Source organism: Mirounga angustirostris, unplaced genomic scaffold, assembly GCF_029215605.1.
Source record: "Mirounga angustirostris isolate CCGP_5_RB_7025 unplaced genomic scaffold, mMirAng1.0.hap1 SCAF_22, whole genome shotgun sequence".
NCBI lineage: Eukaryota > Metazoa > Chordata > Mammalia > Carnivora > Phocidae > Mirounga > Mirounga angustirostris.
The window spans coordinates 508,958-576,890 of record NW_026991730.1 but is presented as its reverse complement, the minus strand read 5'-3'; the positions used below and the strand labels follow the sequence as shown (position 1 = coordinate 576,890).

At 38.5% G+C, this 67,933-nt stretch overlaps 2 protein-coding genes across 7 annotated transcripts; both read left to right on the top strand.

The window, feature by feature from the left end:
- The first annotated feature begins 7,332 nt into the window (after positions 1–7,332).
- On the top strand, positions 7,333–39,228 carry LOC135363124 (mitotic spindle assembly checkpoint protein MAD2A). 6 transcript variants are annotated; one of them, XR_010408819.1, is made up of 7 exons: positions 7,333–7,384; positions 13,957–14,327; positions 15,241–15,387; positions 18,353–18,473; positions 19,695–19,798; positions 23,072–23,225; positions 28,259–35,924. XR_010408819.1 is itself a non-coding variant. In XM_064583812.1 (6 exons), exons 2-6 carry the CDS (start codon positions 14,255–14,257, stop codon positions 20,224–20,226), a joined length of 558 nt encoding a protein of 185 aa, XP_064439882.1. In that variant the 5' UTR covers positions 7,333–7,384; positions 13,957–14,254; the 3' UTR covers positions 20,227–20,285. The 6 variants fall into 6 exon arrangements, 3 of the variants coding, with proteins under 3 accessions (XP_064439882.1, XP_064439883.1, XP_064439881.1); XR_010408818.1 differs by having other exon boundaries at positions 27,385–35,924; XR_010408817.1 differs by lacking the exon at positions 28,259–35,924 and adding an exon at positions 39,057–39,228 and having other exon boundaries at positions 7,334–7,384.
- LOC135363128 (rho GTPase-activating protein 20-like) lies at positions 37,992–62,131 on the top strand. Its single transcript, XM_064583817.1, has 9 exons — positions 37,992–38,035; positions 39,057–39,224; positions 45,661–45,810; positions 48,279–48,320; positions 48,958–49,042; positions 53,396–53,473; positions 55,706–55,772; positions 58,298–58,486; positions 61,764–62,131. The coding sequence occupies exons 1-9, from the start codon at positions 37,992–37,994 to the stop codon at positions 61,991–61,993; spliced, it is 1,053 nt and encodes a 350-aa protein (XP_064439887.1). The 3' UTR covers positions 61,994–62,131.
- The last annotated feature ends 5,802 nt before the right edge of the window (positions 62,132–67,933 follow it).

Sequence of the window (67,933 nt, the reverse complement as noted above, 5' to 3'; positions counted from 1 at the left end):
TTGATTCACCTAAAGAATTAAGAAATCAGGTTCAGGGATGCCTGTGTGGCTCAGTTGGTCAAGTGTCTGCCTTTAGCTCTGGTCATGATCCCAAGGTCCTGGGATGGAGCCCTGAATCAGGTTCCTTGCTCAGCGGGGAGCCTGCTTCTCCCTGTGTCTGCTGCTCCCCCTGCTTGTGTGCTCACTCTCTCTGTCTCTCTCACTCTCTGACAAATAAATAGAATCTAAAAAAAAAAAAGAAAAGAAATCAGGTTCAGAAATGTGAGCAGTGTTTGTTAGGAAACAACTTTGGTGCATATTAAAATGTTACCCTCTTAACCTTGGGGTTGTGTTATTATTGTTGCAACATTACAATTTATTTTTTTAAAGCAAAAATTAGACTCCTTTTAGAAATCTTCTTGGGGCTAGTTTCAAAGGTATTAAAAGTTTGGTGATATAGTTTCAGATTGCACATTGCATGGGATCTTCAGCAAACTAGTACTTGTGGAGATTTGGAGTAATATTAAAGAAGAATACCCACAATTATCTGAAAAAATTAGTAAAATGTCCCTCCGTTTTCCTCCTGTACATTTGTATGAAGCCGAGTTTTCTTCATATACTTCAATCAAAATACCACACTCTAAGAAATTGAATGCAGAAGCGGGTTAGAGAATCTAACGGTCTTCTGCTAAGACATACATACATAAAAGACATTTACAAAAATGGAAAATAGTGCCGTTCTTCTCGATATATTTTACTTTGTTTTCAAAAAACTATATTATGTGTGTTAACATGTAACGCGTATTCACTGTTATTTTTAAATGAATTAAATGAATATTTTAAATGAATTAATACATATTTCAAAAATAGCTCAGATTTAATATCTAATGTGATAAATACCCATAGATACAATATCAACAAAATGTCTTTGGGGGTCTTCAATAATAGAACTGCAAAGTGCTCCTGAGATCCTGAATAGGTACAATTCCTGTTTACCATGGTTACTAGTTGTTATTTTGGATCATTCCAGGGATGCTTTAAACACAACCTACTTCTTCCATTTTGGAATTAAACTGTAACTTTCACGGAGTGGTTTGCTTCAATATCACGGCCAAAGTGGTAGTGCCAAGGAAAGAACAGAGTATTTGCCCTTGCAGGTATTTGCCCTTGCAGAGATTTCAGAGGACCGGAGAAAATCATGGTCAAACTATACACTACCTATGCTGGGATCCTAGTATGTCTGTTATTTGAAACTGAAAATAGTTACATTTCTTCCTAAGTATAAAAAAAGTCATTAAAAATGGAAGCCAATTCTATAAATAACCCCAAATTTATCCATCACCCAAAGATGGTGTTAACATTTTGGTATGTTTTCTTTCTGACTTTTTTTTTTATATTCTAGTGTTTGCGTGTGCGCGTGAATGTGTGTGCATGTCTAAGGAAGAAATAATCCATGTATAAACTTAGCTACGAAAGCTCTATGATCAGAAAAAGTTTCAGCTTGGAAATCTCTGGATTCTGAAAATCATTGGGGTCTAAGAAAGCTATCATATAAAGCTAAGTGTTAATTCCACTAAATCAAACGTAAACTGCTTTACATGCTACAGCAATAAAATGAAGTTTTAAATCTAAAATATAGCTGAGTTGAAATGACTGGGTGGCTCAGTTGGTTAAGCATCTGCTTTCGGCTAAAGTCATAATCCCAGGGTCCTGGCATCAAGCCCCACGTCAGGCTCCCTGCTCAGCGGGAGCCTGTTTCTCCCTCTAAGAACTCATTTTCTCTCTCTCTCTGACAAATAAATAAAATCTTCTAAAAAATAAAAAAATAAAATATAGCTGAGTAACAGATTGGTCATTAAACTGTTTTCCAGTTAAAAACTTTAGGGATCTTAATACGCAGAAGCCATTCTACTAATCATATTAAAATGCTATTATGAGTTAGAATAAGCACAAGTAAATTGTCACAGTTCTGTTCTGGTATTTGGTATTATTAAGAAGGCCTGTATTTAAAAAAAAAAAAAGAATGCCTGTATTTTAAAAATCTCATCTCACTGGATCTCTACCTTATCTACCAAATTTAGCCTTACAACCTTTCTTAAAAAAGTAATGTAATCCTATACACTCACCGACACTTAAGTCATGTGAAAGGTAGGAAGTAATTAGTATCAAATGTTTCTTAAATTAAAGGCCATCTGCTTTTAATTTTTCCTCAGATGTCCTATCCACCTTCACTATGGAAAATATTAACTTTCCACAGATTAGGCATGATTGAAACAATTTTTAAGAGGGGAGAAAAACTGGTAGAACTGACCATTATACAATAAAGTTGAAATGAGAACATCCCAAATATGCAGGTGAATGCTTTTTTTTCTTAACTACCTTGCAAATGTTTCAACTCAATGCTTTTAATTATGTGACTACTCTCTTAAAAAAGGAAATACATACTCTTGTGGCCTTCTGAATTATTTTATGTATCACATTGAGGCCTTACTGATGAGTTCCAGCAATCAGATTTTGAACAATATTATCTGAAATAATTTACTGAAGTCTTAGAGATTTTTTTGTTATACCACAGTGAAAGGTATGTCACTATATTTCAGTCTATCATATATTAAATGAGTTGTTTTGAGCAAAATAAAGTCAATCTATAGTTTTGACTTAATATACAGTTTATAAACTTTACTGTTAAATGATTTCTTCTTGATTTCAAAGTTGGCTTGCACACTGCTCATTTACACATGGATGTGACTATGAACTGAAAAGGCATCAGACACGAAGAAAGGCATTTACAGACTAATGTAAATGTAGGCCAAACAATAAATGTAAGAATCGTGTTAACTTGCCATTGTATTTTCAGTTTAAAAAATGCTAACCTAATAATTAAGTTATACTAGTTAAGGAGTATATTTAATTAACATGAAGAGCACTTACTAAAAACATATTCACTAGTTTTAGATGTTATTGAAATCACAGTTTAATTCAAATGGCCATAAAAATGTTGGACTTCAAATAATTCCATTTATATGCATGTAGATGTTCTCACAGACTGTATAAAGTCCCCACCATGTTCATTTTAAGATGGAGATATACAACATTTACTTCAGTTCACAAAGTGTGGGCATAAAACAATCTACAGAAGCTTTTTATAGGGTTTAAAAGAGTTCTAATCACCCGTGCCAACTGCACTCCTCTCTCAACACAAAACTGCTTTTGAAACCAAGCATTCCTTTGCTAAAACAAGGCATCTGCTGTTAAAGAGATTGATTATCCTGGGGCCTGACTAATTGGGAGATTAGATATGCTTCTCTAGTATGGATGGCATGGTTTATAAAGAAAAAAAAAAAATTGGACCGAAAAAGAGCAAACTTCTTTTAGACTCCAAGTGCACTTTTATTTATTTCTAATTTTCTTTAATAGAAACAAACAGTATTGCGAATGTCAGGTTGGTGAAATTAGTGTGTTATGAGTGAAAAATGCATTGAGTTCATGTCATTTCTTTGGTAACAGGTACACATTCACTTTCATCACATAAGCCAAATAGTACCAAAAAATGACATTTTTGTCATATCCTACTGAGTTAAGATCATTATATAATAGATACACACACACACACACACACAATCTGGCCTTCTACTGATGTTATCATTTCAGTGTTTTCTATTGCCAGTTAGGTGTCAGTTTTTTCCCCCAAACACAGACATCACCTCATTGCTGTGGCTAATTGCATTTTTCTTTCTAGCCTTTGACAACCAGACCTTTCTTAATGCTATTCACCAATATATCAGACTCAGGTCATCCATCCAAAACATGACAAAAGACCCAGATGCTCATGTAAATTGCACTCCCCCAAAGTACTGCCCTCTTCCTCCATGCAGATACAGATCTGTGACCCCCTCCCATTTTTGTTCACTCCCTTTGTTTTCACTTAATCTTTCATGGTTAGAAAAAGTGGTTATTTGTAGGCTTTAAGAAACATTATACTTTGTTTACATAATAAATCAAATAATCAAGTTAATTATGAAGTTAGATAAATTTTCTATACAAAATTCAAAAATTGCTTCTTCCCATTGAACTTCAAAATGGATTCATTTTCTACAAAAAAGACTTCTTGCTACCCATTTTTTACCCTTTCTTGAGCTCTCAAGATAAAACCCAAGTTTGATTGTCCTCTTCCACTGAAAAAAAAAAAAGAAGAAAAAAGGTTTCATGTGGAATTGTGCAAGCAGAAGTGTAGGACTGAATCATTTATAAAATATCTCATAATTAAAAAGTTGATCTTATAAATGCTTTCTTATTGCCTTTGGTAAATTTGTATTAAGCATTAATTACTCAAAATTACTACTTTCCTAAAGCCTTAACTTAAAAATAATTTTGAGATACTTAGAAACTACTGCAATGATGCTTTTATTTTTTTTATTTTTATTTTTTTAAAGATTTTATTTATTTATTTGAGAGTGAATGAGATAGAGAGCACATGAGAGGGGGGAGGATCAGAGGGAGAAGCAGACTCCCCGCCCAGCAGGGAGCCCGATGCGGGACTCGATGCGGGACTCGATGCGGGACTCGATGCGGGACTCCAGGATCATGACCTGAGCCGAAGGCAGTCGCTTAACCAACTGAGCCACCCAGGCGCCCCTGCAATGATGCTTTTAAAGGAAGGTTATTATGGATTCAAATGGCATAGGGACATATTGTGTATGTGTGTAGATATATCCATATTCTAGATTCAAGACTTCTTTCTATTCATTTTCATTCATTTTTTTTTAATATATTTTCACCTCATATACTTAAATGTTCACTATGTTTTGGATACTAAGTCACTGTAAGAGAAGGCGGAAACTGATAATTTCTTAAATAGAAAAACAATGTAACCAATAGAAACCAATGGCAATATTTTAGTATTTTAAGGGGAACATCAAGTTAATGTATATGATTTTCTGTCTTTAATTTTAAAGACTTTCAAATTTGAATAAATTTATGTGAAAACTTAATAAAATGATAAGAAACAGACAGGGTTACTAGAGCTACTATCCTTATCTTCTATTCACAAACACAAAGTTTAACATGCTCCTCTGTTAGTCATAATCCCATGAAAAAAGGCAGAAATATTTTACTGAATTTAAATAATAAAATGACATCAAACATTAGTAACCATTACAGCTAAGCAAATATTATGGGATATGGCAGTAACATAAGGAATGGAGTGAGTTAGGGCCTCAGTTGATTGAAATCTCTGTGGTGGGGCTGAAATGTGCAGGCCTACTCTCTGAATCGAGTCAGATCAGAGCAGAACAGCTCATACACATAGAGCAGTGGAAGACAAGTTAACAAGGCCAAGAGGAAAGGGTAGGAGCTAAGAAGAAGAGTAAAAATTTGGAGGAATTAAAGAACCAGAAATCAAAGACACCAAAGATAGGGAGAAAAGGGGGGAAACTGATGAATCTATGATAATGAGGCCAAAGGAAGGATTCTCCTGATGATTACAGCACGTGCTGCAATTTAAACAGTGAAGAAACAGTCTTGAGTGCTTCTTGCCTGGACTGTTACATAGCTTTCCAACCTGTAATTCATGTCAGCTACCATCATGTTACTAAAACATCACTATAATTAAATTCTTCCAAAGTTCCCAAACTTCCAATGGCTTCCTCATGTCTCCTGGGAGAAGTCCCAACTTTTCAGCCTGCCACACAAAGGCTCTCTAGAAAAAGGACCCAGATGTGATCTAATTACATCAAGACTGTGTCGTGGGTAAAAGTGAGCTGGTTTGGTGCTTCCATACTTTTGGTCTATTGATGTTAAGTTCTGTGCCTGTAATGTCCTACCTTTATGTCTACATCCAAAAAGGTTATTGTCCTACCTTTTCTTTATGACCCACACCAGACTTAATTGTTCTCAATTTAACCTTCCCTAACAGCCACCCATCTTTGCCTGCTAAAGTTCTAAACACTCTTCAAGTACTGCAATGTCCTCCAAGACACATTCCCATAGTTATTTTTGAATTCATTTTGCATTTACTGCATACATTCACTTGGTTGTTATCTTATCCCTCCTTCTCTGCAGCTATTTTGGTATATTGGGTCCCCAGCTACATTTGCCTGGAAAAGAAAGGCTCTTTTTTTGCATCCATATACCTCCACATCATGAGATAAATAGTACTCAGTAAACATCTATCGAGGAACAATGCTCTGTACTATTATTTCTTCTTGGTTGAATTCTCTTCCCATTCCGCACAATGGCTGCCCCCAGAATCTTTCCAACCCTTTTTTCTTGTCTGCCTATCTTTGCCCTCCCCCGCTCCCCTATCTTGCCTCCTCCTCCACTGAGAAACTGAAGGTAATTCCTCACTTCACTTAATATTTCACATCAAGAATGGAGGGAGGGACAGGACATAAGGACCCACTATGCATCACCTCATGATAGATTATCTAAAATATAGCCAGACCTTTCATACTTTCAGGATTCATATCCTGCTACCATCTGGATTGCTTGGACTTGACTTCAGTTCTCTGAGTTGGGTGATCTTGGATAAATTATTCAACTTCCTTCTATAAGTTAGTTTTCTTAGCTATAACACACAGGTAATTAAAGTACGTAACTTGTGTGCTTGTGAAAGGATTAAGTCAGTAGATTCACATAAAGCACTTGGAAGAGTGTCTGGCAGAAAGGAAGTGCTCAATAAATGCTAGCTATTATAATTGTATTTTGTTTACCATAGTGGTAAGACAGGGTCTGTCCTCATCTTTTTCCTGAAGTTGCGTTACCTGAGGACTCCTCTAGTTATCCTAGACTACACATGTATCAGACTCAGGAAAGGTACTTGGGAAAGTGGAAGAAAAGCTATCTAAATAATAATAACAATAATTTATAATAACAAGAATATAGCAATAACAAGAATAATATATTAACAATAAACCAAAGCTTCAGTTGTATTATCTCCTGTAATCCTCACAAAAATTTTGTCACAAGTATTATCGTTACCTCCATTTTACAGGTGAGGGAAAAAATATCCTTACAGAATTCTTCTTAAATTGTCCAGATATTCCACCTCTAAAATATTTCTCTAGAACATGCGAGGATGACACCTTTTACTTGCACATGTGCCTGTGAACTCTGCTTCTGGTAGATTGGTTGGACATTGTTGCTTCCTTAGACAATGCCATGACCTTCCACCTCTATGCTACAAGTAGTAAAGTTTTTTCATGTGTTCCAAGTGGACTTTTACCATATAAGAATCTGTTGAAACTCCGAAGAGGGTTTTTATTCTGTGCCTTCAGCAGGTTTAAGTGGAAAATGAATGGTGTTCAAAAGTCTGGGGCACCTTTTCCCAATAAAAATCATGTCTTTTCCTCACAGGATTGATCTGGCAGAAGCTGGCATGGAGAATGAGAGCTCACATTCCACACAGGCAAGTCAGTCATCCAAGCTACATTTGTCTATTCCATGTGTACCTGAGAGGGGGGGGCAAGCAGGGAACACTACTGTCCCCAACTCAGGGTACCTTATCCTTCCTGTAAACATACTTTTAACTAATGGTTTCCAAAGTGGAATATGTGCACAAAATAGTCCCTTGGGGGTATAAGAAGAACTGTTAGAATGTCTACTTATATTGATTTTTTAATCTAAGAAAATACACTAAACTGTACTAAAATGTAACAAATAGATTGACACCAGCACCCTATCAGAAAGTTACAGGTCACTGTTGGTAGATTGAGGAAATGAAGGTCAACTGTTTCAAATTTACTCACCCTTTCTCTATGTAGGCAACACTCGGTACTGTGCTATCTAAGAAGAATTTCAGAAAAATTAACACTCAATATGTTCTTAAAAAGGAAAAGTGACTTTTTTAAATGAATGAGCAAATGTTTTTCAAAAGACAGTCATGCTGCTGAGACAGCATGTTTGTATCGATTATTTTTTTAAAAAAAACTTCATCTGTACAATTGAAAACCTTGGAAACAAATTTTTCTAATCCATTTGTAATTTTTCTAAATTACAAATTAGTTCCAAAGGCAATTAAAAGATGGGAACAATTAATTCCAAACTAATAGAAAGATGTGTTTTCATATTTTTAAGAAATGGGCGAAAACTGCTTAAATCTTTGGTTTTAGATCCATTTGTTAAAACTATAAAAATACAGATAAATATAAATAAATAAGTCATTAATGGACTTCTTCCATTTGTATCCTCCTAAAAACAAAAACTTCAAAAACAAACCAAAAGACTCCCAAGTATTAAAATAAACTGAACTCAGTATCAGACTTTTAAATCATTTACAAATAATTAAACCAAATTTTTTTTAAAAATGAGGCATATTAACCACATAAATTTTAATAGAGTTATTAATACATTTAGTGAACATAAAAATAAATTATTTTCTAGTGATATAACAAGAATCATTTTTAAAGATTTTATTTATTTATTCTAGAGAGAAAGAGAGCGAGCCTGAGTGGGGGGGAGGAACAGAGTGGGAGAGCCTGGAGAGGGAGAGAGAATCTGGAGCAGACTCAGAGCTGAGCTGAGCTCAGAGCCAGAGGTGGGGGCTCAATCTCACAACCCTGAGATCATGACCTGAACTGAAACCAAGAGTCAGACGCTTAGCCTACTGGGCCACCCAGGTGCTCCAACAAGTATCATTTTTAAAAGAAACATTCATCTCGGGCGCCTGGGTGGCTCAGTTGGTTGGGCGACTGCCTTCGGCTCAGGCCATGATCCTGGAGTCCCTGGATCGAGCCCCGCATCGGGCTCCCTGCTCGGCAGGGAGTCTGCTTCTCCCTCTGACCCTCCCCCCTCTCATGTGCTCTCTCTCATTCTCTCTCTCTCAAATAAATAAATTAAAAAAAAAAAAAACGAAAGAAACATTCATCTCATCTTTCTTTAATTTCTAACTTGTGTATGTTTTAAATATATACATATTTATTATGTTTAAATATAACATATATAAAATATAACATTTGAAATACCTATATATTTTAAATATATATAAATATATAGTATATACTACATGTACCTAATAGTCTGGAAAAGTTTATAATTTAGAGATAAATAAACCTATATTGGTGTATATTCATCATTTTTTCTATTCCTAATGGGATACACTATTTTAAACAAGATCTTTGAGAAAGAAAAGAGGAAGGTGTATACACATTTCCAGGGTCCTTCAAATAACCTTCCGTCAAGGTCCAGGGGGACCTGAGGCATTAAGTAATGGCCTGCCCTTCCCACACTCCTGATCTTTTTCCTCAGGCAGGCAGCCATCTGAGAGCAGCACAGAACTTTTTAAGTCCCTAAGACGCTTAACAGTGTTACAGTAGTATATTCGGCTGCCTTTAGGAGTTAAATATTATAATTTCTTATTAATTCAATGGAAACTAAAGATAACTCAAATTTAATAAGAATCTTAATGTAAAATTCCAAACCCAAAAAGGAACCCATCTCATCAATAACTCTTAATTATACAAACTCATAACCACACCTCACTTTTAAGAATATCCAAATTCTGTGAATACATTTTGAATATCTGAATGCTACGGCCTGCTGTTTCTCAGACAAGGGTCTGCAAGAATATTCTTGGAGATAAACGAATTAATGAAACTTCATTTCAAGTCTCCTTTTGATATGAATGTAACACGGGCTTAAAAAGGTATATTCTGGATCATCCAAAAGACAGCCTTACAACAGATAATTGCCATCTATTTCAGTGTGAAAAGTTAGCATCTTTATTTACAACTATACCGAAACTAAGCAATAATAAAAAGATACCATTTATTTTTTAATCCACTTGATCTCCAACACTAAACCAAAAACTCTAGGGTTCAGTAAGACGTTTTGTTGTCAGTTGATGTTAAACAGACTATGTACATTACTCAAGAATAAAAAACACTGTCATAATCAATTTTGAAGTGGGAAATCCCAGCAGAAATAATAGAATTAACGTGCATGACTGATCTGTAACCTGATAAATATGGCTTGACTACTATATTGTTTGAATGAGCTATAAACACAAGGCAGCTTATAAGAGAACAGTTCCAGTTGACAGAACCAAGTTTATCTAAATAGAAAAATATAAATTTAAAGTAAAGTGATTTTCCATGTTTTCACATGAGTGTTTTATAAGTTGGTATTCACAAATATTTGAGAAAGACCCAAATTTATGGTTTATTTTATTTTGTCTGTAGAACTCCTCAAAAAATATCTTTCTATTCACTCAGATACAATTTTGGTCTAATTATTAGTTGACAGATTTAGCAGAACTAATTCACCTTTACTTACATATGGGCAATAATAAAAATAATCCTATATACAGAATATTCAGAAACAACAAACAAAAAATGTATGATAGGCATAGAATGTTTGATGAGATTTAATATATAATTATAAAATCATTTAAGAAATTCAATCTATTTTTATTAATTTAATAGCAACCATGGCTTTTTCATTCTTCATAGAGGCTTTGTGTTGATAGTTTCTGTACCTGAAACTGTTCTAAGTTGTTTTGAGCTTCAATTACATTTCAAAATACACCGTGCTGTCAAATCCAACTGATTGCAGAACCCATTCTTCATATATATGTTACACACACACACACACACATTCCATCAGTCTGGGGATTAACTATGCATAAGACTATCACCTGCCTTTAAAATTATACCTTTGACACCTAATCCTGGTTGAGCCATGAAAAGACTTCTAAGTGATTATATGCCATTATCATAAGAGAATTATAATATCAAAACAAAATCATAACAAAACACAGTAATACTTTCTGATAAGAAACAGCCCATATTTTTCATTATAAGAACTTATGGAATTATTACTATGTTCTCAATAATATTTGGTTCTCAATAATATTTTCTCAATTTTTACTAAAGAAAAGATTATAATATCCTATATATCAACTGGATCATTAAAAATTATAAATTACACCAGTATGGGGTTATATTTGTTCACTCTATTAAGCCATTGCTTATTAATACAATGTCATGATTCAAATGTGTTGTGCTATCTTTTTGAACATGTGGACCAACAATCAAAGAAAGTCCTTAGCGGGAAAGTATGTGAGGAAAATAGGTCTTTATGACAACATCCTTTTTTTAAAAAGAAAAAAGCAAATTCTGCAAACTGACATAATTAATAATTAATTTATTACCTATGTGCACAGTAATTTTTTCAAAATTTAGTAAATGCACCTTATTAAAATTATCATAAACTATCCCTCTGCTTTAACAGATTTAGAACAAACTGCTTTATGTCAAGATGTTGGCCTCAAGAATAAAATAACACCTAGTGATCTGAAGGAAAACTTTCTTAAGTCTGTAAGAATAATGATTCAACTACCTAAAATGTTTCCTTTTTCCATGTAAAAAACAATATGTAAATTAAGTGTAAATATAGTGAGCATCCATATACTAAATGTTTATAATATATGAATTCTGTAGTATATTATGATCAATCTTTCATTCTGATGTATTTCACATATACAGATACCTTAGAAGCCACTAAATACATTTTCCCTTAATTTTACTTTGAACTGAAGCACAAATTGAAACATATGCACTGAATTTTTAAAAGGTATTATTTCACGTGTAAATAGCGCCATCTTCTGGCGCAGTTGAAACAATTTGTGTATTAACATAAAATGCATTATGGATTGTAACTGCCGTTTTCTTGACAAGTTATATGTACAGTTTATTGAATAAAAACCCTTAATCTTGGGGCACCTGGGTAGCTTAGTCAGTTAGGGGTCCAACACTTGGTTTTGGCTCAGATCATGATCTTAGGATCCTGGGACTGAGCCCCGTGTGGGGCTCCTCGCTCAGCATAGAGTCTGCTTGAGATTCTCTGTCCCTCTCCCTCTTCCCTTCCCACTCATGCTCCTCTCTCTCTCTCTAAAATAAATAAATAAATCTTAAAAAAAAAAAAAAAAAAAAAACCTTAATCTAAAATCAGTTGATTTTTTTAAAAATAGCCTTTAAAAACAATAGCATTAATTAGCATGTCTTCAAATTGATAAAATTTAACAAGAGACTAAGTCAGAAACTCTAGATTCTACTATTAAATCTTCTAACTAGATATTGAATCTTAGACTAACCATGTATCCACTCAGGACCTCAGTTTCCTCAACTATAAGATTGTTCTACTAAGTCATTAATTAAGTTACTTTCAGTCTAAAATTCCATTTGATTCTAGCTTTAGAAATTTTCATTTCTGGTTTTAGCATCCTAATATTGAATTTAAGCCTGTTTATGACACACTTTTTCATAGTTATCTCTTTTGGTGATATGGGTTTGTTTGGTTATGCTCTCTGCTTGAATTTTCTTCAGAAATAAATCTTAATTTATATTTATACTTCTCACTGTCCAAATAGCTTTCCCCCAAATATTAGAAGGACTTCACTGAATTATAAATAAATCTAAACTCAAGTAACTGAAAACAAGTTTTTAAAAAACATTCTATAAAGATAAGATGGTTTAGATAAGATAGGTCAATGTCGAATGGAGCAATTAAAATTAATAGGAAAGACATCTCTCCAAAGCTTCTGGAAACTTAAGTGTTTATGTGGTAAATAAGAAATAAAATAGGCTGAGTTTGGGCAGTTCTTCCTAACATACCCATAGACTTCACCAACACTAGCCTGTAGTGCAGGCTTGCCACCTTGGATTTATCTGTACTACCAGTACATTCTTCTCCCTTTTAAGTCATCGATTCAATTCTTGCCTCCAAATAGCTTGCTCTCATATATATACATATGTATATGTATACCTTCTTTTTTTTTTTTTTTAGTTTTTGATGTAGTGTTCCATGATTCATTATTCCAACTCTTTGGCATCCATCTAGTCCAGGTTCTCAACCTCCTAGGCCCTCCTGGGCCTGCAATACTAAAATATCCATTATGGTCTAATGCTTTTCTAAAAGTAATGTAAGGATCATTTGGGATGCTGGTTAAAACATGTCATCTCCTAGACCCCATAAAGTAGACCAGCACTGTCCAACAGAAATCTCACATGAGTCACACATGTAATTTTAAATGTTCTTGTAGTCAGATTAAAAAACTAAAATGAAACAAGTGAAATAAATCCAATACATGTGAAAATATCATTTCAATATGTAATCGATTGAAAGACATATCACTGTGATACTTTACATTCTTTTTTTTTATACTAAGTCTTTGAAATCTGGTATTCTTATACTTGTAGCATATCTCAGTTCAGACAAGCACATTTCAAGTGCCTAAGAGCCACCTGTGGCTAGTGGCTATGGTACTGGACTGAATTAGATTTGGAGAAGGGAGAATAAAAGTCAGGAATCTACATATAGCAAAATACCCAAGTGATTCTTTCACACTCTCAAGTTTGAGGACCACCACTCGAGACCGTCCTATATACGATCCATTCTACAACCACTACTGAATTTACACTTGAAAAAAATACCCCTTTAATTATGTCAATTCTAAGAGCCTAGAAATCCCTGGTACGTCCAACTTATTTCAGATGGATATTCAAAGCTCCCAAAATGTGGCCTCACCCCATCCATCCAACCTGCTCTCCAATTTGAAAATGTCTTGGGTTCTTCCATGAAATTTTCCTAGGCAAGTATTCAAATGATCATTCATTCAACAAATATTGTTGGACTAGCCACTGTCATCATGGATCCTCCTCTGACCCTCCCCCCCTCATGTGCTCTCTCTCATTCTCTCTCTCTCAAATAAATAAATAAATTCTTTTTTTTTTAAAGATTTTTATCCATTTATTTGACAGAGAGAGACAATGAGAGAGGAAACACAAGCAGGGGGAGTGGGACAGGGAGAAGCAGGCCCCCCGCGGAGCAGGGAGCCCGATGCGGGGCTCGATCCCAAGACCCTGGGACCACGACCTGAGCCGAAGGCAGACGCCCAACGACTGAGCCACCCAGGCGCCCCAATAAATAAAATCTTTAAAAAAACAAAAAAACACACCAGGTTTTGGCGTCTTCTTCCCTCAGGCCGGTCTAGTAGACCACAACTACACAGGCCCAGCCGGGACCCTGCGGAGCTTGACCACCCAGAACTGGGCGACCACGCCTACCCCCTGCGCCTGCGGACAGGCCAGCTCCGAAAAGCGCCCAGAGGACCTGCAGGCCCCGCCCCACGGGGCGGGGCCTAGAGGCTCATCGCGCCTGCGCGGAGGCCCGAGCGCGGGCTGCCCGTTACTTTTGAAACGAGTGGCGGGGAACTGCTGTGGGCGTCTCTGCTGTCGCTCTCTGCCGGGGGAAGCGCACTCCTTCGTCTGTAGGACTGGCCATGGCGCTGCAGCTCTCCCGGGAGCAAGGCATCACCCTGCGCGGGAGCGCCGAAATCGTGGCCGAGTTCTTCTGTAAGTCGTCCTCGCGCAGGCCGGAGGGCGGGGTGAACTGAGGCCAGGCCGCCCGGTAGGCCCGGGGCTCAGCCGCGGAGGCGGGGGAAGCGGGAGGGGGTGGAGGGGAGGCCGCGAGGCCGCGAGGCCGCGAATTAAGCTCTCTCTGCCCCAGCCTCCTGCCCGGCGGGAGAATCTAGGAAGAAGCGGATGCAGACGCCGCCTCCGGGCTCCTTGCTAATGGTGGGGCTTGAGGCCTAGGTGCTGCTGAGGCCTGCGGCGCGATGTAGCCCCTCCACCTGCAGCGTTGCTTTCAACTACAGAGCCAGGCACTTTCCGCCCGCCCCCAGCCTCCGCGACTTCAGACGGAGTAGGACCGGGGTGGGGGCCACGTATATTTTTAACAACCCCTCGGCCCCTCTTTGATTCTGGTATTGGCGGTGATGGACTAGATTTAGGAAACGCCATTCCGGACCAGGACAGTTGGGCCTTCTGATAGGATCTGGCAGGACTTGTGAGGAGAAAAGGAGGAAAAAGAGGGAAAGGTTTGCTGAGAGCATTGCAGAGAACAGTTAATCAGTTGCTAACTGAGATGCAAAAGCCTATTTTGACAGCCTCTAACCACATAATCTGAATTGGGACTTGGATTACAGTGAGTTGTAGTACTACTTTGACAGTAGATTAATGCAGTTTGGCGTTTTTCTCTTTTTTTGCCACAGAAATGCAGGTATCGTGTTCTCTCTTAATTAGAAGCAAGGTTTTAAGAATGTTTAATGCCACTTTTTACCTACTCTGCTTTCAGCAAAACACCCACAAACACGTTAAGGCATTTATGGTTTTATGCCATTAATGAAACGTAGCCACATCTAAATGTTTTATTTTCCAGAGTTACAAAGTGATAATGACTTTTCTTTAACATTCCTTTTGTTTCCAGCATTTGGCATCAACAGCATTTTATATCAGCGTGGCATATATCCATCTGAAACCTTTACTAGAGTGCAGAAATATGGACTCACCTTGCTTGTAACAACTGATCCTGAGCTCATAAAATACCTAAATAATGTGGTGGAACAGCTGAAAGGTATTTAATTGTTGCAAACCATTTTGAGTTTTGCAGGCCTTGTAGAACCCATATTTTCTGGCATCTTGGTGGTCATTTTTCAGCTCTGTACAAAAAGGTATAAAACACTACAACCTCAAATATAGTGATTCTTAATTGGAAGGAAGCAAATAATATATAAATTGAAAGAAAGTCCACCCTTCCCATACTGCAGTTTGAGTGGGTTGAATATTTTGATATTAGGAATCTGATATGGCTTCACAAAACTGTCTCCATCAACTTCCTTAGAAATGATTTTTGCAGTTCATGTAGCCAGATGGAACAAGTTGGAATTTTCTGTCCTTATGATGGTGTTCACTATTGGAGAAAAATCCACTGTATATTTTTAACATATATTTTCTGTAACTGCCTAGAGTTTAAAGCCATCATTACTTAAAGGAAAATAAAATTGGATCCAACCTGGAAACTAAACTTAAAGAAAAGAACTACTAAGTAATAGAGCACCCAGTAGAGTTTTATTTTTTATATATTTCCATTTGTCTTTTTTAAAATCCTGCCTTTAATCAGTAAGCCTTTTCTATCTGAGCACTCACTGTTTTTCTTTAGCTCAAGAAATTACTATATTGAATCAATACTTGTTCTCCATCTATTCCTTTTTCCCCTCATATTTTTCTCTACTTAGGATTCCCACTTCTAATTTTTCTGTTGTAGGATGTTTCTCCCTAGCTCCCCATTTGATCTTCCAAAACTAGTTCCAAAAAACACTAGTCATCTTTTTTTCTTAATTCATGAGTCATATATATTTCTTTGTATCAAGTAGCTTTATTTTTAAAATTAGATTAATTGTTTTTTTTTTTTTTATTCAGGGCTAAAAAGTAAGATTATTAGTAAGCAACTAATAATCTATGTCATCTTAATTTGATGGAGAAGCAAGCCCCACCTAAGCTACTGGTTTTTGGGTTGTCTCCTTTAAGACTACACTGAGGATATTTCTTCACCTCGGATGTATGCAGACCTTCCTATTTAATTTCTCCCTTTTATTTTAGTTAAAATGGAGGAATTGCTCTTCTTAGAGGCAAATTGTTCAATCTGAATCCCCATTCCTCTAGCCTTAAGGATTTTATCCTAGTTCTTCTCTGGTATTTTTGATTTCTTTGTTTTGATCTCTCTTCAGTTTTAAAAGAAAAAAATTTCCACCCACCCCAAATCCTTAAGTTACTACCCAATTTCTTCCTTTTCAGAGCTAAATTGAGAAAAATCGATATATGTCAAGAAAAAGTTGATACATACGACAGCCCGTGTCTAGCAAGTGGCTATTTTTGTACTGCCTGCAAACTAAGAATGTTTTCAGATTTTTTTTTTTTTTAAGATTTTATTTATTTGAGAGAGAGAATGAGATAGAGCATGAGAGGGGGGAGGGTCAGAGGGAGAAGCAGACTCCCTGCTGAGCAGGGAGCCCGATGCGGGACTCGATCCCGGGACTCCAGGATCATGACCTGAGCCGAAGGCAGTCGCTTAACCAACTGAGCCACCCAGGTGCCCTGTTTTCAGATTTTTAAAGGGCTGTTTTTTAAAGACTATGCAACAGAGACCTAGGTGGCCCACAAGCCCTAAATATTACAAAATTGTTTTGTCTCTTAAAAAAAGAAAAAAAACCACTACAGATTCCTGAGTATACTATCCCAATTTCCAAGATTAATTCAGGGCTTGTCCTGAGGCCCTCTTCTCACTATAATCTCTCTCTAGGATGATCTCTGACATGTACATAGCTTCACTAACAACCTTGGTGTAGTTGACTCACAACTGTACATCCAACCCAATTCTCCTAATTGTGCTCATATATTTCGTGGCTCCGTTGATATCTTCATCTGGCTATCGCAGTGATACCTGAAAACTAAACTTAAGGCGCTCCTGGCTGGCTCAGTCAATGGAGCATGCAACTCTTGATCTCGAGATATGAAGTTGCAGCCCCATGTTGGGTGTGGAGATTACTTAAAAATAAAATCTTAAAACTTAAGCATCATCTCCCATTTGCATTCTTTTTCTCAGTGAATGGATCAGCCATCCAACTAGTGATATAAACTAGGAAGTTGGGAGCTATCTCAGTCTTTCTTCTTGCTTACTCATAAGTAGTCAATAAATCCTAACAGTTTGAACCATGAAATCTCTTGAATCTATCTACTGATCCATCTCTACCAGCTTATCCTTCTCTAAGCCTTCATTACCTCTTGCTTGAATTGCTAATTAATTGGTGTCTCTAGATCCCCTCTTTACCTCTACTCTACTTTCCACATCACAGCCAGAAGGATAGTTCTGAAATACAAATTTAATTACATCACACCATACTTCAAATACAGTAATGACTTCCCTGGTTCTTGAAGTGTAACTTCTTTAATTTGGCCCATATGGCCTTGCATGGTCTGACCCCTGTGTATCGTACACAAACTGACCTTGTTCATTCTCCCCTTTCTTTACTGCAGTTGTATTACCCTTCTTTCAATCCTCTGGTCAGATGCTCTTCCCTTTTCAATATTTAAGACCTGTACCCTTTTCTGTATCATTTTGCATATTTAATGATAATTTATTTGTAGAACTGAAGTCAAGTGAGAACTCCCTGAGTGAGTCCAATTTTCCTCTCTTATGCTCTCATTGCGTCACATACTGCACCTTCATAGCATTTATCACAATTATAATCTTATATTTATCGGTGCAGTGATTAGATTAATGGCCATCTCCTGCATCTTACTTGGATTAGGGTGTACTTCATGTTTTCTACTCTGTCTTCAGCACTCAGTACTATATCTGGTACAAATACTGAGAATTTGAAAACAGGAGCTAGGTTATTGTGGGGCAGATTTTCTGTACAGGTTGGCAGAGTTCCGAAATACTAGCGGTAGGAATTTGCTGAGGATAGAAAGTGAGACCTGGGAAGAGAGTTGTTTTGTAATGCAGTGAAACAAAAAAGATTCCTTGTTATGTATTGCAGATTGGTTATACAAGTGTTCAGTTCAGAAACTGGTGGTTGTCATCTCAAATATTGAAAGTGGTGAGGTCCTTGAAAGGTGGCAATTTGATATTGAGTGTGACAAGACTGCAAAAGATGACAGGTAAGTATGAAGTAAATTGCTTCCATTTTTACAGATCTTTTTCCAAAACTGTTTTCTTTTACTAGATGAGTTCTACTTATATTGAACTAGTTTCATATAAGGTAGTTTGTTTCTAAGTATGTTAGATGTGATCTTTAATCTCCTGTGGAGAAGGATTGGGCTCACAAATTGTGCTCACGAAAGAATTTTGCCTATCACGGACTTTTAACATAATTGCGCTTAGGCTAAATCCATAAATTTCAAACTTTAGTGTTTATGATGCTGTATGTAAAGCTACCATGGTGTCCGTCCTAGGTGGGCCATTTCATGAATTGTAGAAAGGTACTTTTAACCATGAAGTATTATCCTAGACTTTCTCCCAGCTTACTGTGCAGCTCTACTGTATTTCATTTAATGCTACAAACTTCTTAGACACTGCCTTTTTTTTTTTTTTTTAGGATTTTATTTATTTATTTAATAGAGCATGCGAGAGAGGGAACATAAACGGGGAGTGAGAGAGGGAGAAGCAGGCTTCCCGCCAAGCAGGGAGCCCGATGTGGGGCTCAATCCCAGGACCCGGGAATCATGACCTGAGCCAAAGGCAGTCGCTTAACTAACTGAGCCACCCAGGCGCCCCTCCTTAGACACTTACTAAACTGAAGTTTTTAGATTATCTGGATGGGAGATGCCCATCATTATATGCTAATTTCTAGCATTGTCCTAGGCATTCTTACCTGTAAACTCTGAACTATCTCTCATAATGAAATGATGGAGTTTGCTCCTGAAGCCTTTGGTCTGTTTTAGAAAATGTTTAATTATTAACGCCATACACGAGTAACATCTTATTTGAGGCAATAGGAAATTAGACATTTAGGCATTACTAAAAATGCCAAAATGATTATACCGATTCAATATTTTAGATACTGCTTGTTATCTTTATTTTAAGACATGCTGAAGCTTTCCTGACTTGAAGTACTTGGCAGGTTTTCTAGTCATCTGTTATTTAATGACCTGATACTAAGAACAACCCTAAAAAATGATTGGAAGGATAAATGAAATAATAGAGATACATATTGTGCCTACTAAGTTTCTTAAGGACGTATATTTATTTTCATTGAAAAAAAACTCCTTTTGAATGCATTACTTATTTGATTTTGGAAACATTTAATCAGATAAATAATCTTACCTGTGTTTCAAATAACTTGTTAAAACTTAAAATGAATTAATTGGTTTCTTTGATAGTGCACCCAGAGAAAAGTCTCAGAAAGCTATCCAAGATGAAATCCGTTCAGTGATCAGACAGATCACAGCTACGGTGACATTTCTGCCACTATTGGAAGTTTCTTGTAAGTATTATACAACTTCACACTGGCTTAAATTTGTTGTGGAAAAGACTAAGCTACTACTTTAAGAATTAACGCGCTCATTAAGTTTTTTCTTAATTATAAATGTCATGTTATATGAATGAGAAAACTGTGGTAAAGCTAAAGTAATGCTATTTGCATTTTATTTACAAGTGCTGAAAAGGAAAGGAATGAAAGTATTCTACAGTACTCACTCTTGAATATTTTGATGTAATTTCTGTCATTATTTTTATTTTCTACACATTTCTATGTATATAATTAAGATTTATAGCTATAATTGTGTCTTTGTTTTCTTAGTTACTCCTTCATTCATCAGATATATCCTAAATACCTACTACATGCCAGATGCTGTTCTGGGCACTGGGATACAGCTGTCACAGAACCAAGGTGTTATCTTTTCTATGGCTTAGATTCATGCTGTCTCATGATTAATTTTATACTTTCTGCAAATATTTTTAGTGGTTTTCTCTTTAAAAAAAAAAAACTTGAGTTTTTCATAAAGTAAAAGGAGTGCAGTATTTTCTGTACTAAAATTATTCATTGAGGAAAAGCAATTAGTTAATATAATTGATTAGAGATCAAGGTAAACTAGCTTTTCTGACACTATAGATGGTTCAAATGTGAAAGACACAGGAAGGGTGGTTGTACTTTAGAAAAAAATAATTGTACTTTAATGATCTTATCCCCAATTTAGGTTCATTTGATCTACTGATATATACAGACAAAGATTTGGTTGTACCTGAAAAATGGGAAGAGTCGGGACCACAGTTTATTACCAATTCTGAGGAAGTCCGTCTTCGTTCATTTACTACTACAATCCACAAAGTAAATAGCATGGTGGCCTACAAAATTCCTGTCAATGACTGAGGATAAGACAAGGACAGTGATGTACTTATAACTCTCAGATGTGGTTTTCCTGAAACCAAGTCAACTATAGTTGATACATTTTGTTTCACTGGTTAATTTTTAGATGGGGAAAACTTAACATTATACTTCTATTGAACTGTGCATAATTGTTACATTTTTTGGTACCTGTATGACTTTATACAGGGTTGGTATAAATTATTGCATTGTTCAGAAGGGAACTAGCAGATCACATCAGCATTGTTAATGTCAATTCCTTTAAAGGTGGTAACTGTAGATGGAAAACTTTTGCCATAAAGCTAAATGCCTTCTTAAACCTTTTGGTCAAGTACCTTGATTCGGAATATAGGCAGGGAGATATTTAAATATAAAATACAGCAAAAGAAGTCCGAATATTCAGAGTCTTTGTTTAGATCCTGAAATTATCTAATGATAATCTGTAAGTAATGAAATGCTGCTCCTGTTAGGTCCTTTTGCCATTTATTTTATTCGTATATTTTCCGTATTAAAAGCATTTCCAATTATTTGATTTTAATTTATATAACTTGAACTTACAAAGCTATGTATATTGCCACTGTTTAAATTCCTGTGATACAGAACACTTAAAATTTTTTTTTTGTTTTATAAAATCAAGCTTTAAATGATGTAATAAAGTTAAGTATGTATATTTTAATTTGTCTTAACATTTTTATATTGGTGTGGTATTAACACAGTTAAATAGTAGGATGGATTCAGTATAGCAAATAATATCTTGTACCTACCAGGGCCTAAGAATACAAACTTGAGTCAGTCTGGAGGTGCTTTCAATTTAATGGACAAGCTTTGATTATACCCCTTTAATCTTATAACTGTGGACTTAAAATAAGCATCATTCTTTGTATAAAATAATACATGTCATTTGGAATTAATTCATTTTAGCATATGTTGGGCTGTAGAACTTTTCTATACTCCTAGCCTTATTGCTAGCCTAGTCTTCCTTATTTTGCCAAGGTCAGTTGAAGGCAGACTTCTAAAAAGTCTCTTCTAATCTCTGTTCTAAATCTTATCTCATTTTGTAATAATTAAGTGCTTAGTATCACACTGTTCTAAGCTCTTTATATGTATTAACTCGTTAATCTTCACTATAAAGTAAAAACACATAGCCTGTATCCATTCCTTCAAAAATTACAAAGTGAACACCTGTTAACGTGCCAAGTATTGGGATGAATGAAACAGGGTCCTGGCCTTTCTGAAGTTTGAGATATGAAGGAGAGGAAAGTACATGGCAAGCTTCCAAGAAGTAACTACACAGATTTATCACATATGTATTTGTCTTTGTTATTTCACCTGAATGATCTGTTTGATCCTGTTGCCTGCTTGTTAAGAATAAAGGGCAATTTTTCACTACAAGACAAGTATGGGTCCCCGTATTTGATGATGGGTATAGTGAATGCTTCTGCGAAAGCCCATTCCCTTGAGAGTTGAAGCTATCTAATTTTAGAGGTCCACCCACAACTCTTGCCTGAATAAGAAAAGTAGTTATGCAGAAATGGAAATGATTTTGAATTAGGTATGGTCAAGAGTCTGGTTTTCCAACATGAGATATAGTACAAAGTGGTCACTAGTAAGATTAAAACATTTGCATTCTTGGCTGTACATAACCTTCATAACATGACACATTAGGTTGAGAAAGAAAGCAGAAATGGAAGTTCAGTAAAAATATGGAGAGAGTTGAAAATTCTGGAACTACTTTTGGGACAAAAGTTTGAAATTCTTTTCAGAAAGCAGTAACTGCTTTAGGAAACACAATGCCTCTGCTAAATGGCCGGAAATAATGTGGTTCTTCCCCCACAAAAGCTCACTGGTAGCAACTTTCTTAATATATCATTGGTAATACTTAAATTTCTGTCATTTGTGTTTTTATTTACCAAATTAAATGACCCTAATATTATCACTTTTAATTTGTGATTTCTAACATTGCTAATTTCCCCCCCTTATAGATTATGTATCATTTAAGAAATACAAATACAAAGCTATGAGCTTTGTTGGTAAAGCTCAATTGGAAAAGCTTTGGCCTATGGCTCCAACTAAACTTGTCCTGCCTTCTTTCCTATACCTGAAGCTCACCTTAGGAGGGAGCTATTTAAACCAACAGGTTCAAGAATTGTGAATGACCGATGAGTACTGGGTGTTACGTGTAAGTGATGAATCACTAAATTCTCCTGAAACTAATATTACAGTATATGTTAATGAAGTAGAATTTAAATAAAGATTTGGAAGGAAAAAAAAAAACAAAAACAAAACGTGCGTGACTTCCATACCATGTTAAACAGAGAAGCCAAGATTCCAAGAGAGTCTGATAGGCCTCTGATAGGCCTGGCCTGGACTCTGACTCGGTTTTGCTTACCGTAGGTACAGGAATGAAAACAACATATTCCGATTGGGCCTGTCGAGGTCTGAAACAGAGCCCCAGATGGGACTGAACCACACCCGGTCTTCAGGACTCTTCTCCCAGTGTCATCAATTGGACAGAGAAGTCAAGCCTTGATGGGAATTTTACACAGAGGTATAACGATCTCATGTTTTAGTTGGCTTTTGCTTCATAGCAAACAACCATAGAATAACCGTAAGCATTTTTTTTCCCTGTAAGTCTGTGGATTATCTGGGGTGCTTGTTTTATTTCATGCAAATCTGCAGGTCACATGTTTCATTCTACCATTGAAGGGGCAATAGCTAGCCAGGACTTTTAAAGCTTAGTTTCCAAACTTTGACACTGACATTTTTGCCCACATTCCACTGATTTTGGCCAAGTCTTGTGGCTGAGCCAAACTTCAGTGGGGCAGGGAAGTATACTCCTCCCATGGAGTTGGGGAAAGGGGTATGTGAAAATGTGATGAAAGTGATAATATTATTATTAGACAGGAAAGATCAGAATAGCTATAATGCCACATTGTAACTCATTTTCCACCAGATGTCACTAATGCTGCAATATTCAAATTAAGGTGAACTTTTGACTTTAAAGGCTGTAATATTCAGCTTTTCTTATTGGAAATCAATAGTGGGATTTCTGGCTACAAAAATATAGACATCCAAGGAAGGAAATACAGCATCTGTAATTGGCTAAGCACTTCACATGAATTATTTAATTTAATTCTCATGCTTTAGTGCACAAGTAGAATTGCGGAATCAGCGGGCATGCAAACTGCACTACATTTTTTAGAGTTTAGATGGTCTCTTCTGTCCATGACCAAGGAAGCTCATCTGGCTCCTCAGCAAGCACATCAAAAGGAGTGTTTCTTCACCCGTTTCCTAATGGCTCTTACCTTTGACATCCTCTTAGCAATTGAGTGTCCAGAGCAAACTGGTTTTCATTTACTCCGCTTTACAAAACTCTACGTTTCTTTGGGTGCATTTGTATTTACACTTTCCTCAGATGACTTCCTGTAACTTATCCATATTGTGCAAAGAATAAATCAAGTGTGCATTTGTGAGCAGTTGTGAGACACTTGACCCACTAGTCAAAAGAATTGTTCGTTAAGTAACCTCAGTTACTCTTTAGGGAATTAATTTTTGGCTAAAGTTGTAAATAATAATTTCTTATTCTTTTTTTAATTACATATGTGAAATTAGATTTTAAGTTATTTTGTTCAGTGTAACCGTGATAAAAATTTGTGTTGGAATAACTATGGAATAGAAATGCTGCTAAATTCCAAATTTTATGAGCTACATTTTCTAAGAACAGATCTTTAAAGATCTTTCCATTCATCACGAACATGGCTTTGAAAGCCAGCAGTATTAACTGATGCTTATTAAAAAAAATCTAGTTGGGAAAGCTACTTAAGCTTCATTAGAGTGGACAATGCTGTTCCAATCTGGCAAAAACACTGTAGCCTTAGCAACAAAACTATTAGAAAAGGCCTAGAGAGAAAAATGTCAAGAGTTGACCCTCTGATTACACAAGTCAGTTTATGTTACCATTTCACCTATTTTTGTGCTCTTACCATTTGATCTATTTTTATACTAGAGAAACATAATTTCATTTATTTGTATAAAGTCCATTGTCATCTGCGTTTATCTGCACCATTTTGTTGTGTAAGCTTGTTTGCACAAAGGTACACATCCTATCAAAATCTTTATTGTTTTGGCATTTTATCTGTGCTGAAAAAGGCCTCTGAATATAAGCACGACCGCTCAGGCTCCACTTCCATGCAGGGGAAAGATGTCAAACCTCTTTAAAAGCTATCTAGATATGGACATGCCCAGTGGATACCTAGACATGGATGTGAATTTCTTTCTGAATGGCAGTCTCACTGACTCACACTCATTTCCTTTAATCCTCACAACAACCCTAGGAGGGTTATTGTTGCCATTTTACACACGTAAAGCCTGAGATTCAGGGAGCCTAGGTAATTTGCCCAACTTCAAACATCCAGAATCTGTCCCCAGGCCCGACCCCAAGGCCAATATTCTTTCTAGTATATCTCATTGCTTCTCAGAGACTAGGGAACAAAGGAGGGTGCCCCTGCCCCAGTGTGCACAGACTCAGCCAAAAAGACTAGACTGCTACATGACTCTAACCCCAAGTTGGGGAAGGAGAACTCAACAGTATTTGAGTATCAAGTTTCATTAATTTTTTAAAAAACACTTTTTCATAACAAGCGATCATTAGATGTTTATATACACACAGTATTTTGCTGTACGATAGCTGCATGCATCTTCTTCCATCAACAGTTTCTTCTCTCATTCTTTCACTTGTTTTTGTAACTACATGCTGTGTTGGAATTTGAACGAGTGAGAAAGAGGAGACAGAAGGCGATTGAGATGTATGTTATCATCCAAATCATGGGGTTCCCTAGCAAAGCTGGGTAGAGTGAGGCTTAGATCTCAAGCAGAAACAGGGTTTGCTACTACACCTCCAGAAATGAGCCGGGAATGGCCAGGCAACTGCAGGCATCCTCGCGCAAGCCCACTCCAACGTGGGAGCAAGAAGCCCTGCGTCCTGAACGCCAAGGGCACAATAAGAAAGCACTTGACTCGAACTCCTATAAGTCTTAGAAAGGTCTTTTCTCTGTTGCTTGGGATGGTGTGAGAGAGAAAGTGGAGAGAGGGGCCCCAAATCTCTGCCCAACACCACCTTCTGTCATCAGGATTGGAGTGGAGACCCGGAGAGTGGAGTAGCATGCATCCCTCTCGTTGAATATTTGCCAGCTTTTTAAGCTTTTTAGTGTATTACACTGTGCGTTCCACAGGCGTCCTGTGAGTTGCTTTAGGTAGCATGCTCACGGGCATTTTTTTTTTAATTTTAGTAGCTATGTATTTTAGTCTGTATTCAGAAAAACGTATAACATGTTCTAACACGTTACCATGAGCGAAGATTCTACAGTCCACTCTGAATATTTAAAGAAAAACCGATCAGTATTTTGTATGGATGATGCAAATGTAGACAAGGGAAGAAGGCCGCGCACTCATGATGGAAGGCTGCGAAGCAGTGTCGTAGCCCATGGTGCTCCAGCCTCCGAAGGGAGCCAGGGCAGCAGTCCCCTTAGCGGAGCCGCGCCTGCTCCCGCTACTGCTGCGCTCACACACGCCTGAACTCGCCTCCTCCCCACAGAGTCCTTCGGGAACTGCTGAAGGGCATCTTGCTTTCTGCCCACAAAAGACTCCGGCCCCATGAGTCCGGTAGAACGCCATGCAGCGCCCTAGGCTGAAAGTTAACTCGCCGTTCCATTTCGTATCACTAATTACGTCCAGTCATGTTGTCCAAAGGGGCTCACCAGACTTTGATGAAATGAGCACAGAGACTGTATCCACATGAAAATGTCCCAGATTTGAACACTAGGACACTCTTTGTTTATGACTCCACTTCCCCCCAAACTAAATCCCCTCACAAAAGCCCATAGAAATTAAAGTCCAAGTGCCTTCATTCTCAATCGTATACAGTTGGCTCAGTGTCAGCCAGAGGCTTTTACGCAGAGCCTGGGTTCCGGTAGCTGTAGCGGTGTCCGGGGATTTCACAGGAATGGGCGTAGCTTCTTCAGCCTCTTCAAAGTTGGTTCGAACCTCGAATTAGTTCTAGTCTCCAAGGGGTCAGCAGTCACCAAAGAAACTGCATCTCCCCTATAGAAGTTGTCACAAACAGGGGCGCCTGGGTGGCTCAGTTGGTTAAGCGACTGCCTTCGGCTCAGGTCATGATCCTGGAGTCCCGGGATCGAGTCCCGCATTGGGCTCCCTGCTCGGCAGGGAGTCTGCTTCTCCCTCTGACCCTCCCCCGTCTCATGTTCTCTCTCTCTTTCATTTTCTCTCTCAAATAAATAAATAAAATCTTAAAAAAAAAAAAAAAGTTGTCACAAACAAAACTGTGGTCCCCCAATTAAGTGAATAGGTAATGGCGTGGCAGGTAACTTAGTGCTCCCTCTATTGGAGACAGCGAGGACCTGGGAACTGTTGGGTTTCAGTCCCACGGCAAGCCAGCCAGAGGCACCCGCCTTGAGTCCACAGCCTGTGAGTCCGTATTCACTGAGCACACAGCGCCCAGCAACTGTTGTGCTTCCACAACGGTTTATGTTTAATATGTGTGTGTATTTCTTTGTGTTTGTTGTTGTTACTGTTTTGTTTTGGTGACTCGTGTGTAGTTATCTCCCATATATATTGCCTACTGTCAGGGAGTGACCTTTTCTTTTCTTTTTTTTTCTTTCTATTAACATATAACGTATTGTTTGTTTCAGGGGTACAGGTCTGTGATTCATCAGTCTTCCACAATTCACAGCGCTCACCATAGCACATACCCGCCCCAATGTCTATCACCCAGCCACGTCATCCCTCCCACCCCCCCACCACTCCAGCAACCCTCAGTTTATTTCCTGAGATTGAGAGTCTCTTATGGTTTGTCTCCATCTGGTTTCATCTTGTTTCATTTTTCTCTCCCTTCCCCTATGATCCTCTGCCTTGTTTCTCAAATTTAGAGAGTGACCCTGAGACATTATTGCCTTCTTCGAAAATTTAGATATTCTGGTTTCATTTCCTTGTGTCTCGTGTCCCATGCTTTTGGCACTTTGGTGCAAGATTGTGGTCTAGAGAAAACGTCTACTCCCAAATTCCTCCGAGTGTGTTCTCTCCAGAACAGTGGAGTGAAACACATTCTCCTCTGTCAGTGCATGAGGAATGGGGTAATGAACGTCACCCTGCTCCCTTAGCACTATGTTTAACTTACAAATATGCCACGTCTTACTTGTTCTGATAGTAGTAATTGTCATCACTCTTCCATAGACTTTTCATTCCTACCTAGGCAGGCTGAGTTGGACCTGGCTAGGAAGTAGTTGACCAGAACCAAGATTCTAAGAAAATAAAATACCACGGTCGCAGTAAGAGCCAATGAGTCAGGATTACTCTTTGTCAAGAAGGAACAGAAGGATACCAAAGTTTAGCAAGACTTTAAGAAGATTCTAGACATCACAGATGAAAGTGGTCAAAAGTTAGTATTCCAAAGAGTGGCGCCATTTGAAAAGACAGAACACAAGCACAAACAAATAAAAAAGATTCCAAGACACTTAAATTAAGGGCAGAAACTTTTCTTTTCTCTCTTACTCCTTCCTGTCTCAGTAGGATCTGACCACTGGTGTAAGGAAAGAGACTGCAGCTGGGAAGGAAATGATGCCAAGAGCTGCAGCTGCAAAGAGGGTTTGTTTTTTTTTTTAACTTTTATAGTGTAAAATTAATACATACACACATTTTAAAAAACAAGCAGTACAGAGTGGTACCAAATGAAAAGTAAATTCCCTGCCTGAACCTGTTCCCCAACTCCTCATTTCCAGCTCCCTATTTTTAAATATTTTCTGTTCTGCTGGTGGTTATCACAATACCTCTGAAACCTATGTTAATACTTTCATTTCTTGTTTTATGAACTTGAAATAGCATCTATTGAAAGATGAGAAACTTATTTCTTTTATCCATCTGCTTCTACATTTTCCAGTTACATTGTTTTGGTTTTTCTGGTTATTACCATTTTAAAGAGTATGCTTACGTCTGTATTTTGTTACATCAATTTTAGACAGTGTATCTTGATTTTTTGCTATATAAATAAATAGGTGAAAAAGATCTGTGACATTATCTCTTCCACGTCTCTGCTGCCTTAATATTCAGACTTCCATTTTTTTTATATTATCAATGTTAGTATTAGTCAGATTCTTTTACAGTTGTTGTCTTCCAAGTTTTGTTTATACGTTGATTCTACAAATTAAAATAGCATTTCCATTATTCCAATGATTAAATTACTCCTTACCGAAGGACCAAATAGCTCTACTTACTGAGAAAGAAAGGGTAATCTTATGTCATTAAAACTGAAAGATGAATGTTCCAAGTGTCAAAGTCAAGTGGGATTCCTTAAACTCAATCTTCAAGACTTTCTAGTACATTTAATTTGGTCGATGATATCTTTAATTTCCAAAAAATCTTTTTCTTTGTTCTTATTTTATAGCCACCCATTCTTTGGCTTCTTGACTCTGAAGATGTTAGTTGGTTTTGTTTTCTTAATCAGTTTTTTTTTTTTTTTTCCCTGTTCTCTTACTTGTTTTCTTTAGGATTCGACTGTTACAATATCTGTTCCACTTAGACCTCCTCATTTTTGTTTTTCACTTACTCTAAATTTTCTGGGTTTTTTCCCCCCATATATGTGAGTGATGAAAAAGGTTGACCAGTATTGATAGCATGATTTGCCACTGCAGTATTAGACCTCTTTCTTGAATGAAAAGATGGATGGCAGGTTCTGTGTACATATAAGCTAGTAGTACTGTTTTAGGGTACATTTAGATATTTTGTTCACCATGTATTTTTTGCAAATTGACTTTTTAAAATACTATATTAAAATTAAAATATCATATCTTATTTACTTAGTTTTTTGGTGCACCTCAAATTTTGTGTGCCTGGTTTCACTCACTGTAGTATCTATTTGGGCCAAGGGCCTGAAAGGTTAAATGTACTTTCCAGGTATGGTCAGTAGAGGGCAGCAAAGGGTAGTGGAGTGAGCACTCGCAGCCAAGGCCTGGGCATCCCTTTTTTCCCCTCTATAGAGATAAAAACCCATCAGTGGTAGTAGAAAGTCCAGAGTGCCAGAATCAGGAGAGAAATTACTCATAGGGATACTGATCCAGAATGGGGATCAGCTGAGGAGGCACAATTCACAGCCTGGTATCTATCTTAGCGATGTGAACCACTAGACATCAGGAGGGGAATCATTCGACTTTCCCAGTCCTGACTCCTCCTACTCCCTGCCTGTCTAAAACCTCAGATCTGGCTCCGTAAAATAACAGGAGTCTCCTGTCCATCTTGGGAGCTGATGCAAACTTCCTGACTGAGAGTTAGGACATGGTACCAGCAGTGGCTAAGTGTTCCTCAACCAGCCATTTCAGGGAGGAGAGACTGAGTGGGATAGGGGCACCATAGGCAAACACTGACAGCTGATGAAAACACTCACATATGTGTCAGTTAAATAATTTGGGAGCCAACCTAAATGGGATGTGGCTTAAAATATATTTTCTTTCCTCCTCCAGAAGGAAAACATTGTTTAGGTGAGGAAAAACTATATGACTTTGAAATTAGACAAACTTGACTCTGCAGATTATTTGGTATGTGGTTCTCAGTTACTTCACTTTATTGAGCTTCAGTTTCTCCATCTATAAAATGGAAATAATGATTCTTACCTCACAAATCTGCTGCAAGCAAATGAGATGATGTCCATAAACTGCCTGGCAAAGAACTTGGCAATTTGTAGTTACTCAATTGGCATTACTACCTGTTCTCTCTCCCTGTCTTTATTCATGGGGGGAATACCCATTATATTGTTGCTATTTTTGAATAAAAAGTCTCATTGTCTCCTGTAAGCATAACTAAATTATTTGAAGGATTAATCTGTTAGGTACCATACTAACATTTCTGCAGTATGATCTCATTTAATTCTCACAACAACCCTATGAAGCAGATGCTTTTATCATCATTTTGATTTTGCAGATAAGGACATTGAGGCTTTAGAAGTATAACTGGTTTACCCAGTGTCATGTAGGTAGTAAATCATAAGGAAGGATTAAAACTAGGTAATTGGATTCCAGAGCTCATGCTCTCGACACTACATAATGTTTTCCAATATACACATTTAATCAAAGATTTAAAATTGTAAGGGAATAAATCAGAGAAGAAATTAAAAAATACATGGAGACAAATGAAAATGAAAACACCATGGTCCAAAAACTTTGGAATCCAGCAAAAGCTGTTCTATGAGGCAAGTTTATAGCAATCAAGGCCTACCTCAAGAAGCAAGAAAAACATTGAAGAAACAACCTAAACTTACACCTACAGAAGCTAGAAAAAGAACAAACAAAACCCAAAACCTAAAGAAGGAAGAAAATAATAAAGATTAGAGCAGAAATAAATGAAATAGAAACTAAAAAAAAACCAATAGAGCAGATCAATGAAACCAGGAGCTGGTTCTTTGAAAAGATCAACCAAATTGATAAACCTTTAGCCAGACTCATAAAGGAGAGAGAGAGAGAGAGAGAGAGGACTCAAATAAACAAAATCAGAAGGGAAAGAGGAGAAAGGACAACCAACACCACAGAAATATGAAGGATTATAAGAATATTATGAAAAATTGTATGCAAACAAATTGAACAACCTAGAAGAAATGATAAATCCCTAGAAACATATAACCTCCCAAAACTGAATCAGGAAGAAATAGAAAACTTGAACAGACTGATTACCAGGAATGAAATTGAATCAGTAATCAGAAAACTCCCAACAAACAAAAGTCCAGGAGCAGATGGCTTCACAGGTGGATTTTACCGAACATTTAAAGAAGAGTTAGAAGGAAAGCTTCCAAAATCACAAATTCATTCTGTGAGGCCAGCATTACCCTGAAACCAAAACCAGGTAAAGACACTTAAAAAAAAAAAGAGGACGGCTGGGTGGCTCAGTCAGTTAAGCGTCTGCCTTCAGCTCTGGTCATGATCCCAGAGTCCTGGGATCGAGTCCCCCATCGGGCTCCTGGCTCAGCGGGGAGCCTGCTTCTCCCTCTCCCACTCCCCCTGCTTGTGCGCTCTCGCTCTCTCACTCTTGCTCTATCGCAAATAAATAAAATCTTTTTTCAAAAAGAGAGAACTACAGGCCAATATCTCTGATGAACACAGATGCAAAAATCCTCAACAAAATAATAGCCAACCAAATCCAACAATACATTAAAAAATCATTCACCGTGATCAAGTGGGATTTATTCCTAGGATGCAAACGTGATTCAGTATTCACAAATCAATTAACATCATACATCACGTCAACAAGAGAAAGGATAAAAAGCACATGATTATTTTAATAGATGCAGAAAAGCATTTGACAAAGTACAATATCCATTCATGATAAAAACTCTCAACGAAGTAGATTTAGAGGGAACATATTTCAATATAATAAAGACCATATAAAAACCTACAGCTAAAATCATACTCAATGGTGAAAAACTAAAAGCTTTTCCCCAAGATCAAGAGCAAGACAGGGGTGTCCATTCTCACTACTTGTATTCAACATAGTACTGGAAGTCCTAGCCCCGGGAATAAGACAAGAAAAAGAAATAAGTGGCATCCAAATGGGTAAGGAAGAAGTAAAACTTTCACTATTTGCAAGTGACATGATACTATATATACAGAAAACCCTCCAGACTCCACCAAAAATAGACTAGAACTGATAAATGCGTTCAGGAAAATCACAGGATACAAAATCAATATACAGAAATCTGCATTTTTATACACTAATGAAGAAGCAGAAAGAGAAATTAAGAAACAGTCCCATTCACAATTATACCAAAAATAATAAACTATCTAGGAATAAGCTTAAACAAGGAAGTGAAAGACCTATATTCTGAAAACTATAAAACACTGATGAAAAAAATTGAAGACAACATGAATGGAAAAATATTCTATTCTTATTGATGGAAGAACAAATATTTTAAAATGTCCCATACCCAAAATGATCTACAGATTTAATGCAATCCCTATCAAAACACCAATAGCATTTTTCACAGAACTAGAACAAATAATTCTAAAATATGTATGGTACCACAAAAGGCCCCAAATAGCCAAAGCAATCTTGAGAAAGAACAAAATTGGAGGTATCACAATCCCAGATTTCAGGGTATATCACAAAGCTGTAATAATCCAAACAGTATGGTACTGACGGAAAAGTAGAGAATAGATCAACGGAACAGAATAGAGAATCCAGAAATAAACCCATGATTTTATGTACAAGCAGGGAGGCAAGAATATACAATGGGGAAAAGATAGTCTCTTCAAAAACTGGTGTTGGGAAAACTGGACAGGTACATCCAAAAGAATGAAACTGGACCACTCTCTTACACTATACACAAAAATAAAATTCAAAATGGATTAAAGACCTAAATGTAAGACTTGAAACCAAAAAAGTCCGAGCAGAGAGCACAGATAGTAATTTCTCAGACACTGGTTGTAACAACATCTTCCTAGATATGTCCCCTGAGGCAAGGGAGACAAAAGCAAAAATAAATTATTGGGACTACATCAAAATAAAAGGCTTCTGCACAGCAAAGAAAACCACCAATAAAACGAGAGGACAAGTTACTGAATGGGAGAAGATATTTGCAAATGATATAAAAGGTTAGTATCCAAAATATATAAAGAGCTTATACAACTCAACACCAAAAAACCAAATGATCCAATTTAAAAATAGGCGGAAGACATCAACAGACATTTCTCCAAAGAAGACACAGATGGCCAACAGACACGAAAAGATGCTCAAATCACTCATCATCAGGGAAATGCAAATGAAAACCACAATGAGCTATCACCTCATACCTGTCCAAATGGCTAAAATCAACAACACAAGAAACAACAGGTTTTGGCAAGATTGTGGAGAAAAAGGAACTCTTGTGCACTGTTGGTGGGAACGCCAACTGGTGCAGCCCCCTGTGGAAAACAATATGGAGGTTCCTCAAAAAATTAAAGATAGAGTTGCTATATGATCCATAACTGAGTATTTACCCCCCAAATAGAAAAACACTAATTTGTGGGGTGTCTGGGTGGCTCAGTCGGTTAAGCATCTAGCACATGGTTTCAGCTCAGGTCATAATCTCGGGATCATGGGGTCGAACCCCACATTGGGTTCTGTGCTTAGCACAGAGTCTGCTTGAGATTCCCTCTCCCTCTTCCTCTGCCCCTGCCCCCACCTGTCTGCTCACCCTCTCTCATTCTCAAATAAATAAATAAATAAATAAATAAATAAATAAATAAATAAATAAAATCTTTAAAAAGAGAAAAACACTAATTTAAAAACATATATGCACCCCTATGTTTGTTGCAACATTATTTACAGTAGCCAAATTATGGAGCAAGCCCAAGTGTCCACTGATAGATGAATGGATGAAGAAGATGTGATATACACACACACACACACACACACACAATGGAATATTATTCAGCAATAAAAAAGATGAAATCTTGCCATTTGCAACAACATGGATGGATTTAGAGGGTATAATGCTAAGTGAAATAAGTCAGAGAAAGACAAATACCATATGATTTCACTTATATGTGGAATTTAAGAAACAAAACAAATAAAAAAGAGATAAACCAAAAGACAGACTCTTAGCTATAGAAAACAAACTGATAGTTATCAGAAGGAAGGTGGGTGGGGGGATGGATGGTAGGTGATGGGGATTAAGAGTACACTTATCATGATGAGCACTGAGTAATGTATAGAATTATCGAATCACTATATTGTACACCTGAAACTAATAATAACACTTAATTATACTGGAATTGAAATAAAATAAATATAAAAAAATTAAAAGAAAGAAATTGAATTAAGAAAATAGTCTAGGGGCACCTGCATGGCTCATTCAGTTAAGCATCTGCCTTCGGCTCAGGTCGTGATCTCAGGGTCCTGGGATCAAGCCCCACATCGGGCTCCCTGCTCATAGGGGAGTCTGCTTCTCCCCCTCCCCCCGACCCCCCTCCCTGCTCATGCTCTCTCTCTCTCTCTCACTTCTCTCTCAAATAAATAAAATCTTCAAAAAAAATTTTTAAATAGTCTTGTCTTTGCAACATGCTTAAAAATATTGGTATTATGGGCATAGGATTACCTTATACTATCTCTTCTATTTGATATTTAGGGTGAAAAGTTAAGTGTTCAATGAAATAGATGAAAACAAACCCTATCACTGTGATTCTATTTAGAGCTCATTCATCAAATTAAAATAAGTAGCAATGGTATTTTAGAAGAAATTAAGCTTTAGCTATTACTGTAAATGTAACTATTACATGACTAAGGAAAGCTCCCTTTATCTTTCTAAGAAAACTTTTCTCTCCTTGGCTTTACTACAAGGGGAAGATAGAATCAGAACACTACATCTTTCTCAATTAATTCCTGAAGATTAGTAACTCACAATCCTGGTTACATACAAGAATCACTCAAAAAATTTTTCAAAATACAGGTTTTCTGGATCTGATGAATCAGAACCTCTGGGGGTTAGAGAGGGAGTGCCTGAAAACTCCCCCAAGTGAGACTGATGCATATCAGTATTGATAAGCAGATACTAGATTCTAGAAGGAGAGTTTTCCTGGTCTCTAAATCTCTAACCTCTCTGAAGGGAGAGGCAGAGAAATGGGACATAATCTGGGAGTTGGGGAAGGTGCAGAGATAAGTTTGCCTACATTTTTACATTAAATAACTGTTGACAGATGCTTGATGGGAGGCCAGAAAGTGTTGCCCCATGAGCCTCCATGGTTCTAATACAATCAAACATGTCCAGACTAGCACTTGTCCCTTTAAAAGTGGTGAGAAGGGGCATCTGGGTGGCTCAGTCGGTTAAGCTTCTGACTCTTGATCTCGGCTCAGGTCGTGATCTTGGTTCAGGTCATGATCTCAGGGCTGTGAGATCGAGCCCCAGGTCAGGCTCCACTCTCAGCACTGTTTGTGCTTGTCCCTCTCCCTCTGCTACCCCCCACCCAAATAAATAAATAAAATCTTAAAAAAAATAAAAGTGGTGAAAAGTCTGAAGGCCACTATCTACATGTCACTTCTGTGCTAGTTTGGTTTTAAGATGAGAGGCCTCAGTAAAGTCTAAAAGGTCTACCAGGACTTGTGCTCTTGCCTCTACCTACTTTTTCAGGCATATTTCATGCTCCTGTACCTTCTGCCTGTATCTCCAAACTAGCAAACTCTTCCATGTCTCTGAAACGTCACATATTCGCATTCTGTCCCTTCAGCTGAAAAATGTATCTTCCCTTCCAATACACTTCTCTTCTTGTCCCTTCCCTCTGCCTTCCTCTTTTCTCTCCTCTCTCTAATCAATCCCTAATTATTCTTTAAAGCTCATTTTAAAGGAGCTCTTCAAAGGAGACTTCTTCACAACTGAAATCAGGTGTCAGGTCCCTCTTTTAATTTCTCATCTCACTCTTTAATTTTTCTCTGCAGTACTTTCCAGAGTCTGGTGTTACACAGTTATTGATGACACTCTTTGTTTAATTTCTGCCCCCCACCCCCCCATTTAAATCCTGGTTTTGTGAGAGTTGGGCCTGGCTCTCTGTTGCCCAGACCTAGCAAGTGTCTTTCTCCTAGTACAGGTTCAAACACTATCTGTTGAAAGAATGAAGTAAATGAGAGAGAGACTAGTTTAGGTCATGCCTTTTCCCCATCCATCCATGCCAGAAAACTATTTCATTCACCCATTCAAGAGAATTTTTGAATTCCTCCAATGTGCCAATGTTTGTGAGAATTAAAATGATAAATCAGACATAGACTCTTTCCTTGAGGCCCATAGAGTCGAGTGGGGAATAAAAGAGAGGGATTCACATACCTGTTCGAGGTGCCTATAAGGGAAACCATGAACTTTGTTAGTAGGATCAAATTTCAGTCCTCCACTGTTGTCAAAGGAAAGACACTGTCCGTGTGAGAAGAGTGGGGGGCCCTCACAGGAAGCTGAGTGACCTCCTGAGTCAGCTGGATTTGAATCCTTCATGTTATGTCGCAGCTGCTTGAATTGAAAGCGTCTAACCTGTCCGTGAAGCACCTCCTCATCTGTAAAATGGTCAGTTTTCTAGTGGACAGGGAACACCGTCTCCACGGAAAATGTTTTTAACAGACTACTGTAGGTTCCGTCACACTGAAGAAGATGTCCGCACGGCAAATAGATGTTTAGCATCACTAACCATTGGGGAAATGCACGTTAAATCCACAGTGAGATATCATGACACAGCTATCAGAACAGCTAAAATAAAAAATGACAACACTAGTTGCCAGTGTGGATGCTAGTGTGGATGTGGGGAAACTGAATCACTCCCACAGTACTGGTGAGAATGTGAAATGGCAGAGCCATTCTGGAAAACAGTTAGTGTCTTAAAAAACAAAACAGAGCAGCTACCCTAGGACCTGGCAATTGGACTCCTGGGCATTTAGCCCAGAGGAGAGAAGACCGACGCTGACACAAAAACCTGTACACAGATGTTTACAGCAGCTTTATTAGTGAACGCCCAAGCCTGCAGACAATCCAGAATTCCTTCAGCAGGTGGTGAAGCAAACTGTGATAAAGCCATATCCTGGCATACTACTAAGAGACACAGAGAAATGAACTGTGAGCACCTGTGGCAATCCGGATGACTCTCCCGTTATGTTCAGTGGAAAAAAGCAAATCACAAAAATGTTACATACTATATGATCCTCTCTGTATACCATTCTTGAAATGTCAAAATTATACACATGGAGAACAGATTCGTGATTGCCAGGGATTAAAGAGGTGGGGGAGGTGGAAGGAAGTTTGTGTGGTTGTAAAAGGGTAATAGGAAGGATCCTTGTGGTGATGGAAGTGTCTGGAAGTCTCTATCTGTAGAAAATTGATGTAATCTCTCTGTATTATTTCTTACAGATACATATGAATCTATAGTTATCTCAAAATAAAAAAGATTACTTTTAAAAAATCAAAACGTGCAGGCCAAATCAGGGAAACAAGTATGTCAGTTTGGCAGTTACGACATGAGCCTTAGATCCGTGACATCATAATGGTAGTGATCTCAGGTTACTATGGAATCCTCAGGCTTCAAGCATTTTACAGTACTCTGCCTAGTGCTGTAGACTCACTTGATTTTCAGTCCTGAGAACTGAAGACAAAAGGATGTTCACATCATTCAGAAAGTATGCAGAACTTATAGGTGGTCATTCAAGGCTTCACTGCAGAAGGTAGTCTTTTGATATACTATTTTTGAGCCTCAAAACAGACTGACAATAACAGGAAGTGTTGTTCTCTTTTGTTTCTTCTAATACGTGTACACTAATGAGTAACTTCAGCACCAGCTTCGTGAAAGGCTACTCAGGTTCGTAAGATTCAGTGCTGCTGAGCTGAAGAGAGCAGGGTTTACATTCTCGGAGGAGACACTTTCTTGGCTCCACGAGAGAGAATTTTCCCAGGTCTATGAAAATATCTGTCCTATTTATGAAAGAACTTTTGCATTCTGTTCAATTTAGCTGTTTTACCTATGATGACCGAAAGTCCTATCAGAGCTCAGTCAGAGCTCAGCCAAGTAATAGCTAAACTCTTGTGTTTAGAAACTTTTTGATGTTTCCAGTATTTTTGCCGATCTTTGAGAATTTTTCCCCCAAGTTTGAATATTGATTTAGATAAGATTTAGATAGATTTAGATAAGTAAATTTCCAGAATCTTCAGTTGTCTTCATTTTTATCTTAACATGAAAGCAAATTGTAATTAATTCTTCACACACACACCGTATCATTTTGTTTTATATTAGGCCACCAATTGTCCTGTTTGTTGTTGTTGTTTGTTTGCCTTCTTGTAATACACTCTACCTCTTGATCCTCCCCTTCCTAAAAGCTCATGATTAGCTTTGCTGCTTTCTCCACCCCACGTCTAAGTGTTGGCATGCCCAAGGGCTTTGTCCTTGAAACTGTTCTCCATCTGCATCAATTCACCAAGTGACCTCATCTCTCTCTCCTTTTTTAAAATATTTTGTTTATTTATTTGAGAAAGAGAGCATGTGAGAGAGAGAGAGAGAGAGAGCTCAAACAGGGTGGAGGGGTAGAGGCAGAGGGAGAAGCAGGCTCCCCGCTGAGCAGGGAGCCCGACGTGGGACTCGATCCCAGGACCCTGGGATCATGACCTGAGCTGAAGGCAGACGCTTAACCGACTGAGCCACCCAGACGTCCGACCTCATCTCTTTCAATAGCTTTCTATAACTCAGCGATCCCTGAATGTGAGCTCTGGAGCTCTGCTTTCGGGGTTGAGACTAAATTTTAGTGTTATGCGAACCTTGACATTTAGCATAAAACTCTATTGTGTATTTGACTAGTAACTAGCTGCTCCGTGGTGTTTGGTGGGTTGCAGGAAGAGCTCTTCTGTTGAGGTGGATGCCTGCAGCAAAAGCACTACATCATCTGAGGGTGCCGCCCATACCCTGCTTATCCACGGCCCCGTCGAGCTCAAGAGAGGCTGGAGGAGGCAGAAGCGGCACCTCTTCTTATTCAGCGATTTCTTGCTGGTGTCCGATACCAAGTATGTATACTAAGCAACGTGCCCTTGTGATGATCACGAAGTTACATTTCCATTAACCCTTACCATAAGAAGACATGACATTTTTTTTCTTTTGTTTTTGCCCATGTTTGGATCCTTCATTCATTCAACAAGTACTTATGGAGGTCTTGTTTTGTGCCATACCCCCCTCCCCCCCCCCCCCCGCCTGCAGAGAATACAATAGAGAATGTGACAAGCAGTGTGTCTCTTGCCTGGAACTTACAAATGACAAAAATAAGAGGGGCAATTATAGATTGTGATTAGTGCTTCTGATAGAAAGTAGGCAGGGGGCCGTGTGGAGATGATGGGAACGTATGAGAGAGGGGTAGTCCAGGAGGGCCTCTCCTAGGTGGCAGCACTGAAACTCGATCTATGGGATGAGAAGCAGCCACAGTCCTAGACAAGGTGCCTGAACCTTCTAGGCTGAGGGACCGGCAGGCTACGTGGGTGCAACCTGACCCCTGGGGGGAGGGGCTCAGGAAGGCTGATTTGATGGGAGCCGAAAGCATGGGGCATGCGATCAGATGTGAAACTGCGCTCGGGGTCCAGTCACACACGGTCTTCACAGGCCATGGTGAAAAGTGGAAATATTTTGCCAAAGCATTTTTAACTAGGACTGACTGAATCTGATTTATAGCTCTCGCAAATTTTTCTGACTGTTGGTAGGTAATGGATGGATGGTTGAGCAAGAGTGGGAGCAGGGAGACTGGTTAGGGGAGGCAGTAGTCCTGATGCCTGCTCTCAAGGGCTCCAGGATAGGAGTGCAGTAAAAAGGAAGGAGGCAGCAGACAGATTGGGAATATATGCTGGAGACAGAACTAACTGCGTGCACTTTCCTCTCAACCCCGAACACAAAGGTAACTGATAGCCAGCCTGGAACCTGATGATTGCTCAATAAATGTCCAAAAGCAGGTGGATGGGAGGTCAGCTGTTTACTTGCTCTGTCTCTGTTTTCATTATTCACAAAACATCATGAAAGACAAAGACTATTCCAACCAACCAAATATCAAGAAGCTTTTTAGTCACCAGAAAAAAAACTACGCCCCCTTTATTTTGCTGCCCTCACCAGCTCCCAGTTATGCCATGCCATTAGTAAGCCATGCAAGTACTAATTTGGCAAAATGCTCTACTCAATCTGAGTGACATTAATGATAATTTATCAGGGGCTTACTACATGACAGGTGTTATGCTAAGAACTTCATGTATGCAATCTTCTCCAACCTTACAACTACCCTGTGAGATGGGATTATTTTTATTTTAGAGAAGACCTCTGAAAATCAGAGGTCTGAAGGTTTTGCCCAGGTCACCATATTAGTGATGAGTAGAGTCTACATTTGAAATTAGGTCCGTTTCTTTCAAAGTACAGGCTTTTATTCTACGTGTGGTGCTGCTGTTTCTATTATTTCTATTTTTCTGAATTTCATACAACATTCCATGAACACCTAGATTCTCTCTCATTATTGAAATCAACCTTTCCTTTATGTTGAGTAAACAACTCCAATCTGCTTGGTATCTGGTAAGAAATAGGTCAGAATGCTTAGTGAACTGAGAAATGAAGGTAGTGTAGCTGTCCAAAAAAAAATAAATAAATAAAAAAAAAATCAGAGGCAAAGACAGAAATAGTAAAATATATTTGAGACGAGTGATATTGCCTACAGATGTAGCCTTGGAGGTGGTGATGTCATGAGGAGGACAGAGAGAAAAAGACTGTCCAGGTCCTGGCATGAGGTCCGTATGACGCACTCTGCTCCTCCTGATAGAGGGCCACATCATTATTTTTAAAAAAGCAGACTAGTTACCATTCCCTTTATTTAACCAAGGTGAGTACAGGAGACTAAAATGTGTGGGATGCATGCTGGGGACCACACGAGGAGCATTACAGATTCCTCGTGTAATTTCCCCACAGCCCTCCAAGGCCAGTATTGTTACCATCCACCGACTGCAGAAATGAAAGTGGGGATGGAGGAAGTCTCAGGAATGGACCTGTCATCCACAGGGAAATGGTGGGAGAGACTCCAAGCCAGGCCTGCCTTCATCCCAAGGCCACACTCTTCCTGCCACACCATGCCACACCTACTCTTGCATGCTCAGCCCGAGACACGCTAACAAACAGCAAACTCCTTTCCTGCTCCTTGGGACCTTGCAGACCACTCCCATTCGATTTATAAGGGGAACAGGTTGTCCTTCACTTTGTTTTCATCTTTGTAATTATTATAGCACTTAGGGAGAGGAGAAGACCTTTCTTTTCTTACTAGAGCCATTTATTGTCCTGGATACTGCTTACCTCTCAGCGGGTTTTACAGAACCTACGGTGTTCTGCTGAAAAGATTTTATATAAAGGCAGTGTTCTTTCCCCATGAGAGAACTGCATCCTTTTAAGAGCTGAATTTTTTATTTTGATTGGTTCACTATTACAAAAGAAGTGCAACATTTTTCCTCTTCACATATTGCTTTTGAGATAGGTCTTTGTGTCTACGCAAGGGTTTTTATGATGTGACAAAATCTACATCAATGTATTTAATAATGTTCTCTTTAAGAGACTCAGCTCCTGAAAGATTATCTTATATACTTTTTACATCCATTTGGAATATTAGAAAATGTAAGTGATCTCAGGCACTTGAATTTGGCTTCTAAAACCAAGGCCCTTGACAGAGAGAGAACACAGATTTTTGGAAGTCCAAGTTCGGGACACCATCAGGGTCAGGTTCCCGCGAGAGCTGTCTTTCTGCGTGCAGATGGCTGCCCTCTCGCCTATGCCCTGTGGGGTTTCCTCAGCGCCTGCATGTACACACACACACACAGAGCTCTCTCTCCCTCTTCTTACAAGGGCACCAATCCTACTGGATTAAGCCCTTACCCTGATGGCCCCATTTACACTTAGTTACCGCTTAAAAGCTCTCTCTTCAAACATGGTCATATTGGCAGAGAGGGCTTCACGGTAAGACTGTGGGGAGCAGTGGGGGAGGGGACACAATTCTGTCCCTAGCAGTCACGAGCAGCACTTCATGCTGTGGCCGCGTACAAGTTTTTGCCACAGTTTTTAGAAAACGACCATGAGAACATTCCCATAGTAAACATTTGGGTATATTTATGATCACTGTGAATATTGGACAAGTTTACATTTTTTTTTTCTAGAAGGAAACAACTAAAAAGAAATAGCTCCTGCATTAACAACCTTGTTTCATCCCTGTCATCCTTGTTCTTGGAGGATTGTGTTATGCCCTGAATCAATCTGTTCAAATTAATCATCTGAATTTAGGGCCTACGTTTTCCAATTAGCCATAAGAAGGGGTTGGGGTGACCCAGGTTCTGTTTTACCTCAGCTCACCTGCAGGCTTCAGCTGGAAACTCTCATCTTTAGGTTGACGCTATAGAAATTAACACAAATTGGGTAAGTAGTTGACTAATTGCTACCTCTGTATTCTGTCAAAATTAGTGAATTTTAGTTTGTGTGTAATAATAAAAGGAATTTAAATGTTTGTTTCTTCACAAAGAAATTATATTTCTCTAGTCGTACAAGATGTTAATAATAGTGAAAATTGTTTGGGGATTCTTTTCATACGCCTTCAGAAATTTCTCAAGAATTGAGGTCAGATGGAACCTTCCTTATTACTTTTGATATTCATTAGAATACTAAATAAGTTATTTTTCAAAGAAAATTATTACTTTATTTTTAAGAACAGTATCTGCTTGATAAATATTAAGATATTAATACTAGTAGAGGCCCATGAAGAATTTACAAAAAGGAAGGGACTGAACTTAGTTCTTTAGACATCACATTCCTCATATGTAGTTATTAAAGAATATAAAATGAAACAAAAAATGAATTTAAATTAGGTCAAAAGATGAAGATGACTATTAACTCATTATCCGTGAAATTACAAAGAATTACTTACAGAATATAACAGGACCCCCACTCCCAACATCTGTAAAAGGATACCCCTATCTTAGAACAGGGGAAATCCCCCTAGAATCCTGTAAATTTCCTCAGTGCACTGGGGCTTCCCTTCTGGTATAAAGGTTGAGGTAGCAGAAAGCAAGAGTGATATCCATCATGTTAATACAAATATAATAAAGGACTATTTTAGAAATAAAAACCACAGTTCTTTCTCCTCCTCTTTCTTCTCCTCAAGTCAGTTTACATTAGATTAATACTTTCTAATTTCTACTGAGATAATCCAGTTGGGTCAGTGATTGAGAGTGAAGAAATGCAGTAAGACCCTAGAAGAATCCACTGAAGTATGAAGCTTTGTTGTAATAAACTTTAAATATTTCCAAGCTAGTAACCAGCTTTGTTAATATAATGTCTTGAGATTTATCCTCTCACTCCCCAGATAATCCAATGAGAAAGCCTGATGGCTCTGGGGACCAAAGTGAGGCTGAGTGAGGGTAGGAAACATGAGAAGGGTAGTTCATGGAACGATAGGTCAGCACCCACAGAGGCCAAGTGGTTACAAACATGGGCTCATGAGTTAGGCTGTCTGGGTTCAAACTCTCTTGCCTTTGGCAATTTAGTTGACCTTTCTGTGAGTTTCCTTATTTGTAAAATGGAGCTAATAAAGACCACCTAGTGTAGTTGTTTGAGGATTACATTTTTTATATTTGTATTTATAAAGTATTTAGAACAGTGCTTGGCATATGATAAGTGCTCCAAATGTGATAGGACAGTCGAAACCATGCTCTGGGCTTTGGGATAACTCCTTGGTTTGGAGTAGATAATCTTGGTGCTTTCTTGAACTAAGGAGAGAATTACTGAAATGCCTTTTTCCAGGTCAATGTATTTGGAAGTTCCCACACAGTACCTTGGGTGTCTGTATACACACAGATACCTACATTAGGAAAAAAAAAAAAATCTTAAAAACCAACAGATATATGTCTATCTTTCCCATTAGCCATCTATTTTTACCCTGACAATGCCTTTGGAGTTACTATCTAGAAAAATGATTTTATCTGATAATCAGACATCTGATATCTGATAATGATTTTATCCGATGACTTTATTCATTGTGTCATAAACTTTGAATCTAGATTATCCTTCAAGTGTGCGTCCAGCAAAATTATTTTTATTTCATAAAACCCATTGGAGAGTCTTAGCTTTAATTGTTCCATGAATCACTGGAGTCACAGGGATTTTTGCACATGAGGTGTCTTTGATCTCATTTTAGTTTAGTGTTTCCACATGTGTTTCTGAATAGTAAGGAGTTCCAGAGTGGTGTGTCCAAGTTCCCTAAGCATCCCTCAGAGGGCTTATAACTATTTAAATCCCAAGCCCACCTGAGAGTTAAAGTTGTGAATTAACCAAATCAATCAATATGGTGGTTTTCATGTTAGAGATCAAAGAAGATTAGGCAGAAATTGTCAAAAAGCAATTTCACCACTGACAAAGTTGATCACCTTCTGACTCCTCAGAGAAATGGGAAGTATCCATCACTCACATATAAGACCTCCTGACCGCTGATCTGGGATTGATTGATGGATGGATTGATGATTTTTAAATTGGGCTCAATCTGTAGGCTAACAGTTTTTCAGTTTTAGCCAGAATCTAAGGGAAAATGATATGGATAAAATTTTAAGAAGGGAAATTGAAAATAACCTATGCTTTAAAGGCTAGAAAGTATTTTTTTTTAAATTAAGGTTGAAAATAACTTTTAAATCTTTCTGATCCCCCCCCCCAAAAAAAAAAATCTTTCTGATCCAAGTTTATTTTTTGTTCTTGGTTTGTCTCTCTCTCTCTCTCTTTTTTGAAGATTTATTTATGTATTTATTTATCTTAGAGAGAATGAGCGTGAGCGGGGGGAGGGGCAAAGGGAGAGGGGAAGCAGACTCCCCACTGAGAGGGGAGCCTTACATGGGGACTCGATCTCAAGACCCTGAGATCACCACCTGAGCCGAAACCAAGAGTTGGATGCTTAACCGACTGAGCCACTCAGGCACGCCCCCTGGTTTGTGTCTCTTAAGCAAAAAATTGTATGACTATTTTTATAAATCGTGTATCAGGTAGCTTTGTTCAGCCCCTCAAATACTTTTTGAAGTAAGCAAGTCATAAATGAATAATTAACTATAATAATAACCATAAAACTATATATAATAAGAAACAAATTCTAACAATAATAAATGAATTGGTTTTCTTAAAAAGCTCTGGAATATATAGTCTTTACTCAACACTCAACATTCAGAAAAATGGCCACTTGCTGCCATTTGAGGAAGTGTTTTCAGGGCCTTCCTAGGGCCAGACTTCGCTCAACACACACTTTGTAAAGGTCATGTCACCATTTGCTGTGCTGGGCACAGAGGGTAATAGAGACAAGGGAGGCATGCTGTGCCCTGGAGCAGTGAGAACTGGTCTCTGATGAGCACAGCTGTTCCCATAACATTTATGAAACAAACTAACAGAGGTCTTGTTTGGGTATCTTTCTAGGTATAAGAAAAAACTTAAGATAAAAAAGAAAATACCACTGAACACCATGTGGACTGCCAACTGTATGGACAGAGTGGAGGATGCCAACATCTGTGCTGGGAGGTCCTTTATCCTGGGCTGGCCCACGGTGACCTTTGTGGCCACCTTCGGGTAAGACCGACCGTTTGGTCTTGTATTTACATGGGATAAAAAGAAAAACATTTTAATCTGATTATATGTCAAGCCAGTGACTCCCTTTTTGACTTCCCATAATGACACTCATTTGCCTTGTACTTCCCCCCAGAAGGTATGTACAAATGGGAGCAAGTAGATAACATAGAGTGGGAACTATTGGAGTAATTTCTTTTGGTTTTGATCAGTGGTTTTTCCCATGGGCTCTAGGAGCCACTTGAGGAATTGGGTGTTTTAGGCATATGGAAGGAGAATCAAGAGAGTGAGGTTCTAGAACCCCTCTCCAATATCCTGCCCCCTAATTCCCAGGGGGTATGTGTGTTTCTAAATCACTGGCATATTTTTCTTGAGCAAGTACTATTAAAGAGTCCAATTAAATTTGAAAAATTGCTCTTATACTCCCAAGGTCATTCCTTTAAAAATAGTATGGAATTATACAAATAAATTAATCATGTCATTGAATATGAGGTTGCCTGAATTGGTGTGTACTGATTATCTTAGTTCGTGTCTCTAGAGAGGTGACCATCTAAAACAAAAGTATGATTGCATTGAGTAGAGGTTAGTTGTGCAAGACACATTCTTAGGCTGACACGAGGATGGGGAATGTGACTCTCTACCCCGGACATCCTGAGCAGACACTCCTGAGTTTACAGGGGTGGTGCAACACTTACATCTGCTGTTTGAAACAACCACACCCCAAGTCTCATTCTTGTGTTGCACAATGAGTGTTCATCACATGCACTTAACACCCTTCTTTCTTCTCCTCACCCCACTCCACCAAAATGTCCCACGTCATCACAAAGGGAAGACAACGAAAATGTTTACAAGTTGTTAATTTATTAAGCCCTATAATGCAGCGTTGACTTAAGGAGAAATTTTCAAAGCTTATTGGGAAGAAATATGTATTTATATGCTCTCCGCATGTCTTCTTTTCCACGACGCATTTCTGTAAAGATTCTCAGTTCCTCTTGCTTCCTGTCTTCTCCATGTTGCAAATGGAAGGAAACAGTTTCAATTGGGAATGTATAAAGTCTTTGACAGGGGAGTTTCCAAGAGACTTTTTTTCCCTAACAAGGAGGACAATGTGGAAGCCAGGCTTATACATGTTATATTAGTTAAAAAGCTGTGTAAACATATAGAAGGCATTTATAACAATTCCTGGCACCTAGTGCTTTTGCTATTTGTGGTTATGACTGTTCTGCAGATCAGCATGGCTAACTAGAAGCTGTGTCCATGCGCATAGGCAGGCTGGGACGCTAAGTGGGCGTTCCATTTTCCAGATGGGACAAATCCTGACACAGCGATGGAGGGGTTGGGGAGCAGTGTTGCTGGGAGGAGTATAAAATGTGGCAGCCACTGTGGACAGTTTGATGGTTCCTCAGTAAGTCAAACAGAATTACTATACGACCCAGCAATGCCACCCCCAGATAGATACCCAAGAGAAACGTAGGTCCACACAAAAATTGATACACAAACGTTCATAGCAGCATTGTCGACAATAGCCAAAAAGCAAACAAACAAACAAAAGTAGAAACAACCCACGTGTTTATCAACAAATACACAAAATATGGTACAGGAGCTAGAAACAGGAAGGAAGGAAGAGTGACTGCTTCGTGGACACAGGTTTGCTTTTGGGTGAAAAAATGTTCCAGAACTAAACAGTCACGGTAGTTGCACAAAACTGTGAATGTACTAAAGGTCACTAATGGTCAATTTTATTTTGTGTAGTTTACCACGGTAAAAAAACGCTAGTAAGTGGTAAGGCCATGTATGCATGAGGCTTAAAACATTCGCAACTTTGGGTATTAAATGCTGTGAAAACTTTAGTTGAGAAAAGACTAACCTTTAGTAGTTTAGCACTAGCTGGATCGATCTTGCTCAGAGGATCACAGTAACGAAGAATGTTTTCTAGAAACTAATTTAACACATTCCAATCTGCTATGTGTATAAAGAAATAAAAATATTACAGGTGTTTCTTCCTAAAAAGCTATTCTTGTTTCTGGGCCAAGATAGTTCCATCCAAATGCCAAATTCCTTAAGTATGATTTAATTTGAATAATAATGTTCTTTATATCTGAATAGCACTTGCAGCTGCAGGAACACTCGGGGTATAATTAACCCTTTTCCAGTTCTGGAAACTGAAGATCAGCGCAGTTAAGCAAAGTGCCCATGATCACATAGCTTGCATCACATAGTTACAATTAAGTGTTCAGATTCAAAACCAACTTTTCTCCCACTTTAGGATCTACTTCCCATTGCTTTAATACGCTCATAAAAGAGTGGGGTCCCTCCAAAGCGCAACTATGAGGACAGTATGATATTAACACATGCATCCACATCCTTAACAACTGGCTGCTGCTATTTTTTTCTGGAATGGTGATCTTATTTTGCTAGTATAAGTATTGTATGTATCTTAATTTTTTCTTCCCATTTTTTTTAAATTGCAGTTCTTCGGAACAAAAGGAAAAATGGCATTCTTTCCTTCAAAGGTATCTTGTCACTATACATATTATACATCTTTAACCCATGAGAAAAGAATAAATCTCTTCAAAGCAGTGCCCCCACACACTATGCTTCCCCTACTTAGTAGAAATTGTTAGACTATCCTCAAATAATTTCTTATTTAGATGTACCCTGGCTGCTACTGCAAATAATCTGCTCTTATTTACATGCACATATTGCTTATTTTTGATGAAATTCTGGTTATCACTCTCATCTTCCCCTTCTCTCAGACCTAATGATTGGAGCTAACATTATTCTCAAAAGATACATATTAAATTTTCTTAAGTGCAATTTACTCTCCTGAGTGATGCTCAAAGCACCTTCTCATTCCTACCCTTGAAGGTGCTGGGCCCTCCAGTCTAGGCAGGAAAGCTTTGATGACTGGATCCGCTACTCACATCTTACATGACGAGAGCAACCTGTTGTTTTCTGAGTCATGTCTTATTTTCCTGAAATAGTTTTGCATGTTTTCTTCCAACCCATAATTTGATGTTGCTGAGTTTGTTTACATGCATTTAAAAATAACAGAGTATGTTGAAAATTTTAGCCACATAGATCAATTTGAAAGTAAGCTAATAGCTAATTCATCCTACTCTATTTGGGGTTATTATTGAATTTGATTAGGTACATCAATCTGGCCAAAGAGAAGGACCAGCCCAAAAGCATTCCTCTCAGAATCTTCACTGAGGACATCAAGAACTGTGCCTGTGTAAGTGTTTTTAAGACCAAAAATTAAATTCCATGTTCCTGATTCAGATAGAATGAAAGAGATGGAGATGGAGATGGAGATGGAGATAGAGAGAGGGAGGGAGGGAGAGATGGGGAGGTAGGAAGGAGAGAGCAAGAGATAAGAAGAGAGAGAGTATTTGGAAAAGTACCATGTGGGAAAATGTATTTTCCTGTCTACACGTGTCTTTGTATACATAAAGAGTGAATCCTAGGTAATATGAAGCGAGAGGAATCCATGCCACAGTACTTAAGCATGGAAAGAATATTGCATGTTAAATATCCATAATATTTCCCTGGCTCTTTCTAATAGCAACAACACTGGCTTGTAATAAGGTGATTTTCACATGCAGGTATTTCCTACTAGAAGTAAACATTTTTTCCCAATGGTTACTACTTATGTACAGAATGGTTTGGATTGTTTCCACAGTTCTCCACCCTCCCCCCATTGACGCTTTATTTGGTATAACTGTAAACTCACAGAAAAGTTGTAGGTATAAAAATAAAACAAAAAACACCCCATGCACCCTTTACCTAGATTCAGCTATTAGTAACATTTTACTCCACTTGCTTTATCATTTATTTTCTTTCTCTGTCCCTATTATGTGTATGTTATACTTATTTTTGAGGGTCATACAAATGCCATGGCCCTTTATCCTTAAACCTAGGTATTTCCCAAGAATAAAGATATCCTCTTATATCACCATCACACAGTTATCACCTTTAGTAAATTTAACATCGGTGTAATACTTTACTCTGCCTTCCATGTTCCCATTTTGTCAGTTGACCTCAATAATGTCTCCTTTCCAGTACAGGATCTACTCAAGGGTCAGGTATTTCACTTAGTAGTTATATCAACTGCAGAGGGGTTTTGAAAGGTCTTTTGATCCAAGGAATATCAGGGTTGAATTGAGCTCAGAGGGATGACACTTTTAAGGGATCAGCATATTTCTATCTCATTTTCTTTTGGCTGTTGGGGGAAAAAAAATCAAACCAGTTGCCCATTCTTGGTATAAAATTTGATTTCTGAAATTGTAGTGCAGTAGCCAAGACATTTGCAATGATGAACAAGATACTTTGGGTATCTTTAAGTGACATTTTTTTTTCCTGTTATACTTTACAGTAGCTCTAGGTCACACAAAATAGTATTTGAAGGTGGAAAAAGGGGTAGTTATTCCTGGCCAAAGCAAAAGCCATGCAAATATTTTGATTGGTTTCTAAGCACCAGGTAGATGCATTGCATGAAGGAGATAAGGCCAGAGGGTTCTCTAGCAGCAGAGCACACTCTTGTCTCTGCCTGCTTTGATTTCAGCTGTGGCAGTGGGTTACACTCAGAATTTTCCATGGAAAATTACCTTGAAATCTTTAAAAATCAACTTTATTTATGTATAATTTACACAAAATAAGCATTTCTAATGTTCTTCACTTGTTCCTGAACATCCAAGTTTCCCTCTAACACTGTTTTCATTTCATCCTAGAGAGATGATCCTTAGCATTTCTTGTGCAGACCTGGTGCAAACAGATTTTCTTAATTTCTCTTATCTGAATATGGCTTTATTTCACACTCACTCTTGAAGGATATTTTGAGGGATGTAGAATTTTGTTCGCAAACTTTTTCCTTTCAGCTCTTTAAAGATGTTCCACTGTCTTTTTGTCTTTGTGCTTTCTGATGAGTAGTCTGTGATCAATCAAACATTAATCCCCTGTAGGTGATTTGTCATTTTTCTCTAGCTGCTTTCAAGAGTTTCTCTTTATTTTTGGTTTTTAGCAGTGTGGCTATGAAGTATCAAAGCATGGTTTTCTTTGAATCTGTCCTATTTGGCATATTCTGAACTTCTTGAATTTATAAATTTAATTTCACCAAATTTGGGAAATTTTAATCATGATTACCTCAAATATTTTCTTCCCCATTTTCTCTCTCCTCTCCTCCTGAGAGTCCAGTTATATGTATATTAGACCCTTTCATATTGTTCATAGATCCCTCAGACTCTTAATTTTTTCAATCTTTTTTTCCCCTTTTCTTCTTCAGACAGGATAATTTCTATTATCTATTTTCAAATCACTGACTTCTTTTTGTCATCTCCATTATGCAATGTAGCCTAGTCAGTAAATTTTTTCTTTAAGATATTTTTCAGATAAAAAATTTCTGTTTTTAAATATTTTTAGTTTCTATGCTAAGATGCCTCTTTCGTTTATTGTGAGCATATTTTCATTTGTATCATTGAGCATTATTGTAATAGCCGTTTTTGGCTAACAGTCTGAACATCTAGATCATCTCAGGGTTGGCTTCAGCTCTTGAGAATTGATCACATATTCCTTGTTCTTCATATATTAAGTAACACTTTGACTCATATAAAAAAAAGTAACATTTCTTTTTCTTTTAAATTATTTCAAAAAGCAGCTTATTTTTCTGAAGTCATTTGTTTACAGAGAGCTCTATCTACTGGAATTTATCTGTTTTGGAGAACCTACAACATGCAGGAAAATATACATACATCTCTGGAATTACTATTTTGAACATAGTATGTTCCTTATACCATGAAAACCATTATCTTGCAGACCAGATAAATTAAAAAGTGATTATTAGTATTTCAAAAGAGATTTTTTTTTCTTTAAAAAGATTTCATGGGAGGGATGCCTGGGTGGCTCAGTCAGTTATGCATCTGCCTTCGACTCAGGTTATGATCCCAGGGTCCTGGGATGGAGTCTTGCATCAGGTTCCCTGCTCAGAGGGGAGCCTGCTTCTCCCTCTGCCTTCTCTGCCTGTGGCTCCCCCTGCTTGTGCTCTCTCTCTGACAAATAAATAAACAAAAATCTTAAAAAAAAAAAAAAATTTGTGGGAAACTTTTTAAGTTGTACTGAAAGGATTTCAGACATCTTAAAAAAAATAGCAGAGCCATTACTTCTAACTAAATTTCAAGCTAAGACCCAGTCTTGAATCCTCTAGACAATTGAACATAGGAAGCCCCTCCTAGACAATTTAACATAGGATATCCTTGAGTTTGGGTGCTCTGAGTCCTACTGCTAGGTTCTGAACACTTTTTTTTATAATCCTTAAAGCTCAAGTAGTTTGAAATCAATGAACACTTTTGTTTATACAAGTTCGATTATCAAGCAACTTTTGGGCCATCTGTCATATCAAGCAATTGCATTTCAATTCATAAGAAGAAAAATACAATGAAAGAACAAGTTTCTTTTAACTTTGTTTTTAATATTTTTAAGGACTGTGAGTGTCCACTTCTGTTGCTTGTCTTCTTCATGCACTGTTTCTCAAAGAACACAGGCCTCATTGCCTAATAATGTTATAAAAAGTGTATGCGTGGTTGGTTACATATTGTCCTCTTTTAAAATGTCTTTTGGAATTCGGGTACTTTTATCGATATCATCTCAGATTCCTATCCATCCCTTTCAGATAATTTTCTTTTTTTTTTTTTTTTTTTTTTTTTTTTTTTTTTTTTTAAAGATTTTATTTATTTATTTGAGAGAGAGAGAATGAGAGAGAGCACGAGAGGGGGGAGGGTCAGAGGGAGAAGCAGACTCCCCGCTGAGCAGGGAGCCCGATGCGGGACTCGATCCAGGGACTCCAGGATCATGACCTGAGCCGAAGGCAGTCGCTTAACCAACTGAGCCACCCAGGCGCCCCCTTTCAGATAATTTTCAATAACTGTTTTCCTTGTTGTATGGAGCAGTTTCTCAATATAAGGTGTGATAGAGAGATATTATAAGTAACTACTCACTGTCAGAGTTGCGAATGGAATATAAACTTCTAAAATTTTCAGTCTCATTTCCTAGACTCATTGGTTTTATTTGTCTCAACAGATTTCAACAATGGAAATCTTAGTAACCATGATGACACAAAGACAGTACTGACTAAATAGTAGTTTAAAAAAAAAAAATGTCTGTCACAGACGGTTCTTATTCTGATTTTGCTGAAACTGAGTATGTAATTGCGAAGAGAGAAAAGTATCTAGCTCCTCCTTTTTAAACTATCTCCCCTCTCTATTTTGGGAATAGCCTTATGGAGCTGAGGGTCAATTCATGTCCCCTCGTGGAATTCTGTTTTTCTCTTTCTTGCTTAAGCTGCTATATTTTGTAAGCCACAAATCCTTGAAGGGAAATATATGTTTCACTGAAATGTTTCCTACTAGCCTCATGTTATGTAAAGAAATGAAAATATTGTAATCAAGGGTGTGTGCTCTACATATGCTTTACTTTGTCATTAACTGAAAACAAGCTTTGCCTTTAGAGTATGGATAATAATTTGACAATAATTATTTGGTCACCTGCTTTAAATTTTTAAAAATTTATAGCAATTTTTCTCATTTCTTTTTTACAGTCTGTAACTGTAACAGTAACAAATTCAGACACAGTGAATGACATTATCAACATGTCACTACCAATGCTAGGAATAACTGTAAGTTCCCTTGCAAACTATTTTTAATTTAAAAACCATCTTTGACTTTTGAGATTTGTGTGTGTGTGTGTGTGTGTGTGTGTTGTGTACCTCCCGTTATAAGACAGCTGATTATTATACATATCATAGTCATATTTTGTCCCCCAGATTTAGAAATTGAAGGCAGCAAAGCTATATTATTAGCCTATACATGGGTGCTCTTCTTGTCTTCCCATTTTAAATTTTCTGCGAATTCAAAATCATAGCATAAAATTGGGCTATAATTTTAGAGTGCTAATAACAACATGCAGTTTATTGTATATATTTTATACACAGACAATAAAATATTTCTAAGTTTCTAAATATTTCCTCCTCTATTGGACTCTTCTGTCTGTGTCTTCATTCCTGAATCCTCCCCATCCCTGTTTACCCTGGTCATCACCCAAGGACTCAATCCCAGTTAGATGAATCCTAAATTATATGTTTTGTTGTACATTTTGACATAAAGACCACATGGCTAGAAGCTACCTCCTCTTGATGCAGTTCCTTGGGATGAGGCGGCTCACACCCCTTATGAACTGGTAAAGAGGACAAGTTCTGAATAAGACCATGATCTGGGGGCAGTTGCGTACATATCACTTTCATCTTGTTTTGGTTTTAACGGCCTGTTCCTTTATGTTTTGATGGTGCTGGTGTGAGTTGCTGGATTTTTTTTTTTTTTTTTTTTGATGAAAGACATGGACATATTTGAGGATGAGGTTTTCTAAGGGAAAAGAGAGGGAGAGTGATAGTCAGATGGACAGAACTGAAGGGAGCACTTGTAAAGCACAGCTTCTTATATAAAATCCTCTATAAATGCAAAAATGTCTTGCTATTATGACATGACATAATTACAAGATTCTTACTTAAATTCTGTCTGACCCAATGGTATAATAAAGCCCCTTAAAAATTCAGGGCAACTGGAATTTAGCATAAGAAATCAATGATTTCTGTACAAACAAAATTTAATAATATATCTGAAATAAAATTGAATTTATATGTACTGAGTAAAGCACATATCTGCATTGATTTCTAACCTGTATGATATATATACCCTAAATAGGAATTAAGTCTTAGACAGAGAGTGAGTGGTTTTAGGGATGAAGTTGAGGAGATTGATTAATGATGAAGCTCATTTTATTTCATGTTTGTGATTTTCCTTTGCATAAAGTGATCAATCTCACCACACAAAGAATTTCTGTTTTAATGAAGAATTGGGGTTATTTGGCTTTATGTATGCCTGATTTAAGGGATTCCAGCATAGCATTTCCAAACCCTACCCTACCTTACTAGCTCTCACGAGTTATTTGCAATACAATTTTGAGCAGATTTAGCTATGTGTGTGTGTCTGTGTGTCTGCGTGTGTCTGTGTGTGTGTCTGTGTCCATACCTATGACCTTTCTTCATAAGGGCAAGACCATGATTTTTAATCAGGAGTCCAGGTCAAGCATAGTACCTATCACCAACAACTCCATGTCAAACATTTTTTGCTTTAGTCTCCTGGAAGACTCTCTAAAATAGTTCAGCGGTCTTTATAATTTAGATGTGTTTGTTTCAAGTAGGACTTCCAGGTTTACTGGGCGGTAATTCTGCTGGGAGTAATTGTTTTCTGCATCTGATATGTTGTCTAGGTTAGAGTCCTTGTTCTTTCTCTCCCTGAAGTGGGGCTTGCCTGCACCAAAGCCAGTGGCTGACTTCAGTCCACTATCTCCTCAAGGCCTCTTGGGCGTTTGTCTCCTTTTGCCCAGGGCTGCTGAGCTATTGATGCCTTTCAAGTTACTTTGCTCAGGAATAGTCATAGCAGGGTATATGGCTCTCTGGACAATATGCATGTCAGGGCAGGGACATTTGGCGGCAAAAGCCAGCATTATCCAAGGAATCTAGAGACAGCGGAAGGCAGGACTCTGAGATTAGAAGTTTCCTCCTTAGCGAAGGGGCACAACTGTGATTTCTTAGGCCATGGGCCACCCACACCGTGAGGGGCTGATTGTACTGTGGTTTCCTGGCCTTTATCAAAAATGACAAGAACCTGGGACGGTCCACTGGAGGCTATGAGGGAACAAGTTAACAAGTACTGTAGCTACCTCCATGGACCAAATGGCATTTATTCTGGCCCCAATTCTTTCTTTCTGGAAACAGAGAAATGCAAAGGAAATGTGTTCTTCAAGTACTGTGAAAGATTTGTTATGATGCATAGTTCTTTTTGTTTCCAAGGGCTCTGAGAAAGACTACCAGCTGTGGGTGAGTGCTGGCAAGGAAGCGTCCCCACACCCACTCACTGGTAAGTGTCAGGGAAAATCTAAGATGGGATTGATTAGGTTCAAAATTGTAACTCTACATCTCAAAGTAATGGTTGTTCTGTCTTCAGCTTAAATACCCTTAAAAGTGAAAATCACATGCAATATTCACTCTCACGTTTATTAAAGAATTACCAGGTGCTTACTTGTTCCCAGGCACTGAGGACATCTCTTCATTCATCAGCTTAAGGTCTAGTTAGGGAGAGAAATGTAAATTTTTCGTTTCTACTTCATTTTACCTGACAAACGGAGCTGTCTTAAAATTTTTTTTGTTTATTGTTTACTTACTTATTTACTCACTTAGGTATGAAAGCATAGAATTGGAATTTCTTTTTCCCATACATTTATTTTTCATATTCCAGTCTTGAATTCCAGTTCCTAACAACTAAATAGCCTCTATTTTGTGAGAATCCGCTAAAATCCAATCATGTCTCTGAATCCAGGTATAGGTATGTATTTAACACCTGCTCTGTGCCCAGAAGTTTTCTCAGCATCATAAAGAGAATGAGATAATCACATTTAAACTCCTCAAGTCTTCACTGACTAAACTACCTGCACTTTGTTGTTTCTCAGGCTTTTTCCATCACTGTTCTTAAGGTTATTGATAAACAGATTACACCTCTCCTAAAATAGTTATTAGCACAAGTCCTCTAAAAAAAAATCTTTGGATTAGCAAAATTGTTCAGTGCTTACCAAAAATAGAAGGATTAAAAAACAAGAGAAAAAAGAGAGGATCTGTAGCAGACCTTGAAGTATAGTAATGTATGGTAATGGTGACAATGATTTCTGCTAGAAATCTTAGAGCATTCCTTCTTACATGCATTTTTCAAAATCTTTTTAATAATCCTGTGAGGCGGGATGCCTGGGTGGCTCAGTTAAGTGTCTGCCTTTGGCTCAGGTCATGATCCCAGGGTCCTGGGCTCCTTGCTCAGTGGGGAGCTGCTTCTCCCTTGGCCTGCCGCTCCCCCTGCTTGTGCTCTCTCTCTCTCTCTGACAAATAAATAAATAAAATCTTAAAAAGAAAATAATCCCGTGAGGCTATTACTCTTTTTCAAGTTATCTAAAGAATATTTTCAAGTGATCTAGAAATCTAAATAACCAATTTCTTTCTACAAAATGTATATTCCCAGTCTTAGAATACAGAGAGTCACCAAGGGCATAGCTGAGGAAAAAAATCCCCCCCACCATTTCATGTTTCATATTAATATTGACATCTCTGTAAAAGTCGGCCAACCACAAAAAGGAAAAAAGTCAAATACTTAAATATATTTATTTTAATAAAGTGCATTAATTTAGGTAAAACAATAGAGATGATAACTTTTTAGACTTTGAGCAGCTTCACACACCAAGGCAGCTCTAAGGAATCCGGAGAGCCTGTCATTCATGATGATCCATTGGCAGCATTCAAAATGCATTTTTTACCAATGCTCTCAATTCTCAATTGCGGATTATCTCCTGGTTATCTTTGTGATTTGGTTGTATTGCTGTCGTAGAAGCTTCTTTTTCCTTAAAAGAGGGAAGTCACTGTGATTCTTGTGAACACATCACTGACACTGCATCTATGACAGATGAGAAGGAACAGCAAAAGCTCCCCAAGTTACATTCAATAATAAATCAGAAATGACAGAAAGAGAACTTCCATTCTGTTCTTAAAAAATGAGATCCATATCCTATAGCACAGGGTCTTTGAGAATTCTATAGAGAGGAAACAATTTAAAGCATACAAGAACAAAACAAATCACTTGGCAGGCAACTCTCACTGACTCTGGGTGCAGTTTTCCACTCTGTAAACATCGTTTTGCACTTTGCTTCTGGGTTCCCAACACTGTTCAGCCTTCCCTCTGATCATCACCTGGCAGGACTCCCCTTGGAGGAAGGGCAGCAGTGGGAGGGAAGTATAAAGCATAAAGGCAACCCATCCCACTGCCCTTGAGTAGCTCTGCCTCTAGAAATTGACAAAAGGAAATGAAAAAAAAATCTGCTCCACTGACATTATGTGAGAGAGAATAGCAATTCTTAATATATATGTTCAATTATTTAAAAAATATTACCCACCAATGCATATTAATATATTTACTCTGATCCTTATAAGTTTGTGTGAGGGCAAGCATTTCAAAGGATGAATGTAAGGCTCAGAGGGGTCAAGTAATTTGCCTAAGATGTGCAGATCTCGTTAGTGTCAAGGCAGAAACTAGAAGGCCTTAAATATTCTCAGATGGAAACACAGCAAAAGTCAGCATTGTGCAATGCACTGATGAATCTTTGTATTCCAAGTAAAGTAACATGCTTTACATTTTTTTTCTCTTTTTAAAATCTTTTCCTTGGGCACCTGCTTTCTGCAGGGTGTCTCCAACAAGAGCGAATATGATGCTCACTCAGGAGGCACAGAGTGAGTGCCAGAAGCCCCAGGAGAATAGCAGCATATACCAGTGTGATGCATACACTCATGGGAAGGGGGATTTGATCAGAGCCATCACCATCAGCCTGAATCTGTATTTTTTCCATATAGGACATAAACATCCCTATGGAATTAAAATGAGCCATCTTCCATCTACCACACTGCTGCCGCAGACACCAGAGGACTCCATCTCTCCTTCCACCCTCCAGGAGTCCCTCCTTCTGGAGCAGGGGTTCGCAGAGATGCAAGGCCGGTTCATCCTGAAGCCCAGGCACCCGGCGCAGAATGAGCAAGGGAGAGGTGAGCCCCTTCCCTTTCTTCAGGTGTCTCCTCTTGGCTCATGTCTCCACTCTTGCCCACAAATTGAGGACACAGAGCTCACTCTCTCTGTGGGGGGTGGGGAGGAACAGTAGAGGCAAGAACCCCAAAACTGCACAGAATCGAGCTTAGAGAAACCCAAAGGTCTTAGGACCCAACTCACTTCGAGGAAGGTTGTGTGCTTGTTTTAATTCTCCTAGGTAGACTGTTAGCTCCTTTCTCTGTATCCCCAGAACACTTTCTACATATAATTATGTGAGTACACATCTGTGTGTCTTCTTAGAGCACAAGCTGTTTGTGGCCTGGAAACAGGTCTTCCCTATTCCAGGGTTTTATCTAGTATCTCAGGCCATCACAGGATGGAATCAAATGACTGCATGGCTTAGACGCACCTGGAATGGAAGAACTCCAGTGGAGTAAAGAGTTATGGAACTGAATTGGATTTATTCTGGGCTTAGGCTGAAGTGGCCTTGGGCTTACAGTTAGAATTCAAGTCTCAATTCTGCCCCCACTTTCCATGTCTGCTTCAGACACAGGTCAAGGCTGGAGCTAGACTGAATGTTTATGGTCAGGGCTTTTTCATCTTCCTTCTTGCTATTTTTTTCCCTACCATTCCAGTATTCTCCCATTGATATTTTTTTCTCTGATGAAAATGTGTTATTCATCTGAGAAGTATTGGGCCAAAATAGAAAGTATTTTATTGTTATGATTGTGATTCTATAAGCACAAAGTTTCAAAAATTTTATTTTTTAATATTCATACCCTAATTCAAGCATTAGGAAACATTAACCCAAATCTTGCCAGGACTGTTTAAGAAAGAATAGGTTTCCATAAAGTTAGCTTGTTTAATCATTCCTATATTTTTCATGGCTATAGCATATATTTTTATTAGTAATAGAGGCAACATGACCTCTAACAGCAAATAATGTACATTATGAAACATCCAGCTAAGCCTGAAAATACCTTGGAGAAAGTATAGGACTCAATGTGTACTTATTTTCTGTATACTCATAGAGTAGCTAGATATATAGCTTTGTACCAAGGGATACAACATTCTTCTTAAGAGCATTCTTCTTATTAAAGCTGAAGAATGGAATATATTTGGGTAGTTTTAGAAATAATAAAACTAGGGGAAGAGTAGGGAACCCAGGTTGCATACAACAACTCAACTTACATATTAACACGTATCTTCAGCAAATGCATACATTTTGATGTACAGGAATCTCCTCCTGGATTTAAGAATGTGTTTGCTTTCTTTCTTCTCTCCTTTTAAAATGGTAGCGGTATCAATTTCAGAGCAGGAAGAAAGAGCCTTAGTTAAGTAAAGTGGTAGCCATCCTTCATGATTGCCTACCTTCTAGAGGTTGCAAAATCAAATAGAGAATGGGAGTGATGTCTGCTTTGGAGGGGGAAGAGACTGATGTCTAGACTGCCTGAGGCCTTCTGAGCAAGGAAATTACTTTTATCAAGGCTGCCACGAGCCATGCCTTGTGCTGAGTAGTACATTACATTTAGTTCAACGAGTTGTAGGCAGCAGCATTTATGTTAAAGTTAAGCAAACCAAAGCTTAAGAATTTTTGAGTAATCTAACTAGGTGGCAGAACCAGGATGCTTCTGGTTCTTAGATCCTGGTCTCTCTGGTCAAGTGCCATGAGTGTTGCCACCCACGTGAGTGGATACGGTGATGCACTCACTACATCCCAGAAAAGCCCAGTGGACAGGTGTTTATGGGTGTTTGGTGAAATGTTGCTCAATTGTTTATCCTTCTACAGCTTGGCTCCTCTGTGGACTTTTAAAGAATTCAGTTATTTAAGCAGATTTTATAAGCAAATGTTAAGGTATCTTATAAGGAAAACATTCATAGCTGAGCAGTAGAAACTTTCAACTCAGCTTTTCACTGCAGATCACCTTTTCTTTGTAAAGCTCTTCTTCTGCATTCCTTTGATAGGGAATGTTGGGTAATTCAAAATCATCTCTGGAAATTGGGGATAAATCAGGCATTCATAATCTCTCATTGTTTTTCTTTTTGTATGTTTTCTTTCTAGCCTTATACTGGTATGGTGTATATACATGTATGTTTGAGTATGTGTGAGGAATTGGGTGCAATTCATTGTGGATCAGACTCTTTTCCGTAAATATCAAACATAATTTACAAAAAAAAAAGTCATCTCTGGGTAGCTTGGTGGGGTATCACAAGAGAACACAGTCACCTGGAATCTTACCACATAGCCAGCATGTAATGACTATTTCCCAAGAACCCTGACTGCAGGGAGTCATCCTTGGGGATGGCCCAGAGCAGAGACACCAGAGGCTGCCTGAGAAGTGGGGTCAGGCGGATCATGTCATGAAAGGCAGATCCTTTTGATCATAGAAAGATGAGCACTCAGGGGCACCTGGGTGGCTCAGTCGTTAAGCGTCTGCCTTCAGCTCAGGTCATGATCCCAGGGTCCTGGGATCTAGCCCTGCATCGGGCTCCCTGCTCAGTGGGAGTCTGCTTCTCCCTCTCCCAATCCCCCCCTGCTTGTGTTCCCTCTCTCGTTGTCTCTCTCTGCCAAATAAATAAATAAAATTAAAAAAAAAAAGTTGAGCACTCAGAAAGCCAAAGAGGAAACTTAAGACTGGAAGGAGACTCACTGTGAAAGCAGATGATTAACAAACTCAGCTTGATTTGAATACCAGATCTTTTGAGCTTTTAAAATCAGATCTGACACTGGATGAATCCACTAATCATACTTACCAATAGGAAACAAACAACAAGTTAAGTGCCTCATGATAAAGCACAACGGGCAATAGATGGGATTGAAAGCATTGACACTAAGTCTGATCAAGTCTCTAGGTTTAACCATCAGTTTGCAGGATCTGGGGAACAACTGTTAACACCATAAGAATGCTATTGGCCAATTTCAAAACATGGAAAATTCTACACAAAAAATGCCTCAGTTTCCCTCTTCTAGCCATTGCAGTGAATGTACCGTAGAATGGGAATGGTGAAAATAAGGTTAAGCGGGATGGCTGGGTGGCTCAGTTGTTAAGCGTCTCCCTTGGGCTCAGGTCATGATCCCTGTGTCCTGGGATTGAGCCCTGCATTAGGCTCCATGCTGGGTGGGAAGCCTACTTTTCCCTCTCCCGCTCCCCCTGCTTGTGTTCCATCTCTCACTGGCTCTCTATCAAAAAATAAATAAAATCTTTAGAAAAAAAAGAAAAGAAGGTTAAGCGAATAAAACAACAACTACTACTACTAATCTCACTTCTTCCTTAGATTACAGGCAGAAGACAGTTAAAAGCGGTTTTTTCAGAGACTGGGCCTGTTGTCTGGGCTCCAGCACTAGCCAGGACAGCCAGTGCACAACCCCACCTTCTTCAAAGCCAGGACAGCTCTTTGGAGTTTCCCTCATGGATGTGTGTAATAAAGACAACTTGCCCTTCCCAATCCTGGTAGGTCATCTCCTTTTGGTCTTCTATAGCCCTTCTGAGGAGGGGACACTCTGAGAGGCCACGTGTCCTCATCCAAATCTATTCCCAAATGGAGAAGTCATTAGACAGCCCCTGGCTTTGGCTGAGAAGCTCTGTTACTGTTATTTCAAAGAATAGAATCTGATTTAGGTCCTGCAGAGTCATGAGGCAAATACAACAGGAAAAGACATTCTCCATTCCACTTGGGTCTGGTTTCCACAAAGACATGCGGAGGCTTGTTCAGATCAGTCAAAATGGACTCTTTGTATGTGAGTCTCTGAGAGTCCACCTCATCTTCACACTCTCCCTTCATTGCCTTCCTGAACTCACAGGAGTCTCAAGTCTCCTTCAGCAGAGTCTACTCAGTCTAACAACTGTAAACATCTGACACGAGCATAGACTCATCCTCTGGCAAATAGGAAACTATTAATCCTAACAGAATATGTCAAATGAAAGCCACAGAGTTTGGCCTGTGTTATCTCAAACTGCTCTAGTGAATTGTCAGTGTGGACATTCACTGAGTATTCGGTGTCTCTGCAAGCACTGTACGGGATGTAGGGAACGTTCTCCTAGCTATGAAGAAATGTATCGTATTAGCTAGCATGTTACCTGCTAGCTACTACCCCAGGTCCTTGCATCACAGCAAATTTAGGGGCTAGCTAGGATTATCATCCTCCACACTTCTTAAACGAATCGGAAAAGCCTCAGTACAGGATGTCTGTGCCCCAGCTCACACAATAGATAAGTAGCATAATAGACTTCAGATCCATTTTATTCCCTGAGTCCAGCCCTTATTAAGATTCTACACAGCAGGGAGAGGACATGAAGATACAGCAAAAGACAATGAAAGACTCATGAGAAGGGAGGGTAATCAGAGAAAGAGAAGAGAGTTTCTGAGCCTGACTTTAAAAGAGGGAAAGAAATAGAACAAGTAGGAATGGAGTATACACTCACTTAAAGAGAAATAAACAAATGGGAAATGTGTATTTCCTAAATAGACTTCCATACTTGGGGGAGAGCATCTACGTAGGGGAATAATGAGAAAAGAATGGTAAAGTAGGAAACACGGTGATTGTGCAAAGGCCTTGAAGCAGAGAAGTTTGATTTAAGAGTGGAAACTCAATGGAAAGGAAAATCTGCTTAAAAGAAGTGTTTAAAATGTTTCAGTGTATGACTGTAAAATGGATATATGGGTAGAAAGTATATAGAGAGACACTGAAAAAAAAACAATCTAAATTGACTTTAGTCCTTTCAGCTCGAAAACAGTGTACCATTGCATTCCCCTCCTCTTTCAAAACGGAGGCAAGCTTGAGCTCTGCGTTTGGGGTATGAGATGCAATATAATTTTCTTTTCTTCCTACAGGATATGCTTTCCTTTATTAATCAAAAAGGGCCACTCACAGAATGCATCTTCAGCAAATCACCCAATATAAAATCAACCAGGGTCCTAAAGGAGAAACTAAATTCTGGGGTCAAAGTGGACCTGTCCAGCGAATCTGTTCATGTGGTCGCATCCGTCTTAAAGGTAGGGAAGGTTCTAGCATTATCCACACACGAGTAAGTGAAGCTATGATTGGTGTCTTTCATCATGACTGCTCAAGAACCATAATGGGCATAACAGATTAAGAACCTGACAAGCTGAAAAACGCTTGACAAAATCAAAATTTAAGGAAGCTACTTTAGGAGTTAAAAGCCCCATATGTTAGAAATACTTTCTGTTTTCACCACACACCGCCTACCCTGCCTTCACTCCTGAAATCGCCATGCAAAATACTAATACTGAAATGACTACTAGTCATGATAATGAATTTCAAAATACGCACTGACACATACACACTGTTTACCCATGCAAACATTCTCACCACCCTCCTAGTGAAGGCAAAGTTTCCAAAAGAAATAGAACAGGGAAAGAATTTAATCCATCCACCTTGGCACTTATGAACAGCTCTGAACAACCCTATGTTAACGTAGTAATGACTACAGTCTTAGAATCTCAGTCACATTTGGTCTTCCCTTGTCCCCCATTAATGTTCGAAGATGGGATCAATAGCAAAGTCCAGAAATGACTTAGGTAACCACTCCTACACTGGGGCCATAGGGATATCCAGTAGTAATATACATATAGGCATCAGGAGACAGGAGAAGAATGATAATACATTACGTAGGAAGATGAGTGTTGCCCTCTGTAAGGTGCACACATGGAATCGATTTTCTAGCAAGAGTTAGGAGGTTCCGGGCGCCTGGGTGGCTCAGTTGCTTAAGCGACTGCCTTCGGCTCAGGTCATGATCCCGGAGTCCTGGGTCGAGTCCCACATCGGGCTCCTGGCTCACAGGGAGCCTGCTTCTACCTCTGACCCTATCCCCTCTCATGCTGTTTCTCTCTCTCTCTCTCTTAAATAAATAAATAAATAAAATCTTAAAAAAAAAAAAAAGAGTTAGGAGGTTCCTGCCTGATTCGGTGTTATAAGCACCGACTAGGAAGAGGGTGAGCACTTGTGGGGAGAGTGCTTAGACATTTCTAAAGTTTTCTCTTCCTGAAGTTGACGGATCTTGGTGGAGAATCAGACTCTGCAACCTTGGCCTTGATAATATCATGGCAAACTAACTGGACAATTGGCCTAAACTAGAAATGAATCTATCCTCAGGACCTCAGTGAGTCTACTATTAGACTCTCGACTTTTAGACAGTTAAGAAAAGGAAGAATGAAGGAATTATGAGAGTAGTTTTCTTCCAAGGAGCACACATACACCGAGTGAGAAGACCTAGTTCTTTCCTAATATGTGTGCAAGAGCCCACCTGTTTGTGTTTCGATTGTTTCAGGCCTTTTCTTGCTAGAGTTAAGAGCTAGCACCTTGTCTAAAACAAGCAACATGGGTAAGCGTATTTCTGTCCAATAAGCTAATAGGATTTAGGATGGTCTATAGCCAGACCCTGTCAGTTTGTGGTACTTTGCAAAAAAAGCACACAAAGAAAATAAGTTCCAGATGATAGAAGGGAGCTTTATCTTCATTTCTACCACAGCCTAAGCTCTACTTTTATGCCTCTAAGATTTAGGGGGAGAAAATCCAAGCACCTGATGCTGCGTGTGCAAGTCAATGGAGAGTCAGAGCCAAGCTCCGTGTGGGTCCCAGTTTGGGTATCTGTGAAGGAAGTGGGGGCTGAACTGAATTTTTTAACTACATATTTTCTCTGTAATATTTCCAATACATATTTTCTGTAATATATATACATATTTATTTTTATCTCCACAAGGATTTCCTAAGAAATATCCCAAGAAGTATATTTTTGTCTGATCTCTATGACAAATGGCTCGGTGTTATTGATCAAGGGAACGAAGAGGAGAAGATGACTGCAGCGCGGAGGTAACGATGCAATAATTACTCTACTCTGGTCACATCTCCAAAATACAGCCAACATACTATTAGGAAAACATTGGCTTACGTTTTGCTGCTTTGCCCACTATAATCATGAACAACGTCAAAGAGTTTCAATTCTTCACAGCCACGGGGGTCAGCTTCAGAATAGAGGCATGCTTTAGGGCTATTATTGTTCTTCTCCTGATCTTATTAATGTGGACTCCTTGGCCGTTTGACACCTTCTGGATCCATGAAACTGGTAGACGAAATTCCCTGGTTCAAGACACATGCAAGAGCATCAACTGCCAGGGCTCTCACCTTAAAGTCTGTCAAACATTTAACTAACCAGAGAAGTGTTTATCTGGCTCAGGGACTGAATTCAGTGCAACAATTTTGTCTACATTCATGCCTGGAACTCTGCTACAGCGGGTTGTGTGCTAGATATACAAGGATGTATCCTTTTCCCTGTCTCTGTTTTTCCAACCTCCTAGGTGGAATCATTTGCCTAATTTAAAGTGTGTTTTTCTGACCTTAGGCTTTTAGCCCAGCTGCCAAGAGCAAATATTGTTCTCTTGCGATACCTTTTTGGAGTGCTATACAACATTGAGCAACATTCCTCATCCAATCAGATGACAGCTTATAATTTATCCGTTTGTATAGCTCCAAACGTTCTTTACCCACCTGATTCCAGCACCTTGGAATTGGAAGACAACTTGATAAAAAAGGTAATGAGAGCTCTCATTTTTGTCCCCCAGGGGGTAGAATCCCTACTTTGAACCGGACATGTGCAGTAGTAACTCTGACGGATGGAACTTTGTGAAGTGCACATTTTCATTAGGCCCCTGTGGAGTGGCAGAGTTCTTTATCCTACTCTGGCAGGGTCTGGGAAGGGGTGTCGTTAAACAGGAAACTCGGAGCAGTCGAGTCACTTCTTCCCCCTCCAGGAGACTAAACACTAGAGTGCCTAAACGAGAGAGAGAAATGTCGTGTGATACGATAGGAAAGAACCTGGGCTTTGGAGCTTCACCAGTCAAGGTTCAACTCTCAGCCTAATCCCTGAGGGACTCGTAACCTTGGGCAAAGCCATGGTTTCCTCACTACACAATGGCGACAACAGCCAGCTCCTCCGGTCATCACTGGCACATCCTGGGTGGCTTGGGCAATATGAGCCCCCATGGCTCCAAACACATTGGCCTTCCTCTGCCAATTGTGGCTCATCTAGAAAAGTACTCAGCTACTATTTCACCTCTGCTACGTCATATGGAAACTAGCAAGAGATTCCAGAATGTCCTAATAAGATGACAGGTCTTCCCCAAGCTCACACAGAGAGAGCCAGCATGAGGCAAAGCAATGAGTGAGAAGGGACTGAAGTTAGACAGACAGATACATTTTCTCTCCAGCTGTGTGGGTTTTCCCTCACAACCCCACCAAAATCCCTGCTTCTCAACTTTAAGATACTTCTTCATTTAAGAAATGGTTTTCTTAAGTTTTTGTTCATACTTTATAAAGTTTCATAAGATGGTATACATCAGTTACAGCTCAGTAAAACTGGAAACAAAATTTAAAAACAAAAAATAAGTAAACTTTAATAAGGTAGGCTACTTTGAAAATTATCCTAGTTTTATTTATTTTTTGATATGTATTTATTTGAGAGAGGGAAAGAGAGAGCGTGAGCGGGGCAGGGGCAGAAGAAGAGGGAGAGGGAGAGGGAGAAGCCCAAGCTGATTCCCTGCTGAGCACAGAGCCCAAAGTTGGCTCCATGTGGGGCTGGATCTCACCATCATGAGATAGTGATCTGAACCAAAATCAAGAGTCAGATGCTCAACTGAGGGGCCCCCAAAATTATCCTAGGCTTAATGATGTAACCACTGATACCAAAATGTTAGCTATTAAACTAGGCCACATATTAAAACTTTAGCCTACTGAGTAGCAGTATTTTAAAATGTGTACCCAAAGTACACGGAAAAGTATCACTCTTCCTAAGTTATTTCTTAGAGAATTCTGGTCTCTGTTTTTTATTTTATTATTATTTTTTAAGATTATATTTATTTTCTTGACAGAGGCAGACACAGCGAGAGAGGGAACACAAGCAGGGGGAGTGGGAGAGGGAGAATCAGGCCTCCCGCTGAACAGGGAGCCCGATGTAGGGCTGATCGCAGCACCCTGGGATCATGAGCTGAGCTGAAGGCAGACGCTTGACCGATTGAGCCACCCAGGCGCTCCTGGTCTCTATGTATTTTTATCAATTCTGAATTTTTCTGGGAAATCTTTCACATTCTTTCTTAGATCCAAGGTCTATATATATAATGTGATTTATAACTATGCCCTATGGAAAAGAGCACCCCATTTTTGTCTTTTTGTGTTACAGATTTCTCTTGTACAATTTCTCATTGAAAATTGCCTTAAAATATTTGGAGAAGACATCACTTCCCTCTTGGGAGAGAACTCAATGAGTCGTGGTAACAGCGAGCAGGTTGCAGGTACCGGGAATAATTTAATTGGCTTTAGTGAGAAGCAGACAGCCAGGCTGCCAGGGGTCATGGGAGATGCTTAGACAGAGCTGTTCTGGAGCCCAGAGCATCGCCAGGGCAAGGATTTCCATGGGCTCCTTCTTCCGAAG

What these genes read in the sequence shown, in the direction of transcription:
- LOC135363124 (XM_064583811.1), top strand. Translation starts at nt 14,255, where the DNA reads ATGGCGCTGCAGCTCTCCCGGGAGCAAGGCATCACCCTGCGCGGGAGC. An exon ending in AATCGTGGCCGAGTTCTTCT is followed by an intron (nt 14,328 to 15,240) that starts GTAAGTCGTCCT and finishes TTTTGTTTCCAG; the next exon opens with CATTTGGCATCAACAGCATT. An exon ending in TGTGGTGGAACAGCTGAAAG is followed by an intron (nt 15,388 to 18,352) that starts GTATTTAATTGT and finishes TATGTATTGCAG; the next exon opens with ATTGGTTATACAAGTGTTCA.
- LOC135363128 (XM_064583817.1), top strand. Translation starts at nt 37,992, where the DNA reads ATGAGTAACTTCAGCACCAGCTTCGTGAAAGGCTACTCAGGTTC. An exon ending in TGGCATTCTTTCCTTCAAAG is followed by an intron (nt 48,321 to 48,957) that starts GTATCTTGTCAC and finishes GAATTTGATTAG; the next exon opens with GTACATCAATCTGGCCAAAG. An exon ending in GTCCCCACACCCACTCACTG is followed by an intron (nt 55,773 to 58,297) that starts GTAAGTGTCAGG and finishes TTTTCCATATAG; the next exon opens with GACATAAACATCCCTATGGA.